Source organism: Silurus aristotelis, assembly GCF_946808225.1.
Source record: "Silurus aristotelis genome assembly, chromosome: 28".
Classification (NCBI taxonomy): Eukaryota; Metazoa; Chordata; class Actinopteri; order Siluriformes; family Siluridae; genus Silurus; species Silurus aristotelis.
In genome coordinates, this window is record NC_139601.1 from 11,612,534 (window position 1) to 11,684,622 (window position 72,089).

Here is a 72,089-nt window from a genome sequence, read left to right on the forward strand (position 1 = left end):
TGTTGGCTATTTGCTCTCTTAAGAGAGTAGGAGATCTAAAGGCCCTTTCTGTGCCCCCCTCCTTCCTGGAGTTTACTACAGGTACGGCCAGTGCTTTTTTGCACCCTGAGATGGTTAACATCCCGAGGTGCCCTCGGTCGTCCCACGACCTGTACGGTCACAGGCATTCTATCCTCCTCCGTTTCAGACATCTCGATGCCAGACTGCCAGAAGCTCTAAACGAGCTAATATCAACCAGTGGTCGATATAGTTCAGAATGCAAATGTCCCGGAGTCTCAGCTGTGTCAAAGCCGCATTTTTGCACTTTGTGAAGGTGCGTGGTAAGAGCGCAAGGCTGAACAGGAGGACCCAATATTGATAAGCTTCACCCCTGAAAGCAAACCTCAGGAATCTCCTGTGGGCCGGAAGGATAGATATGTAGAATTATGCATCCTTGAGATCTATCGTGACAAACCAGTCCTTGGACCTGATCTGAGACACGACCTGCTTGAGGGTGAGCATCCTGAACCTGAGCCTCATTAGCGAGTGGTTCAAGGAGCGTAGATCTAAAATGGGAAGCAACCCCCCCATCCTTCTTCGGAACCACGAAGTACCGCTGAAGGTGGCTGTGCCCTGAAGCATGTACTGTGGCAGGGTGAACAGACTGACCTCCTGGTGGAGGAGGGACAGGCACTGTATAATGACGTGTACACCGCCCTCCTAGAAAAACGCTGTATTAGCAAAAGGGACCATCGGGGCGTTCAGCAGGACAGAGTGAGCTACAGATTTCTGTGGCTACTAAGGCTAACATGCTGACAACGGCTTGGTAGGCAAAAGGGAGTGGCAGTGGGGCCTTAAGGGATGATGGTGCACCCGGGGAGAGATAGCATCGTCTCATAAACGCCTTTCCTTCATCCCCACTGCGTTCGCTTACAGCAAAGCTTGTGGGGTGAAAAGGCAGGCATATGGGCTGTCCTAGGATCTGGACACCCCAGTGTGCAGATCAGGAAAAAAAGGCAGGCCCCTGGCATGGAGGTAACGATGTGGGACACAGGAAGTGCTCATCCCGCTTACTGGGTGGGCGCTGCTTCTGCTTCTCGTCTGAGCAAGAGTCACTACCTTCAATAGCTCCTCATACAGCACAGGCTGAGACGAGTCCGTGGGCTTGCTGATCTCCATAATTTCCCCCTCAGTGGAGGACGAAATAAGGAGCGCGGTGCTGATTCTGCTGGGGGAAGAAAACGCCGAATGGCGTGCTTCTGAAGCCAGTGACCCCCCCAATTAATAAAACTGGGGCAAGGAGAAACACAAAGCTGGAAGTTGCTTTTCTTACTTATCCCTACCTTAAGCAAACACACATCAGAGACTCAGTTATAGATAGAGTGCTTCCTGAACAAACAGAAGCTAGTGTCAGCTCCACCATGTGCGTGTTTTATGAAATCCAAAGCGTTGCGACGCAGCTTGAGTTTCTGAAAGGGAACTCTGTAGAGAACAATATTGCAGTGAAATGCTTTTGGCCTGTGACATGAAGAATACGAACTTATTAGTTAAGAATTAAAGAGTAAAAAAAAAAAAGGAAAACTGGAAATTTAAGAACAAAACAATAACATACATAATTTAACATATGTAAACCCCAGTTACATAGGTATGTTCCATTTACAAACAATATGAGTTATTATTTTGACAGTTACATTTCATGTTGTGATATGCCTTTGAAAAAAAATCTACTTCCTTTTATCAGATATTTAATGACTATTATAAAAACACTGGAGTATTCACAAACAAAAAAAATGTCTTCTAACAGAAAGCTTCATCACATTCCTCTTTTTATCACTGTTTGTTAAATAACATACTTGAATTAATATCAGTTGTATATCATGTCCTGCAACTGCTAGACTAGTCTTTGGTAGTTATAAAGTAATTTGTCGGCTGTCATCACCTCCTAACAGCCTGCGAGCGAAAAGCGGGTAAAGCCAAGGGTCCGAGCCGGAGCATGCGAGGACAAAACCAGACCCGACTCCAAAGTGCCTCGCGACCAAACTCAAACACGCGCGCGATCATTTGATTATGTGCTATAAGCATTGGATTTGCATTACAACCTGAATTATTTGCAGAGCTGCTGTTATTGAAAATTAGTCACCACTTTCAACATAACCAAACAGGTTCAAGTTTTTAACAGCAATCTAGTATAAATAGTATATTGTCATGAGTGTATATAATTAGTAGATAAATGATTTTTAAGCAAATGCCTTGTCAAATATTTTGGGAAACTAAAAGACATGGGTTATTTTCAGATATTTTGAGACATTTGGGAGGCTACCTGTCACAGGCCCATGGGACTTGTTCCACTGAAATCTAGGCTAATAGCCAAACAAACAAATATGACTAGAATATAAGCAGAAGACTATTCCTGCTCCTGCACTGTGCTGTATATGTGTGCAAGAAGCGTAAAAAAGTATCTCAGTGGGAACTGGACCCTACATGTGTGAGAGTGACTGAATTCATAGAGTGCATCCTGATAGATGTGCCATGTTTATGAAAATAAATTAAGTTGCATTCTACTTCAACATCTTGTCATTTATATCAGTCATTAAAGTCTACTCATATGCACACAACAGTTTTATATGTACTTGATTATTGTTGATATGCATATGCAAGAAATCAACAGAGAAGAAAAATAAAGTGATGTCCCTGTATCCTAGCAACCACTCCATCCTGTCTTGTTGTCAGTCTTTTTGCAGTGATAATGTTTGTTCCCTTAAAATTCACATACAGTGGTCAAGTAGCACCAATTTTTATTTGTTTTTTGGATTTCAGGTATGTACTCTGGTGCTAATAAAAATGCTGAGTGTGCATATATCCAGGCATATTAACAGGCATATTTATATCTATGTATTTAACTGCATTCTACAGCTATACATTCCATACTTCTTAAATGGTGAATGCCTTGTATAGCTTATTAATATTTTTTTGCATAGTGTAAGCTTCATTTGTGAATCCTTTAACATGATTCGAGAAAGCTTTCATGTGTTTTAGTATGGATTGTCTTGTATGAGTACACTGTACTTCTATGTGGTTTGAACATATGTTTCGATGCTTTGACCAGTTTTTAAGAATGGTTTTGCATGGTTGCAATGGGATGTCATCATGGTGTTGTATTATTTAGGCATTACCAAAAACACTAAAACTCATATTAGATCTCAACAGCTCAAGTGCAAATATCACCATAGTAGGACTCGCACAGTAGTGCAGTATTTGCCAGCATCTTTGGTGGCCACTCTCAGTATGCGGTGTCCTACTTCTTTTGCGTTCAAATGACGAATGACCCTTAACTGAATGCTGCATAGTGACCAGGTCAGTCTTTTCCATAGCACAGTGAACACTTAGGAAACTCCCAGTTTCCTGCAATCCATGTAATTCTTCTTGCTGAGAGACGAGTCGCTACTTGAAACTGGTTGTTATCCAGAATTAGTGGTCTGTTTCAGAATGAGGAAAAAAGCCTGTGAGAAATAAAGCAACTCATTGTGATAACACAAAGTCAGCTTTAGCTGCATTACACCAGTAAGATGATGCTATTATGATAAGAACCTACCCATACTCACAGAAGCCTCAGGTTAATTATAATGTTAATATTGTGGCAAAGATATGTCAAAGTATACCAAAGATTTTTGGTTTTGTGTTTTATATTTCAGTCTTTCACTTTCATTCATTTAATTTCATCCTGGGTGTCTTCTAGAATTACAGTGTTCCAGAGTTGAATTCACAAACCTGACAAGGATTACTAAAGAATGAACAAATGAATGAATAATTTTATGACTACATTTCAGTATTGCTAAATCTCAGCACATGTTTGTGCTATAATAATAAATAATAATAAATATTTTATGTGTCTTGGATTTTAGGTTTGTTTTTTGGTCCTGGTGATGTTCAAAACTATTTTGTTGATGCTCTCAGACTTTCTGACAGATGAGTCAAGCCTGCAAAATTTACAGACTGCAAATTGTTGACAGAATTTCCTTTGAAAGCCTGTTTTCCCCCCTTGGTATGAGACCAGCACCTTTGAATGACTATGAATGAATATTCTAAGATATTTTTTACACTCATACTGAGTGAGTTCTCTCAGTAAATGTTAAGCCATATGGGGTGCCATTGAACTGATGCTTGAATGTGGATAAAAACCACCTGCTTGACACAGTGTCCCAAATTTCACCCCAAATGTCATAGATAAAAGCAGAACCCCCTGCCGGCAGTGCACGGAGTGCAGTGTGTGGCCAGAGTAAGTGTGAGCTCAATGAGTGTGGTGGTGTTAGGGAGGATGCGAGTCCCGTTACCACATGGCTCTTTTCCAACGAGAGACGTTTTGAGATCAGACACAGGAACCAGAGCTGAGCAACAGCAAGTACATCAAATCCGTCCATGTTTCTGCAACCAACCGAGCCGAGATCTTTCTACACACACACACCCGTAGACCGTTATTCCTATTTATCCTTCTTTTATTCTTGTTTAAAGAGCTTGAATTGAGCTTTTGGGGTTGAGACAGGTTCATAACAGGTGATCAGGCAAAAAAGGGATTTACTGCACGGCAATATATTGGTGAGTAATTGGATCTTTATTGGATTCAGCTCTATCAGTATTTTGCTGTTATTTGCATGCATGCACTGTCATGGCTTTTGTGGTATTAAAGTCACACACTGGTTAATCAAACATGCGTCTATGATGCGCTCTGTAAGTAGCGTGTGTAAGTAGCGTGCGCGTGTGTGCGTGTGTGGACACGCGCGCGCGCGTGTTTGAGTTTGGTCGCGAGGCGCTTTGGAGACGGCTCTGGTTTTGTCCTCGCATGCTCCGGCTCGGACCCTTGGCTTTACCCGCTTTTTGCTCGCAGGCTGTTAGGAGGTGATGACAGCCGACAAGCCCGGGCCCATGGTGAACGGGAGGCACGCGGAGGACGCCGAGGTTTCGCGCGCGAACCCCGTGCACGAGCGCGGCCAGTGGGGCAGCAAGTTGGAGTTCGTGCTCTCGGTGGCCGGAGAGATCATCGGACTCGGCAATGTCTGGAGATTTCCGTATCTCTGCTACAAAAACGGAGGCGGTAGGACGCTCTAAATCGTCTATGCATTATCATTTTCTCCCCCAAAAATATTAAATGCCAAAACTCTTCAAAATGCACTGATCCAAAGCACAACAAACACCTAGTTGCATTGCAATGTGTACACTGTCTAATCAACTGTTTTGATTAGATGATTCCATCTTTCGAGTAGCTCCACTTGTATTAGTAATACCTTTGGAGGAGGTGATTTTTCTTTCTTTCTTTTTTTATTTTCTTTTTGCATCCTTCAATGCAAGTTGAATAAATAAAGGTCTTGACAAACATCCAGAAATACAGCATATAGATTTTGGTAGATATATATATATTGAAGGATGCAAAAAGAAAATAAAAAAAAAAGAAAGAAAAATCACCTCCTCCAAAGGTATTACTAATACAAGTGGAGCTAAGACAACACAAGTATATAAGAATGAAGAATGTGTATCGAGTGTGTGTGTGTGTGTGTGTGTGTGTGTGTGTGTGTGTGTGTGTGTATATATATATATATATATATATATATATATATATATATATATATATATATATATATATATATATATATATATAGTGTGTGTGTGTGTGTGTGTGTGTGTGTGTGTGTGTACCCAGTGCTAGCAGTAGCGAAAACAAGGAAATGGTTATATAGATATAAAATATGTTCAACTTTTTCCACCTATATACTTTGTAAAGGTTTTAAAAATGATCTAAGGCATCCCTTCTAAATGCACTTTTTCACAAGTGCATTAGCAGCAGTACCACTTATTCATAGTAAATGTTATTGTGTATAGGTTTAAAATGGAATGTTAGTGGAAATCAAAACCTACACCAAAGTGCACTAAAGTGTGCCAAGTACTGGAGGTGAAATAATGCTCTTTCACATGTTGTTAGGAAATAATCAAACAACTTTCCTATTTTGAACTCTTAGATAGCTTTTTTAATGGAAATTCAGTTATACTTTGAAGCTCTGATGTAAGAGGAAACCAGAGTTGTTGAGTTCTATACAGAAGTTTAGGAATTCCTGAAAACACCTTAGGATAATTTATTCAGTATGGCAACATGTCAGAAACGCCAAATAAATGTATATAATAATAATAACAATAAATAAAGCAAAACATTGCTAGCATCCTAAGTTCATGATTGTTGGTTATTATGCAAGGTGAATGACAGCATCACATGCTTACATACAATAGCAATATTTATAGTACCAAGTAGTAGGTTACGTCATAGAAACAAATTGAACTAGGATTCAAAATAGTCTCCGCTAAAAACGAATAGTAAAATGCTAACAGTAGTTTTCAGCTGTACAGTCTAGAATAATTCTGTTTATATATATATATATATATATATATATATATATATATATATATATATATATATATATACACTTGTTAATGCTTTTAGCCAACTGTAATAAAACGACACCTTCACTTAGACCCTCTGTGCTTGTTTACAGTGTGTAAGAAGCTCTGTGGGATAATTAAGACACTGTTTGTTTTCAGGTGCTTTCTTTGTGCCTTATGTCATCTTCTTCGTGTGCTGCGGTATTCCTGTGTTCTTTTTGGAGACAGCGCTAGGCCAGTTCACCAGCGAAGGAGGAATCACATGCTGGAGAAAAGTATGTCCACTTTTTGAGGGTAAGTAAAGGTTTGTTTTGTCCATTGTCAAATGGCCATAATAAAAGCCTTAGTTTAATACCAAATACAGACATGATGCTGTACTATTATAAGGGCATTTAAAAAGATTTACTGTTAGTTTTATACCATCTGTTATATTTAGATCATTAAGTACCATAAAGTTGTTCTAGGGTTGCCTAACCCTCTAATATTCTTAACGGTTTTCGGTAAAAAGGAATTAATGAAAAAGAAACCAGTGTTTCTGATCAGCTACATGAACAATATTCAACAGGTCTGTTTAAAACAACTATACTGTGCAATAATATTTGACATATACATTGACAGTTATTGTTTGTTTATGGTTATGAAAGTACAGAACATGAGATCTAGTAGAGCTTCATAATGTGTTATATGTTCTTGCATTTCTACCTACTTAAGGTATTGGTTACGCAACTCAGGTCATTGAGGCCCACCTGAATGTGTATTATGTGGTTATTTTGGCATGGGCGATCTTCTACCTGGCTAACTGCTTCACCACCGAGCTCCCCTGGGCCTCCTGTGGCCATTACTGGAACACAGGTTTGTTTATCTCTATATTCCAGTTCATGAGCGTTATTGTCGCAGCCTGTAGCTGGCAAGCCGATCTCACCTGAAATCAACATAACCATTCCTACATATTGCATGTAAATAATTGTGTTAATTAAAGAAAAGTGTAAATATTTTGAGAAGGAAATGTATTTATATTGCCATATTTTTAAACTAAAAAAAGCTTTACTAACATAAGAAAAAACCCACAATTGCAATCCTACTATGTATTGTAACAAAAAACTTTAAACCTTGTTTAATTATACTTTGTGAATGTCATGTTAATCTAAGATTCCTCTTTTCTCACTTTTGAGTCTAACAACAGAAAACCATATCTTCATTCCAGTCTTCTGTTTCTTAAGTTTCAACACTTTATGAACTGTAGAGTGCGTCAGTAAAGAACGTTTCGTTCCCCCCAAGGTCATTTTTTCACCAATTTTTCATATGGCTACATGCTCTAAAACATTCTGTTGTAGTAAAAGGCAACTTGTTGTATGAATATGCTGTATGAGCTGCATGTGGACGGGAGGGGTAGGAGTGAAAAGAAATAAAAGCAAATAAGGGAAGAGGAGATATCTCTTTCCTCACTCGCTGATTCTTCTCGAGCCTGAGACTATTATTTAAGATTTTGGGAATTTCCACTACAGTATAAATATATATAACTGGCAATTTGAGATTGTTGTTATTGTTGAATTAATGCGAGTGTCACTTTATTTGTCAGCTTTTATCTTCAGAGTCCCTTGTTTGAGCTCAGGTTTTTGTTTGTGTTGCACATCATATGTTTTCTTTGTGTCTATGTTGCTTACCTCTAGGTTCTCTGGTTTCTTTGCCATATCTAAATACATCTGTCAATTGGCCATGCCAAATTGGCGCTAGGTGTGAATTTGTGTGTATGGTACTGTATGCAATAATGGCATTCCATCCAAGATGTCCCTTCTTGTGGTAGCTGAAGATTGAATACATTAATAAATGTATGAATGAATAAATGAATGAACGAATAAACACAATTTAAAGCTGGCCAATTCCATTTTTCTTTTTTTTAGAAAACTGTGTGGATTTTAACAATGCCAGTTTGGCAAATTTCACCAACCCTTATTCCACCTCACCAGTCATTGAGTTTTGGGAGTAAGTATAAATTTGCTGTATTAATATATTAACATTTGATCGATGAAATGCAACAGCCTTTTGTAGAAATGATAATTACATATAAAAACTATATATATATATATATGTATATATGCATATTTAAAATTTGTACTTTTTTAATGACGTAATATGTTATAAAATAGAGTTTATTCTGTCAGACTCTTATTTGACAACTGTCTAGAGATTTTATATAGAACTAGTTTCAAGGCTGCGAATGACTTCCACTTACGATCTATCTGGTGTCATCAGCATAAAAACCAAGGAAGGCACAAAGCACAGTGATGCTCCCGCTTGCCAGACAGCTTTTGGCACGGCACATCCATGAAGCAATTGGGCCACCGCTTACTATTCCACAGAACTGCGTAACCTTTTTCACTGATAATTTGTCATTCTTTTTGCATTGCTGTTGTGAACAAGCATCAAAAGGGCACTCGCACAGCTAGAAATGGTATAGACACAAATTTGGCGCCGAAGGTTTTCTGTGTGTTTGCCAAAGCCAGGCGTTAGCAGTGTGATCACGCTTACGACTCAGACCTTGGATCTTGTCCAGGAACATGCCAAAGATGATTAATACTAAAAGGACATAGATCCTGAGACAGGACTGTGGGTATTATACATCTAACATGTCATCCTACAAAACTGAAAGAGTGACTGGTTTTAAGCACAAATTTCACACGTTAGTTTCAGGCTCATGATTATAATCAGACCACGTATAATCACTGTTTAATGACTGGTTTAGGTCCTGATCAAATTTCAGCAATATATTTAAATTCTAGCTTTGACTTGTGTCTGAATAAACTGCAACATGCTGCATGGTAAATGGAAAATATGAACTAATATAATTTTCATAATACGGCCGTGTTTTAATTTTTCAGGCGTCGTGTCCTCAGTATATCCAGTGGAATTGAGCATGTTGGGAAGCTGCGCTGGGAACTTGCTTTGTGCCTTGCAGTGGCTTGGGTCATTTGTTATTTCTGCATATGGAAAGGTCCTAAATCAACTGGAAAGGTAAAATCAGAGTTAGTGATCAGATTCAAAATAGCACAGTTTTAGTGAAAATGTGTCGTAAAAATCAGCCTGCAAGATGTTAATTGGAACATTTAAGAAGTTTAAAGCGTCAAACTATATTTAATATAGTTACTGAATGTTTGCTTTTGTAGGAATTATGTGGTCATTTGCATATTGTACAGATGCAAAAACGAAAGAAATTAATATAGAATTTTACTGTTCAGCTCTAATATCTTTCTCAGTCGAATCTCTTTCATTACCTTGCATATATAAATCCTGTAACATTTCCATTTATTTTTACACTTACACTTTCTAACAATTTGATTAAAGAGAGAAAGCTAACGGCTATATATATTTGAAACTAAAAATGTATTTAGCTTTTGGAAGGACCTGCATGTAGATCTTTGAATGGATGCATCAAGAACTATCCACTATCCTTTGACTGACTACTAACATGACCTTAAACCTAGCTGGCTATTTTCCAAGGTTCCAAGATTTAAAAGTAAAAACTGGAATCATCAGCAAATAAAGTGTAACAGGATGCAACTAAAGTGTAACAGGATATATAAATATATATATAAAAAAAGATCCTACTTGCTTAAATTTTCATGGAAGGAATTCATTATTTTTATTATTTATTATTATTTCTGGAAGAGGCTGTCTGTTGCCTTTACCGGTACTCCAGTCCAATGAGGACTTTCATCCTCTGATGCTAGTCTTCCTCTAGATGCGATTCGCTTAGTGGTCTTTAAGAACGCCGAACAGACTGAATGAGCCAGAAAGAAGAAAAGGAAAGGGATGTGTGGAGGGGAAAAAAGAGAGAAAGTAGAGGGTTGTGTGGGGTAAAACAAATGGGTTCACATTGTACAGGTCGCGGAGAAAGGAACTCGGCAGCGAGGCCCTGTATCTCTTGAAGTAGCTTTTGTTTGGCTATGAAGTAACAGGGAAGAATGTCCCTTCACGGCAAGGCTTTAGTGACCAGGCCAAGATTGATTTCTGTATTCATTGATGGAAAGTAGAGCGTTCATGAGGAGCATGCAGAGTTCTTCAGCTCGACTCTTCCCTTCTGTGAGGAATTATGGCAGCTAGTGAGGCACTTTTTTCCTCCTGTTTGAACGCTATACACAGCAGAGCATTCAGGACTATTGTTAGGCTACTCACCACAGGCCTTTTGTGACCGTGTGTGATTCTCACATAAGCCTGCAGTAGATTTATGTCATAGGGCTGACCTGTGAATCCGAGGGTTTAAACGTTTACCCCGGTGAGAGCTGGGAGAAAATCAGCATGCTTTCGAGACTCATGACGAGTTGGATCATTGTTTGTGGAAACCTTGCACTTACATCTAAGTGCCAAGTTAGGATTCTCTTTCTGTAGTGCCCACTTGGTATATGTAATCATAGTGTTAGACTACTTGAAAGTGAAACAAAACTGGGATTTTGAAGTGTTTCCGCTCTCCTTTGAGAGATTTAAATATTTCAAGATGATAATCTCACAGCTTTTTTTTACTTCACTTGTTGTTTTTGTGATTTGGTGCAGGTGAGAAAGTGCTAAGTCGCACTTCAATTAAAACGTGTCTTGAAACAAAACAGTAGATTCAGTTGTTTTTGCAACAAAGATTCTTCACACGTAAGCAAGAAGTGGCAATAAGTAAACACAGGTAATCAGGCACGATTACGTAACCATGTGAAAAAGATATCTGTTAATCTTCATAAAGTCATGCTTTTTGTCCTGTATATGTACACTTAAGTACAATAAAATGCCTGAGGTCAAAGTGAAGGCACTGGTAATTGTACGTTTCTTTGCCACACATTTTCCCACACTGCCAACACATCCCGGTTGGGCTTCTTCTAGAGGGAAACAGGGCAGAAAGCTTTTGTATCCAAGCCCTGTCTTGTCCTTGCATGGACTTGACTGAACGCCAGAAGGACAAGAACCTAGTGCCACCCCCCAAGTGCGGTTTTGTTCATGGTGTTGAAAGAACCTCAGTATGCTGAACCTCATTTCTATGGACCTTGAATGGGTTTCTGCAAAAAAATAAAAAAGTTTTAGCCACCCACACTAAGAAACCTCTAAATTATATCAGAGAGCAAGCCTTGGCCTAATGTTCTGCTATGACTTGTACGATGGAGTGAAGAATCAAAATCCACTTGTATTTTGTGAGACAAATCTCTTTCTGTTATTGGAGACCTGATAATGGTTTAGTCTGTGAACATCGTGATGACAAATCACAAACCGGTAGCCTCTTGAGTATTCTATTTTTGTCCTTTTTTTGTGAGTGAGACATGGTGCTAAGTGCTTCTTTCCATCAAAACCTCTGGCTCAGAGCTGAACCTTGTCCTTTCCCCTGAGAATCAGTCTTTCAGCCGGCTCTCAATTAGGCTTTTGAGAGCCAAACCTGCCTGCTTGGCATGCTTCAGAGCATTCCTTAACCCCTTCTCACCATCTCAAGAGTATCGCTCCCACCACTCATCCTGCCTCATTCACTCAAATGCCATTCATTTACACTTAGTAGACTAGTAAAAGAAAACCTCCTCCTGTATTCATTTTTCCTTGTATCATGCTTGTTTTAGTTCATTAAGTGTCTAAATCTTTTAGACAATATGTCTAATAAAAAAACCCAGCTAGAAGTAGCACTGATTCCCAACTGGTCGAGGCTAGTTTAGGTTAATTAGTTTTAGCCTAGTGCCGATTTAACTGATCAACAGGTATAGCCATGCTTGTTGACTAGCAACTTAATGCTAGCATCTTAGTTCCTTGCTAGTACCTTTCTGGCAATCAGCATGCATTGTAGTCCATGTTGGGTAATCACTTCACATTGGGTAACTTCAGTCAGGTGGATATTTATTTTCTTAACCATTACTAATACTACTCTTCCTGCAGGTGGTATACGTCACTGCAACCTTCCCTTATTTTATGTTGGTGATCCTGCTTATTCGAGGGATCACACTTCCTGGTGCAGCAGATGGAATCAAGTTCTACCTTTACCCAGACATCTCAAGGCTCTCAGACCCTCAGGTAAGAATGCCCTTCTTTATGCCATGCCACCTTTCAGGTGAGCTTGTTACCAGGAATTTCATACATACATGCACACATACCTACATACATGCATACATACATATTTTAATCAGTATTTTATATAGTTTTTGAGTAATACAGTTTAAGTTAAATAACTGCATTTAAAAGCTTAGATGTAAACAGTAAATATATTATAGGTAAAAAAAAAAAAAATCCTTAGTGATTTAAATGAGACCCACAGTAAAGTTGTGTATCAAGTTCCTTGGGAATATCCTGGCAATTTTTAAAAGTGTAAGTTTTAAAAGAGCTAAAATAAAATCTTTATTTTAAGACTCGCCTGTCAGTGGTCGCATGATTTTTGGTCACAGTCTTATATCAAAGGAAGACTTCAGTGGTCTTATCTGTTGCACAGATAAACAATTAATAATCACAATAAGGTTATTTGTATTACATTCAAGGCATTGAGCATAGTCCTTCTTTCGAACATGTCTCCTTAAGTTTTCCTGTTGTTTACAAGGTACAACAGAAAGTATTATTATTCACATTCATGTTTGGCAATTTGCCATTTCCTCTCAATTACATTATAGCAGCATTGATTTAAATTCTTAATTATTACACCATAGTGAATGTCTTTCCATTACTGACAGGTTTTCTGATATTATCTGGCTAGTAGAATTTTTTTATTGGGAAATATTCTAAACATATTCTTAAGTTGTAAATGGAAATAAATAGACAATGCTCCATAGCATATCTGATAATGATGGCAATAATAACAAATGAAATAAATGGTTTGTCCTTGATTTTGCTTATATAGCAGTACCAATGTTTAATTAGCTTTCAGTTTGTACAATAAGTACCCTGTACTTATTACTCTGCACGCTGGCCAATTCTCTGCACCCAAGGGTCTCCTTTTGTGTTCATTTTTCATTTAGATATCACATAAAGGCTGTAATATTTCATGCTGGAGCACAGCATAAAACATATGACAAAATGGAAAAAGCTGTGATGCACAAGATATCATATAGAGCATAGTGGAAATGAACAGAGAAGCAATTTGCCCTATTTAACAGAAACTTGGCTGTGACTCATGATCAATAGTAACTTATAATTAAGAGGGTATACAACTGTGTAGATAAAAGCTAAAGTTTTTGTGCCAACTTCTCTATGCTCATGATATTTTTGGAAATGCATGAAATGTTCATGAGCTCAAAATCCATTAGTCACGTGTAAATGTCTCTTTTGATTCTTAGCATATAAGCAACATCGTCAATTTTGAATTGCTGTTATGATATCTAAAGTTTAGGTAACTCTGTGTTTAACTTTTCGTTTATTTCTTAAATTTATAAGAATTCATAGCTGAACACATTTATTCATATAATTGTATAAACCATGTAAATAAAGATAGAAATCAGATAGCATAAAATTTCTTTTGTTCAGAAAAGGCAATTTAGCATTTGAAAAACTTTATTTCTTTATTAAAAAAACCTGGAAAACTTCCTTTCACTTCAGGCCAACCATCTGCTGACCCAAACAAGACAAAACAAACCTCCAAATTAGCCACAACACCAATAAGCAACTCTTAAATAACTTAGCATTTTGTCCAGGCGAAGTCGTTCTAGCATATCCACAGCGACCTAGTGGGAAACAGAAAAGGTGTAAATGACCAAGGGTCCAGAATGGATGTTCCTAAAGGGAAGCTGCTCTGAGTTTGTGAGGCCAGATGAGTTTCCCTGGTTACTCGCCAGAGGAAGCAAATACTGCAAGCTGTCAATTGTTTTCCCAGTAAAGGAGATTAGTGGCTCAATGGTTATGTGAGAGCAGTTTAAAAGAGGCTCTGGCTTAATTTGGCTTCCACATACAAATGCCATGGCCACGATCGTTACCCCTAAAGAAAATAACTCAATTCAAAATAATTTAGATGCATGTCAATAGTCAAACCTTTTATCCAAGTCATGTGGAGCTGCTGAAAGGGTTTAAGGCAATTCAAGTGATGCTGACGATTAAAAATGTGTATTTAAAAATCAAATGGCATAGCAAGCGAAATTATATCCGGTTCTCATGAGTAATGCATACAAGGTTATTTAGAATTTTGGTTATTTTTTTTATTTATCTGGCAGTCCTGTATGGCAATAGCACAGTTAATAAAGCTGCAGGGCTTCCATTTTAGTCACAATCGCATTTGCGACAATATTGCGATATAAAAAAAAACAGATATTTCAACCGCAGAGGCTGCGATTACACTTTCTCAAGTGACGCGAGAGTAATGCAGCCTGCAGAGGAATCCTCAAGTTGGCATGCTACACTGCACCTTGATCAGTTGTACAATGACCTCAGGCTTGACAGAACCTGGCATTGCAGAAACTTTACTGTTCAATAGGAACACTATGTTGTGTTGGACTATTTTGGCTTTTAAAAAATCATGCTATTGTGCAGCATCAGGTTTTGTTGCAAAACCTGCCCTGCTAAGGTAAATTCAAGGGACAACACTAATAACCTGATACAGCCCTTAACCACCACAAAGGCATGTACGACAGTTGCATAGCTTAAAACCCGTACACCAGTGTGTCAAATAAGCGAAATAGCACCCGACAGGGATCACTGATCGAAACGTTTGAAATTATAACTCCATATGAATGTACTTCAAAAATGGCACATGGGAATTACTCAAGCAGTAACGCGAAAGATATGATATGGCTTGGTTAGTATGGTGACCAAGTCTGGGTTCGCGGCTTCGATAAATGCACTGTATTAGCAGCTCAACAATGCCCTCTCGCACATATTTTAGCCAGGTCGCTATACCGGGGCTACACTAGAAAAGTTAACAGATATTTGTTTTCTTTTATTTTTCAGCAATTCTTATAAATATATTTATTTATTCATTTATTTACAGATTGTCTAGTAAAGTTCACATACAGTGTTTAAAAAATTCCAATATACATTTTTACATATTACAGTGACTTTGAATTATCTAAATATCCCAGATTTGTTTTTGTATTTCTGCAATCTATACTTTAGCTTGTGTGTTTTGTTACTGACTTCCATTATTACATGCTTACAAGGCTCACAGTTTCACAAATTATTCAAAATACTACTGTGATTGTAGTTATTAAAAATGTAATTCATATCAGTTCATGCATCACCTAATTTGATCCTAACACATAGGTCTGGCCTACAGAAAAGAAAATGTATGTTTAATTTATCTATTATTCTGTTGGTAATACTACACAATGATTTCACAATGATTTATTGCTTGTCTTTGTTGAATATTACAGAAAAAAAATTGCATAATAAATTGCAATCGCAATATTGGTTAAAAAAATTCGAAAACATTCAGCCCTCAGTTAGAACAGGAGCGTACTTATAATTCTTATTTATAATGAATAATTTGTGTTGTACAAAGCATCAGGCATAACATTGACAGGGTCATGGGTAGTCAAGGCTCAATGATGGCACGTGGGGCGCGAAAGCTGGCCCGTGTGGTTCTAACCAACAGATGAGCTTAAATTGCTGAAGAAGTAAATGCTGTTAATGTTTGATGGGTCATGACTGTTTTGCAGCAAAAGGGGGACCAACACAATATTAGGCAGGTGGCAGGGAACTTATGCCTAGTCAGTGCATGTTATTTATTAATAAGTTGTAAACTGTAATCATAGAACTGTTCTATAAGCAGACTAGCACAATTCAGGGTAGTCTGTTTTGTCTTATTCCTGGTAAAAATGTAAATGTAATCTTTTCTTTAGGTATGGGTGGATGCTGGAACTCAGATCTTCTTCTCATATGCCATCTGTCTAGGATGTCTGACTGCTCTCGGGAGCTATAACAGTTATAATAACAACTGTTACAGGTAAGCCTTGAATCTATAAAAAAAACATACCAAAAACCTGCATTGTAGGGCTGTACAATTATATATTTTTTTACTCATTGTGTGAGCATTGTGAAATTCTAATCTCAATTGCTGAAGCGTTGATGTTCATTAATTACGATTGGTCTGCATTATAACATATTTAAAGGCTATTAGAAGACTAATTTGCATATTAACGGCTTTTTGCAATATCTTAGTCTTGCAAATATTCAAAACTAAGTTAACAATTTTTAAACCGATTAGGTGGAAAAATAGAATTGAATAATTACATTAGTAGAGATACTTTGTATACATATACAGTACAGACCAAAAGTTTGGACACACCTTGTGTGTATATATATATATATATATATATATATATATATATATATATATATATATATATATATATATATATACAGTACAGACCAAAAGTTTATATATATTATATATACTGTACAGACCAAAAGTTTATATATATTATATATACTGTACAGACCAAAAGTTTGGACACACCTGCTCATTCAAAGAGTTTTCTTTATTTTCATGACTATGAAAATTGTAGATTCACACTGAAGGCATCAAAACTATGAATTAACACATGTGGAATTATATATGGAATTATATACATAACAAAAAAGTGAACTGAAAATATGTCATATTGTAGGTTCTTCAAAGTAGGCATCAAGAGAATGCCGAGTGTGCAAAGCAGTAATCTAAGCAAAAGGTGGCTACTTTGAAGAACCTACAATATGACATTTTCAGTTGTTTCACACTTTTTTGTTATGTATATAATTCCATATATAATTCCACATGTGTTAATTCATAGTTTTGATGCCTTCAGTGTGACTCTACAATTTTCATAGTCATGAAAATAAAGAAAACTCTTTGAATGAGAAGGTGTGTCCAAACTTTTGGTCTGTACTGTATGTTTAAATGATAAATTTTAATAATTGTATACATTATTATTAACTACAGTCCAGTTCATTCTAATCCTGCATAGCTGTTTAACAATCCTGCATAACAGTTTGGCCATGGATAAACATTTGGTAAATGTTTGATTCTATAGTACTAGAGCTACAAAGCTACCATGTAAAGGCCTTAAACAAAATTCATAAAAAAAAGAAAACAAAAATCACAAAACTTTCACTATTACTTTCTTATGTTAACAATTTTTTCACATGAGACTAGGTTCAGGTTACAGGAATGTGTGTCTGTTTCAGGGACTGTGTCATGCTATGCTGCTTGAACAGCGGCACGAGTTTTGTGGCAGGATTTGCCATCTTCTCGGTGTTAGGTTTCATGGCTTACGAACAGAATGTGCCGATTGAAGCTGTGGCTGAATCAGGTGAGTGTGACAGCCAGTAGATAGGCTAGGGTAGCTTGCAGCAATGAACAAAAGATTAGGTTATTTACACAATTTTAGTGTTACTTGGCATTTCTTTGGTAAAACAATGTCTTATTATAATATCGTTATTATAATTCAATTAATATTTGCCATGGGCCTATCTGAATTTCTTCATGTAAAAATAATACTGGCCTAAATGTACATTAGAGGAGATTGTGGCTATGCAAAAGATGAGTTGCTCTCTACAGAGTCTCAAACTGTGACAGACAAAATAAGCAAAATAATCTATAAGCGGAATGTATTTATTTTTTTTTTCAGAAGAAATCAGACATATATAAAAAAAACTCCACTTGAGAGACATGATCTGTCAACCCCAACAGATGCACCATTATTTTCCAAATACTATTGTGCTTGATTGTATAAGAATTTTATTTACAGTACATTGTATTTAAATACACTTGTATTTTGTGCACTTAAAAATTGTTTTAATCATCGGATGAATTAATGACAAAATGCCATATTGAGGCAAAGCTCAAGCTTTTACTGTACAACCTCACTAAATTTAATTCACGGATGTGGTGATAAAGGGCAGTAGTGAAGTTAGGAACTGAAGAGGTCTGGCATGCAGTGATCTTTACATCTCAAGTTCATCTCAAAGGTATTCAGTGTGGTTGAGTTCAGGGATCAGTGCAAGTAAGTTCTTCCACTCCAACCTTGTAAACCGTGCTTTCATGAGTCTTGCTTTGTGCAATGGTGCATTGTACTGCTGAGACAGTTTTGAATACATTCTTAGTTCCATTTAAGGAAAATTGCATGCAAAGTTGCTTGAAACAATTGTGTGCTCCCAACTTTGGTACAACTGTTTGGGAACTGTACGTGTACAAGTGTGATGGTCAGCTGTCCATATCATTTTGGGCATAAGCCATATGTTGTGGTCATAAGCGGTGCATAAAAAGCACAGTTTATTTACAGCCAAAATGGTTTTGTTAATATTTTTGTCCATTTTAATGCACTCTGGATTGTCATGCATTTAAGTCACACACTAATTATTTTGTTCGACCACCTTTTGTTTTGATCTTTGAATAATGTCTTTCCCACCACATCCTGAAGATTCTCAGTGGGGTTAAGGTCTGGTGTGGTGGCCAATCAATGTGTGAATGATGCCTTATGCTCCTTGAACCTCTTTTACAATTATAGTTTGAATCCTGGCATTGTCATCTTGGAACATCTTGGTCATTCCATCAAGAAAGAAAAAATCCATTGATGGATAATCTTGGTTATTCTGTATATTCAGGTAGTCAGCATTTTTTTGGGTGCATAATATTGCAGAACCTAGACCTGATCAACTGTGAATCAACACTAGGTCATAACACTTCTCCCGCAGGCATGTGTGGTAGACACTAGGCATGAGGGGTGCATCATTTCATCTGTCGCTCTACTTACCTTGATGCATCCATCACTCTGAAACAGGGTAAATCTGGACTCATCAGACCACATGACCTTTTTTCCATCGTTTAAGAGTAATTGATATGCTCCCTAGTGAACTGAAGTGTTTATTAGTGTATCCTATTAGCCTCACTAATAAGTGGTTTTCTTTAGCCTACAAAGCTATTTAGTTTTAATCCCTTGAGTTGTTCGGGTTGTGTATTTGGAAATGCTTTCACTATTAAACATAGCCATACGTTCTGCTGTTGTTTTTGTACAATTTGATTTCACCAAAAGTTCAGGTATTGTCTGATCATGATAATTTAATATTTCTTTCAGACAACATTTCTTCCTCAAATCCACTATCCTTCCAGGTTTTAATAATGCATTTTACCGTTCATTAGTAAACTTGACTAGTTATAGAAATCTTCTCAGTTGTTATCTTTGCTTGATGCAGGCCAATAATTTGGCCCTTTCTGAATCAGAGTAACATCATTTCCACTATTGTAGGATATGTCTTCCAACATGGTTGTTTAAGAAATAGAGGCTACTTACAGACAATCAATAACAAATAACAAATAAATAAACATTGCTTCAGCGTTTTTTATTTATTTATTTATTTATTTTTTTAAATAAATCTAAAAAGCAGAAAAATGTGACTGATAAGAATATTGAAAGAAAAAAAATCTAAGATACATATATTTTCAGTATAGTGAAAGGCTTCTTTTTGCGCATATCTCATAAAGAGGGTTGCTAAAGCACAGGTGCAGAATCAGGTACAATGCTTTTTAAAACTGATATATTTAAGGACCCTGATCAAGAGGCTTAAACCCTAACCTTCTGAGTTTACCCACTAAACTACCACTGCAGTTTATAAATTCTGTATATATTTATATTTCTCAAAATATAAAATTCAAGACAATGGTGAACGAAAAACTCAGTTTATGTGAAAAGATTCTAAGGTTTTTTAGCTTTTAGCACACCAATCTATTAATAGAATGAGTTAAACACTGATTGATATCTAATACATTATTATGAGCCGAAAACCTTCTTTTCCCTCTAAACCACTCTAAACCCTCTAAATCACGTTTGAAATCTGTGTAACAGAGAGACCAGGAAGCTATTAAACGTGACACATCACATCAGACAGAGAGTCCGAGTTCTACAGCCAGTACTAGATCTAGTTCTAAGTTAGTTGAACCGCTAACTTTTGAGGAGAGAACTTGCGTTCCTGTCTCAGGGCTACGTTCTCAAAGCGTTGTTGACGCAGCATCTCGTTCCCTCAGGGAACCTCGGTTACATACGTAACCTAGAGACGTTCTTCCATCATTTATTCTTCTCAAAATGTTCTGCTTGCTGTTGAACTAACGGTGAACTGTATGTTTGTGCTAAGTAGATTCCCCCAACCGGCAATGGCGGTTCTAGCTTGAATGACGCACTGGGTGAACCATGCCATAACCCAATGTCTCCCCCATTGATTAGTTTCAGCTTTGAAAAGCTCCTCTCTGCTTCATTCACCATCACTGGATGAGTAGGACATGTTCTGAGTAGTCTACGAATTTGGGTGCATTTCTGAGTAAATTTGTCCCTAATGAGCAAGCCGGTGGCGACTGTGGCAAGGAAAAACTCCTTGAGATGGCATAAGAAAGAAACCTTGAGAGGAACCAGACTCATAAGGGAACCCATTCTAATCTGGGTGTCACCAACTGTCCATTTATTACAGCTAAATTTTGTTGAGGTGTGCAGTGATGGTAATCAAATGCAAACTATAATCCTGAGTTAGTGTAGCAGACTGTTGACATTCAGTACAGTCCAAATCCATCCTCCAAGCTTCTGTGTTACTCCATAATTTTATGGATCCCCAGGCTGAAGATGTGAAACAGAGTGACTTCCAAACAAAGAGAACCACATCCAGAGGCAGGCTGGGATAAAGCGGCCAGATCCGAGGAGAGGGACAGGAACAGTGCTCACTGGTACCTCAGGAGCATGTTTAACGAGCGAGAGAGAGGGAGAGAGAGAGAGAGAGAGAGAGAGAGAGAGAGTTTAAAAAAAATTGTTACATTTCTTATTTGTGGCACTGGATTTACTACTAGATTTATTAAGTGATATCCACAGTGGAAAAATCTCTGTACGAATGTATACTTATGTTTATAGTTAGAAGTGTGGATAACTTTATGAGAGGTCTTTGTTAATGCCATCTAATGATGTTCATAATTCTGTCATTAAAACAATGAGTAGTATAAACTACACTTAACTGGACACTGGCATTCGGTTAGATTTGTACTTCTCACTGTGGAGGCACTGATATTATAAACTTTGAGCCATAGTCATGACCACATATATTTTTTTTATTCTAATTACATATTTATGATTTATTTCAGGTCCAGGTTTGGCTTTTATTGCATATCCAAAAGCTGTGACCATGATGCCGTGGTCTCCTCTGTGGGCGTTCCTTTTCTTCATGATGCTCATCTTCCTCGGTCTAGACAGTCAAGTAATACAATCTCCATCAATTAACATAGCAATTAAATACATCATACATCTAGTATCTCGTATTGTATTTATAAAGAGATTTTTCATGGAATGAAATCCCATTCACATATTAATTATTGATACTTTTGTGTAGTTTGTGTGTGTAGAGAGTCTTGTAACCGCTGTGGTGGACATGTACCCCAAAACCTTCCGAGTGGGATACCGTCGAGAGCTCCTGATCTTAGGGATGTCAATAGCTTCATATATATTGGGTTTAACCATGTTGACAGAGGTAAGATCAATGCAGTTTTATGCTTTATGAAATGTGCTGTAAATGCAGTTTTGAGCACCAATGGATTCTGTATACAACACTGCATACAGAAATTGTCACATGATAAAATATTATTCATAGCATCCTGTATCTACTGTGTAATTTGTGCTTGTCTTTCCTATGAACAATATTTGGACTTTTGCTAAACTCTCTACAACTCTACATAGCTACAATGTAAAAGCTATAGGTAACAAATACAAAATTTGCAAATCAAATGAGCTCCCGAAATAATATGGCTTGGCTGCACTATTCATTTATTTAAGTTTTAACACATAGAAACCGGAAGTAAAATACAGTATTTACTAAGGTACATCAAATGAGAGACATCTGTAATTGACAGATTATGGTTTGTCTGTCACTAGTATTTGTGATGTTTGAAATCTTAAAGTTCAGGAAGCTGTGTGATTTATTCTATTTAAGCTCTGCCGCAGGTAACACTGTTCATGAAATAATCATTAAGGCACTTAAGAAAACGAATAAGGTGTGACTGTGATTGAGGATCGAGTGATGTTTACAAAATGTTCAACAATTTTTTTTTTTATTGATGTAAACACTTTGTACCAATACATGCAATAGGTGTTGTTTTCATAAATTAGTGTTGTTCTGCCTTGCTGAAAAAAAGAGCAAAACCCATATATAATTAGTAAACGATTGAATGGTTTTAATGGAACTATAATAGTCCCTGTAGTTCTCTACTGGTAATGTGCTGCCTTCCATTGGTAGCATTTTATGTCTAGTGGATTACAGTCGAATAAAACACCAATAGGGACCATTAAAACATCATTAAGCATCCAGATTCCTATATGTTTCTGCAATGGTTTTAGTTTAATGATGTTTTAATTAACACGCTAATGGAAAGCAATTTGTAACACTTTTAATGGTTACAGCTGATAGTTTGCAGTGAAGAGGAACTGTAATGGAACACATTTCAGCAGATATTCAGCAGGATGAATAATAATAAATAAAAATGTTCTGAAAATTTACTAATGAAAATCAGGCGTTGCTTTTGAATTGTGGTTCAACAGAAGCATTTAGAAAAAAAAACAAATGAAACTTAGCCTGGACAAAAATGATGGTACCCCTAGAAAAGATAAAAAATAATTTGTTAAACTAAAGTGTTTCCGTTGATTAGCATCACAGGTGTCTTCAAACTTGTAATCGGTCAGTCTGCCTATTTAAAGGGTGAAAAGTCGTCACCGTGCTGTTTGGCATCATGGTGTGCACCACACTGAACATGGACCACAGAAAAAAGGAGAGAGTTGTCTCAGGAGAAGAAAATTATAGACAAACAAGTTAAAGGTAAAGTCTATGGGATCTTTTCCAAGCAGCTTAATGTTCCTGTGACTAGAGTTGCACATATTATTCAGAAGTTTGAGGTCCATAAGCCTGTAGCAAACCTCCCTGGATGTGGCCGCAAAAGGAAAATTTATGAAAGGCAGTGAACAATGACTTTCTTGGTAGGCTACTGTTTAGATACAAGCCGTTGTAGCACGTTGAGTCTGGGTTAAGGGAGAGCTCACTAACTCCAGTTGCAACAGAAATCAAATAAGCACAGACAGGTTTCCAAAACTCGTGCTTTTTTATTTTTCTTGGCAACAGCGTTATGGGTTAAAGAAATGAGCATCAGAAAATAAAAAGTACATAATCCTCTGTCTCCACACACGCAGTAATACCGGAAGAATGCAGTGGCAGGCTATTCCCAAAATACAGCTATGCTCCTAATAGAAGCGCAACACACTGCATTTAGTGTCTTTCGTTTAAGCCTGTGTAAAGTTCATTAGTTTCAGTGTAGTCAGTGCGGCTTATATATGGGTGCGCTTTATAGTCCGAAATTACGGTAATACAAATGGTAACCAAAGAGCCCAGAACAGCTTCCAACTTCCAACGAGATTGGAGGTGACCTCAAGGTACATCGGTGTCAGATCGCAGCATTAGTCACTATTTGAGTTAGAGTGGACTTAATGGAGAAGTCCACTTTTAAAAACAAATCTTAAAAAAGCAAGACTGGAATTTGCCATAATGCATATTGACAAGCCACAAAGCTTCTGGGAGAATGTCCTTTGGACAGCTGAGACAAAACTGAAGCTTTTGGCAAGTCACATCAGCTTTATGTTTACAGATGCAAAAATGAAGCATACAAAGTAAAGAACACTGTACCTACTATGAAACATGGATGAGACCCAGTTATGTTCTGGGGCTGCTTTGCTGCATGTGGCACAGGGTGCCTAGAATCTGTGCAGTGAAATCTCAAGACTATCAAGGCATTCTGGACTTAAATGTGCTGCCCAGTGTCAGAAAGCCTGGTCTCAGTTGCAGGTCATGGGTCCTCCAACAGTATACTGACCCAAAACACACAGCTAAAAACACCCAGGAATGGCTAAGAATAAACATTGGACTATCCTCATGTGGCCTATTTAACATCTGTGGAAAGAGCTGAAACATGCAGTCTGGAAAAGGCACCCTTAAAACCAGTGACAGCTAGAGTTTGCTCATGGGGAGTGCGGCAAAATACCTTGTGGACAGATCACATTGGGAGTTACAGAAATCGCATGATTGCAGTGATTGCCTCAAAAGAATGTGCAACAAAATATTAAGTTAAGGGTACCATTATTTTTGTCCAGGCCAGCTTTATTAATTTGTTTTTTTTTATGCTTCTGTTGAACCACAATTCAAAAGCAATGTGATTTTCATTAGTTAATTTTGTCAGTTTCAAGTTATTTCAGCAAATCTTATCTTCAGGACACAGACTGAAGTAGTTTTGGCTCACATTTAACAAAAACCAACCAATTCACTATCTCAGCAAATTAGAATACTTTATAAGACCAATAATAATAATTAAAAAAAAAACATTTTTAGTAAATTGTTAGCCTTGTGGAAAGTATGTTCATTTACTTTGGTCAATTCGGCATGAGATGGAGGTGATCAGTCTGTGGCACTGCTGAGGTGGTATGGAAGCCCAGGCTTCTTTGACAGTGGCCTTCAGCTCATTTGCATTTTTTGGTCTCTTGTTTCTCATTCTCTATGGGGTTCAGGTCTGGTGAGTTTGCTGGCCAGTCAAGCACACCAACACCATGGTCATTTAACCAACTTTTGGTGCTTTTGGCAGTGTGAGCATGTGCCAAATCCTGCTGGAAAATGAAATCAGCATCTTTCAAAAGCTGGTCAGCAGAAGGAAGCATGAAGTGCTTTCAAATTTGTTGGTAAATGGGTGCAGTACCTTTTGTTTACAAAAAACACAGTGAACCAACACCAGCAGATGACACTGCACCCCAAATCGTCACAGATTGTGTAAACTTAACACTAGACTTGGGCTATGAGCTTCTCCACCATTCCTCCAGACTCTATGACCTTTGTTTCTAAATTAAATACAAAACTTCTTATCTGAAAAGAGGACTTTGGACCACTGGGCAACAGTCGAGTTCGTCTTCTCCTTAGCCCAGGTAAGACGCCTCTGGCATCTGTGGTTCAGGAGTGGCTTAACAAGAGAAATATGACAACTATAGTCAAATTCCTTGACCCGTCTGGGTGTGGTGGCTCTTGATGCCTTGACCCAAACTCAGTCCATTCCTTGTGAAGTTCACCTAAATTCTTGAATCAATTTTGCTTCACAAGCCTCTTAAGGCTGCGGTTCTCTCGATTCTCTCAGTTCTTTTAGCTTTTTCTTCCACATTTTTTCCTTCCACTCAACTTTCTGTTAACATGCTTGGATACAACACTCTGTGGCTTACCCTCCTTGTAAAGGGTGTTAATGATTGTCTTCTGGACAAATTTCAGATCAGCAGTCTTACACATGATTGTGTAGCCTAATGAACCAAACTCAGAGACCATTATGAAGGCTCAGGAAAACTTTGCAGTTGTTTTGAGTTGGTTAGCTGATTGACATATCACCACATTCTAATTTGTTAAGATAAGAAATTGGTGGGTTTTTGTTAAATGTCAGCCAAAATTATCATAATTAAAAGAACCAAAGACGTAAAATACTTCAGTCTGTGTGCATTTAATTTATTTAATACACAAGTTTTACAATTTGAGCTGAATTACTGAAATAAATAAACTTTTCCACGACATTCTAATTTATTAAGATGCACTTGTATAAAGTTTAGAAACACCACTGTTTTCTCTGGGCCAAAGCTATTTCTAGTTAATCTTAGCCATTTAACATTATTTTTTAAATCCATTGGCATCATGTTTTGCGAACTAAAGAGTAGCAGGACCATACGGCTTGTTATCAGTGCTAGGTTCAAAAGGCTGTATCTCTGATAATGTGGGGTTCGATTGTGCGGGGGTTCATAATGTATTGGGCAGCTTGTTAATGAGAAAAGGCACTATCAATGCTGAAATGTATATATAGATCTTGCATACTTTTCCATTTCTTAAGGGTCTTTTTTTAGAGAAGGCCTTGCATATTTCAGCAAGACAATGCTTAAATTATATATTACAGCAGCATTTCTTCAAAGTAGAAGAATCCGAGTGCTGACCTGGCTACAGTCCAGACCTTTTACCAATTGAAGACATATGACGCATAATGAAATGAAATATATGACAAAAAAGACCTATTCCTTCCACAAAACTTTAACAACTGTCAAAAGAAAACAGAGGATGATACACAGTGGTAAACATGCCCTTGTCCCAACATGTTCAAGGTCCAAATGATACATTTCTAAAGCTTCAATATTTGTTGTTGTTCTACTGTGAATAAAAAAGGGGTTTATATATACAGTATATTGAAAATTGGACATGCACAGAACATGTTAGAATTTTGCAAAAGTTTAATATCTTGTATATTCAGTGTTATATAATATGTAGTTCCAGTCCATTAATTTGATTGTTTAAGCATGATAGGATTTATTTGTTTTTGGAGATGTAGTTGTAATTGGATGCAAGTGCTATTTTTTTCTTTATTAAGTAAAGCGCAAACAAATAACCAACACAAGACTATAAGCATGAACATGGATGAGAAACAGATATGGAGAACAAAAACAAGACAAACTTGGCTGTGTCTAGTTAATATTCAGCTGTGTCTGAGTTAATATTCAGCATAACCGCATAACTGTAAGTGTGGCCTTGCTTTTTTACAAGAGTTATTAAAAAAAGAAAGAGGAAATTATTATTGAGTGATATTTCAGACACAATTTGGCCAAATGAGCTCTTTTGTTCTGCTAGTGGTTAGAAAAGCCCTAATCACTTTATAACTGGCTGGCTAAAGTGCTATGTAGCTTACACTAGTACATCACCTTAAATGTGCTTTCAGAAAATGTATGTTGCTGCTTCTTTTACATCATACACGTTTATATATTTTGAGTTATAATCTTGCATTATTTTATTGTTTGCCATGTTTGCTGATGATGTCACTAACACTAATGAACTATTGGTTTCAGACCAGCAACTGGAATTTTGTGGGATGTTCAATAACATTACACTTTTTAATCCATTTCGATCGAAGTGATACAAACACGCAAAATGCCCGACTGTAGTAAATATACGAACTGTTGCAGTGCTGCTAGATCATAGTTGCTTGTCCCGTCCCTCACTACTCACCTTTTCCAACCACTAGCAAAAAAAAGAGCTCATTTGGCCAAATTGTGTCTGAAATATCACTCAATAATAATTTCCTCTTTCTTTTTTTAATAACTCTTGTAAAAAAGCAAGGCCACACTTACAGTTATGCGGTTATTCTGAATATTAACTCAGTTGTAATTAGTCTTTTTCCCCGAAATAATTAATTTAGGGGTTTCAAAACGATACTGCCTTTACTACAATATATAATAAGTTTTATAGAAAACAGTTACAAACATTTATTTAATAGTATTCTGTTTTCTTCTGTTGTCAGGGCGGCATGTATGTGTTCCAGTTGTTTGATTCCTATGCTGCCAGTGGTATGTGTTTGCTATTTGTGGCCATATTTGAGTCCATCTGCATCGGCTGGGTCTATGGTAAAGCCTTCTTCCACTTCAATATTTTATACTGTAGACACATCATATTGAAAAAACGAAAGCCTTATGTACTTATGTACATTTCTAATGTACCTTTTCATGAAAGATTAACAGTGTCAGGAAGCAGGAGTGTCATATGGCAAAGATCTTTAAAGATTGTGTGGGTTGAACCATATTCTATCTGCAAATTGTACAATCTGGCTGCACAGATTCAGTATAATTGTCCGATTTTGTATATGCGTGGGCTCCAGCGCTCAGGAGCGTGACCTTTGTAGCTGCAGGAAGTCCCAATAAACAAAATCCATAGTCTGCTACTACTAAAAGCAAATGTTTTATTTTATTCATTTAAATAAAACATTATTCATTTTGTTTTATTCATAACATCACATCCGCAATATCAAACCTCCATGTCACAGTGAAACTGGCCTCCCTGGAATTCCACTGAAATATTACCTGCTTTGAATGGATCTTTCAGGTTTAAGACTTTTGATGCACATTTTATGGCTAAGGATAGATTCACATGTGTAGCTGCCCTGACATCTGCTGGAACGTGACATGTATTGCAAAAATAAAGACAATTTTGCAGAATTCATCCAAAAGACTGCCCTTGTTTATCAACCAGAGTTTTGTATTATATAAGAAACAATTAGCTTTTTAATGTAATGGGTGATCATTCTGAAAAGAGTTGACAGATTTAATTTAATACATTTATTCCATTTTTAGGCGGTGACAAGTTTTATTCGAACATCGAGGACATGATTGGTTACAAGCCCATATTTTTCATCAAGTGGTGCTGGAAGATCCTTACCCCTGGCATCTGTTCAGTAAGTTATGCATTAATTGCTGATATTTTAACAGACACAATTTATAAGATTTATACGTTTTTTTAACCATTTATTTGAAATGAGTGCACACCTTCTGCTTAATTATATCACAGCACAGTACATTTTGTAGGTCAGAGAGTCTGACAGTAATTATGGCTATAAGGCAAACAGGATTTTATTTATGCACTAATGCTAATGCTATCATTTCTATGATATATTTTCTATAGTAATACATTTTCAGAAGCCACTGTGACTGATGGTTTACATAATCTAATATTAAAACCGATGAAAAAATTTAGATCCACTGTGGATGCCAGAAGATTTGTATGTGCTTTTTAAAAATCCCATTCCATACTTGGACCCCATTTGCTGTTGTAATGACCTCCATTCTTCTGGGAAGATGTTTCACCAGAGTGTAGTTCAGGAGATTTGTGCTCATTCAGGCACAAGAGCAATAGTAAAGTCAGGTACTGATGTAGGGTGAGGAGCCCTAGAGTGCAGTCAATGATCCAATTCATCCTAAAGGTGTTCGATAGGGTTGAGGTCGAAGGTCCCAAGAGAGCCCAAATAATGTAAAGCATATCTTCAAGGAGCTCATGTTGAACACAGAGGCATTGTCATGCTAGAACAGGTTTGTGTCTCCTAGTTCAAGTGAGGGGAGATTTTTATGCTACTACTATCAAACACATAATTTACAGTCGTGTGCCTCCAACATTGTGGTAACACCTTGGAGAAGAACCACATACTGTATGGCTGGAAAAGTCAGGCATTCCGATACTTTTGTGCATATAGTATCTTTCAACTTAAAGACATATATAAAAAAGTGGTTGAGAGAGCAGCAATTTATAGCTACCAGAAATTCTACCGTTAATCTGAACAAACTTCTGTAGATGTTTTAAAAGTTTAAATGGAGCTATAATCAGGGAAGCTATAATCTGTTTTATTGAAGTACAAATGTCATCACTTTCAAATTACAGTAAAAGAAGTATTAGGTAAAATAATTTTATTTTGTTAGAACATCATGTTTTATTGCTTACGTATGAGCCAATACCAATATTGATCTTAGTCTGACAAAAGGAAACGTCTGAAATCTTGTCTCTTTGATTTTACTTTTAGGGAATTTTCCTTTTCTTCTTGATCAAGTACAAGCCCCTGAAATACAACAATGTGTACACGTATCCAGACTGGGGTTACGCCATTGGATGGACAATGGCAATGTCCTCGATGATCTGCATCCCGCTGGGCATTATAGTCCAGATCTGGAAAACAAAAGGAACCTTCAAGGAGGTACATTTTTATCTTAAAACTTGCGCCCTCCCACACTGTTATTAGTTTACACCTAACAACTAATGTTATGAACGTAAACATTGGTGATGAATCTTTGCCCTTTAATATACTGATCAAAACTGCAATACAGAGTAGACACTGATTTCTATATACATTAATGACACATTAAATTATACAATTATATGAAAAACTTTATAGTATGCTTAATGCCCTTATTATACATGTGATACCTCCCCTAAAAAAAAGGTAAGATCTTGGTTGCCAGATTCAGACTGAAATCATTCATTAAATGGCGCAATGAAGTTTGAAAAACATGCTTACTGTCTTTAAAACATGTATATGTTCTTTATGCTCTATTTTTAGGGTGGTATCAGTAATAATAAACATATATTAACATAAAGAATCCATATTTGCCTATGCCTATGTTGATAAGAATATAAAAAACTTGAAAAGTATTCATTTACGGTATATTTATAACAGATAAAAATGTGCAATTAAATTGCGATTAATCACATGCCAATGTTGCGATTAATCGGTATCAAATATTTGAATCGATTGACAGCCCTAGTGTTAATTTATCTTTATAAAAGCATTATTATTAAAATATTGCATTTTTTGTGAGATCAATAGCAAAGTGTTTTAAAGCGTAGAACAGTCTACTTTTAATTAGCTTACTTAAGACCCCCTTTTGTTTACTTTCACTCATCTTCCGCTTTGCGACCTGGCTACACTTCTTATAACAATAACAGTGCCAGATTCTTTGTAAAAATCAATTTGTAAAAATTCTAGATGACAAGCTACGACAGGCCAAAGATGCAATATGTTCTAAACAGCAAGGTTGGAACGACATTTGGAACACAATGCTGCTTTGTCGCCTTGCCGCATGTGTATCTCTGTGCCCTTGTCTGATCCCATTGTGCCACATCTTATTAATAGTGTGAGCTACAAAATGTCACATGAGCTCGGTTGTTGCTACTGCGTACAAGTTTTTGATAGCTAGCCATAGCTTAATTAGGTTGCCTATTCACACAAGACATTTGGTATGGATTCAGTTTTCAATCAATTGTTATTTCATTTTATTTGCTTTAATTATATGTAAATATATTTAGTTTTCTTAGGACAAAAATTATTATAATTGTTAAATTAAATGCAGGTAAGATACAGTAACCCGAGTTTGCTCAAAAACACTTTTGCACTTTTCAGTCTGGACTTTGACTTGCACATTCTAATGCCTTTATTTTTTGTCTATCAGTTGTTAATTTGCTAGTGTGCTTGAGATCATTGTCTTGATGCATGACCTAAAACAAGCCCAAATCATTACATCTTTACATTCATATTTGCTGGTTAATATAAGATGTTTGTAGTGATACACCATGTTTGGTTTTCAACAAACATCTCCACCTTTGTCTTTATTCTAGCTAGTGTTCCATGAAAGGGTTTATCTGCTACTGCTGTCATAAACATAAACTTGTAATATGTTTACTGCAAGCCTGTAGGCCACATAGCTGTTGGTTTGTTCTTTATATTTCTTAACATTATATGGTCTGAACTTTGACTGAATGTGGGACTATTTGAAAGCTCTCCAACAATCCTAATTGCCGATTGGTGAATTTCAAATTGTTTGGAGAAAGACTTTTAACCCTTTTCAAAACTGATGAGTATAGGAATGTATGAGATACTTGCCAAGGTCATGGCTGATATTGTTGAGATGACGTAGACACACATCAGTGTGTCCAAAACACCAAACTACTAAAAGTTCAGATTTAATAGAGGTAAAATCATTTCTTAATGATTACAATATTGTGTGCATTTTATTAGTAATACCCTAGTAGTAATAATGCTCCTATAATACTTACTCTCATAATTTGTTAATGGAGGAAGTGTTTTTTTTTTTATTTCTTAACTTCTGGTTTCTGAAGGTTGATTTGTGTTTTGATGGGGAAAATTAGGTTTCTGTTGGGTTTTCGTTGCCACTTGCTTGTTGAAGTTGGACTACACAACTAATTTAGTCCTATATATATTTATTTATATTCATATTTATATATATTAGGGCCGTCAATCGCTTTATATCAAAATATCATGCAATTAATTGTGATTATTTGCAGTTTAATACATTAATAGAGAGTACATTCAAGTTTGTATAATTTTAAATAATTGCAACATGATATAAACAAAAACATTTTACTAAAAATCTCTCCCTTTGTCAATAATTTTTGTATATTTAATTAATTATTTTAGACTCTGGAAATTATTATTAATTAATATAGTTATTAATTATATTATATAATTATTTTATTGTTTTAATAATACTTAAATATTAATTTCTTTTGAAATGTCATGTTGCTATAGTTATATGTTATATATGTTATATATTTTATAGGCTGAGGACAGGTCAGTGCTGAAATTGTCTGGAAAGGCAATGTGTAGTGATTCAAATAAATGTTCTCACTTTTGTTGCCAGTTATTTTGGCTGTATATTGAGTTTTTATATGTATATGTAAGGTTTATTTCTATAGTATTGTCCCTTGAAAAGATCTACTAAAATGGTTGCTGAAATGTGAGGGGTGTACTTTTTCAGTGTAGTCCACACATTATGGGATTGATATTTTGTTGCAATTTGGAGGTATGCTTCAAATCATTGTACTTCTGGAAGATCCAAGTTAAATGCAGTTCTTGCAAGTCTTATGGTGTATTCCTTGTTTGAATGGCTACTTCATTTTTATAAGGTCATGATTGAGTTGCTTGATTAATACTGTAGCTTTAAAAGTAAGCCCTTCTATAAGCCATATGTGCAGCCACTACAGTGGAACCTCGGAGCTCGCGAGGGTTAGGGATCAAGACCGGTCGCGAGTTCCGAATTTTCGCGACCTTTTGATACGCCCCTTCCAACCCAGTAAAAACCCAAAGAACACTATACGAAATCGATTTAAATGAGTAAATAACACTATTTCACTCCATAACACTTAATTATTAGACAATTTTAATGAGATAAACCTTGATTAGAAATGTTAAAACTAGCGTTTTGAGCAGCTCGCGGTTGCTCACGAATCGGGCCGCACCACATCATAAATATGGATGAGGTTCCTCTGACGTTTGACCTGCCGCTCAGTCGGACTGTCGACAGGAAACGCGAATCATTAGTCACGCTGAAAACAACCGGGCATGAAAAAAACGCACGATGATGAAAAAAAGATAAACTCCCGAGATAAATTGTTGTGAAAGGAAGGAGGAAGACAGTGAACAATGACTTTCTTGGTAGGCTACTGTTTAGATACATGCTGTGTAACAGACACTGTCTTTCGTTAAAGCCTGTGTAAAGAAAAAAATTTGTCAAATTCAGTGGGTGCGGCTTATATTTGGGTGCGCTTATAGTCCGGAGATTACGGTACATCAATTTCTGGAATCATCCAGACTGTTTAAAGGGACTGCCACCATTATGTATGTATAACTTAGACCCACTGTAATTATTTAATAGATTTAAACTCTCTGATGTGATCAAAGTATATACTTGTATGGTAATGAAGTGTGGAAAGAAATTTTGATTTTTTTTTTATCTTAGTTGTATGTTACATTTTGGCTGTAAATTGCACACTGTATATTGTTGTTCAGTACGGAAAAGCAATTTGTCAGTGCGATTTCTTGGTGTGCTGGTATAATATATGTAACTTGCAGACAGCCTTTTTAGCTACCAAGCAATGTCCATGTAATTGAATCACCTTTTTATTTACAAACCATCAATTGTTCTATGTATGATAATATAATAAAAAAATGAATGCAGGTATAATTTATATTAAGCACCTCATATTCATATTAAATCCATATATAACGGAGCGATCATCAAACATGATTGGATGTTGTCTGAAGGTCCTGAAAGAAAAGGAGTAAGTAACTAGCTTATGTTCCACAGGATATAAAATCCAGCTAGCTATTTATGGACATTTTATCCAAAAGAAATAACTATGTACAAAGGGTTTGAACTAGAATGACAATCCTTATCACTTCTGTTTATTTTCATTAAATAATCCCTAATACAAAATTTAGCTCCACAAAAAAAGGCTACTAATGAACTTACTAGCATTTAGTCTCACATGTTGAGGAAACTAATTCTCTTGCTGTGTTGGATCTACTCATAATTTTAGAGAATCAAGAAGCTGACAACCCCAAGCTCTGATTTGAGGATGAGAGGCCACCTCAGTGCAAAGAGTCCCTATGCCATTAATGATGCTGATGCTAAAATGAAGGTGGACGGCAAAATCTCCACCATTACGGAGAAGGAGACACATTTCTAAACCTGTACCTACCAAGACACGGTCACAGCCACCCAGATTGGAAAGGAAAAGAACTTAAAGCTTGCCTGAATTATTGGTGAAGAGAAATATCATTATCACATTCTTAGTCTTGCCCTTTTTGCACAAATGATTAACGCATCCATTAAAAGTTAACTTCACGATAAAAAAAAGTCTTATATTCAAGTTTATCAAAAATCTAGACTGTTAAAGGTGAACTTGTTCTTTGTGTATTTTTGTGACACTAGTGATGTCACCAAGGTAAAAAAAAAAAAAAAAGTGCTGTAAAGTGTTTCTGCATTTTGACTCTTGGCCATGGCATTATTCTCTACAGAATGTTCCTAATGTGTAGACAAACCATTTTATGACCATTCCAAATGTTACAGGTATGTTTGTAGAGGATTCTTTATTTGCTGGATAAAAGTGATGGTACATTTGTTTGGCAATAGCCTCCTCGCAGGGCGAGCATTAGTTAGCACTCACGGTGCCCATGTTATTTTATACAGCATGGACTCAATGCCACTTCACAATGGTTAAACTGAGTTTAATCCAAGGTGACAAGACCGCACTCAATTCATTATTTTTGTGCTTTGCGAACATTTTTCAGATAGAACTTCAGAACTTGACTTTCGAATGGTATAGTGGGCACTTCATTTCTCTCAGTATTATACAAACGGTTTGTTGACAAGCTGGTGGCCCATGGGCAGCTGTTTAGGTTCAGGTCAGGTTTTTTCGCAGCACACATTGACTATATGGATACCATTATAGATAAATGTCGCTTCTAATTGTTGGTTGAGTGTTATGTAAGTTTGGGCCTTAAGATAGGAAAAGATTAAAGGTAAGTAGGATTTAACAGGGATATGCCGCAAAAGGGATTGTGCCCCTAAAATCTTAGTTACCATTACACTGACTTAATAAGCTAAATATTTTTTTTTTTTATTTGTGATTTAGCTAGTTTATCGAATGTGTTCGATAGAAGTGTTGGCTAAGAAAGAGCGTGAGAGTGTTATATCAGGGCACCCAGCTACTTCTATATGTAGATGTCCGGTTGTCTTGGATCCACTGTGAACCCTGTGCACATGCATGTGATCTTTGGTATGGTCTAATTCATAATGACACTGTCACCTCTGTTTGTGCAAGTAAACTGTTTTACTGTTTTAATAGCCTAACTTTTGAGATTGATGTATATTTTTACATTTGGTTAGGGCATTTTTGTGTGTACTATTTCTTGAGATGAACAAAAAAAAATGTGTTTATCTGATGAATTTTGATATGCCATTCAACATGGTGTTTTAGAGATATAATGCAAATGTTATATGTGCTGTTTACACAGATTTTGGTATTCACAGGACATAAGAATCTGCTTACTCATTTTTAAAAATAAAAGTTAAAAAGAAATGTTTCTCTTTGCCATTCTTTCGCGATGTTTGCTGCTGTTTTTTATGAACATTTGATAATTTTTCATTCAAGGCTTTTTCAAGACTAATGGGAAGAAAATTGTACTGATAAAACTGCAGATATCTGAGAGCTAGAAAGGGCAGAACTGTTCCACTTTGATTAATTTCACTTTTCAGCACTGTGCCTTTGGGTTGATGTGAAAACAAAAACAAAAATAAACCACATCAGTCACAGAATTTCATCTGACATTCTACTGAGGAGAATAAAGCACACAAATAGCCATAATGTCTGTTGTAAAACACACGCACTCATTTTCACGCTGCCAACTAGAAATATGGGGCTATAGGTACAACAATATGTTTTACTACATAACATTAATTTCAAAATGAGCAGCACACCATTATAATTATTACTGTTAAACGAGATTTGAGGCACTCTAGAGCGATCTTAGTTCACATTAGAAATTGTGTATATTCTTATGTTAAGTGCATGTGATCTTCAATTAAGACCACAGGTTTGCAATAAGGTTATAGTAGATAATAGCAAAACCGTGATTTTGTCTTTCTTTAACTTTTTTCTGAATTAGAGGTATATTTGTATTACCCTGCTCAAATCTATTTAAATCTGTGCCTCCATCTTCATCATTGCTTTATAAAGGACTTTTAAAGGCTCTAAAATCTTATGCAATGTTTATAAATTTTTCCAGAAAGTCCCTGTGTAGTGAGCTTTCAAGCAGCACAGAATTACCTTAACTTCTTAAGATAACAGAACGCCAAACAAATAGCAGCAATGCCTACAAACCTTGAAAAGTTTCCCAGCCTTTTAACAGATAAATTGTTTCAAGCAAGTTATCTTTTTGTAACCTTTATTTGACTTCTTCTCTCTCTCTCTCTCTCTCTCTCTCTCTCTCTCTCTCTCTCTCTCTCTCTCTCTCTCTCTCTCTCTCTCTCTCTCTCTCTTTCTTCTCTCTGTGTGTGTGTGTGTGTGTGTGTGTGTGTGTGTGTGTGTGTGTGTGTGTGTGTGTGTGTGTGTGTGTATGTGTGTGTGTGTGTGTGTGTGTGTGTGTTCCTTGTGTGCAATTTGGCCCTTTGGCTTTTTCCAGTCAAGCTGACATGGTCTCATGCTGGGAGTCAGATACATGGTTCATCAGTTTACTCAAATACAAGTGTGTAGAGGCTTCACTTCAGGACATATCTGATATTGGTACAAAGGGCACTGTTGCTCAGAATATTGCCCAAAACAGCCCTGACCTAGATTAATCTGTGAATGGTTTTATACATCAAGGGCAGTCATTAGGGTTTATCTCATTTCCTACTCATGTTAGTTTCTGGCAAAAAATAACCCCACAAAAAACCCATTTATAATAACCAGGGTAGAATTATTTTTGTCTGTAGTGCTAGTTGAGTGGTGACAGTCCTGCATCAGTGACCAGAAGATTTTGAATTTAGATTTATTGAAGTTCTTGTGCCAGCACCAGAGTTTGTCTGGCAGATCTCAATGCAAAAGTTAACCTCAAGCTCTTGCCTCTACTGCATTACTCTGCACTCTAGACCAGGCAACCCGGCCGCCAATGCCAGCACTGGACAAGTTTATAGTGTTGCAGCTCCTTCTAACTGATTCCTACTGCAATGCTTATTGTATTCTGCCAAACACAAAGTGGAGTCAAAGGTGCCAAAAACAGGCCACAAGTAGTGTGGGAGCAATTGGAGGCGTCAACATCAGCATACAAATGGTTTGTAGTTTCATCATTAACCTGAGGGTAAATAGTGGATGCATACAATTGCGGTCTGCAGTGGTTATCAATTTTGCCATCGACCTAGACTGATTGTTTTAGAGGCATCGGGATGCACTGATTTTAGATATAAAAAGAGGGAAAAACAACACAGTAAGCAATGCTGCTTCCATGACCTTATATGACAATGTCCATGGCATTAACAGAAGACTCATTGGGGCCACTCTCCCACACCATATTTTTACCCCCAGTCCAAGGGGGAATATCCAAAAAGCTCTCCTGGAATGTTATCTGTCTGTCCACTTTACTTGCTGGGTTCTTCTTTGTGGAAAAGAAATTGGATTGGCAATGGTCATGCATCAACTATTGGGCTTAAGCATAATCACTATTAGGTACAGTTCACTTTTGTCTCTTTTCCCAGCGGCCCTTGAACAACTATGACAGGGGGAGGAGTAGAAAATGGTGCCCTGCCTTTGGCCACTATGAGTATGTTGTAATGTTGTATGGGCTTTCGTATACCCCCTCAGTGTTCCAATGGTTGATAAACAGCGTCCTGCAGGGCATGCTGGAAAAAAACTAACATTGACAATATTTTAGTGTGCTCCTCCCACTTCAGAGGTGGGAAGTAACAAAGTTCAAATACTTCGTTACTGTACTTAAGTAGATTTTTCTGGTATCAGTATTTCAATATTTACTACTACTACTTTTACTTCTTACATTTTCAAACAAGGGTTGTTACTTGCTAGTTTTAATCTATTTGGTGACATGATCAATATTTTTTCTTCTTACTGCATGTAATTTTCAACATAATTGCTGCTTTTTTAATCTATCACTGGTGTATCATTTCCTGGCCAGCACACAGCACAGACGTAGTTTTCAAAGCTAATATTCAGCAAGGCAGAAGGCAATAAGAAGTATGGGGTTAACGTGGATGAGAAAGAGGGAGTCAGTGATGTAAACATAAATAAGAACAGAGACTTTTCTATTAAAAAAATATAAATCAATTAATAAAGAAAGACGAAATTGAAACCTTCAGCGCAACACAAATTTATTCACAATGCCTTTCTTTACACAGATATAAAAACAATAATAAACTCCACCCCAAATTTTATTTTATCAGATAACATTTGTTTTACTGATGTGGCACATTTAAAATTAAGCATCAAAATCCTCCATAATGCAAACGTTTGTGGTCGACAAATGCACCGGCGCGTTTTGTGCCACTTTTCCTTATAACGGCGAAACAAACTTAAATTAATCTGTCTTTTTTTATTGTACAGATAAGAGCAATACATCATCTAAATCTATAAAGAGTCTACTTTTATTTATATACATTCATATAAACAAAACGCTGCACTTTTGTAAAATAAAGAAAATAGACAGGGGTGCTCTCTGCCATCTCTCGATGTCATCTCTTTTTACAGACATAAACAAAACAACCTAAATCTCAGTGAATACTTGCCGTACAGACATAATAGATATATGAATAGAAACAGTTTTCACAACATCGAATACAAATATTCTCTGATTATGTAACCAGTATGAATGTTAGAAGAGGTACAATTTCTCTGGAATCACCTCATTTACTTGTCCATGTGAAAACATAGCAAAGGCTGTTTGGTGTCCTAATGATTTAGGTAATTTAAAACATATTCATTGTCTTCATGCTCCATGTTAAATATGGATTGACTAATAATACACATACATTTGCATAAAGCATCAATATTTGTTCATGCCCATGTTGGCCTTGGAGTATACATAATTTTTTTATTTTTTTATTTATTAAAATATTTTAATTTATTGATAACCCTAATATTAATATGATGTGAGGTTCAGTTACCAGCATGACACTAAAACTGGCAGTAGTAATGGCTACTTTTTACTTGACTAAGTACATGTCAGAGCCCAAACTTCTTTACTTTAACTTATATAAAAAAGGATAGTCAATACTTCAAATTTGACCAGAGTCTTTTACAACATGAGTATCTGTACTTCTACTTAAGTAAAGGATATGTGTACATTTGCCTCCTTTGTCCCTTTTACAAACCCCAAGGTGCTCTACATCCACTAAGTTCTTCAGTGCGTGCATTTTTAAGAGAAATAGTGTGAATTCCACTTGTGAACCATCTTTTTCCTAGACTACATTATCAGCCCAAATAGTCACCATGTAGCAGTTCAAGGCAGAATTGTCAGTCCCTAAAATGTTCAAGGAACTAAAGATTTTTCTCAGCTTTCACCAACCTCCATCAATGCTTTATCAAGGGCTACAGTTCCATAGTGCATCTCTTGCACCAAGCACTGGGCCTGGAGTCCTGTAGCTGAAATGACTTTCAACCAGTTCAAAGTCACATTTATCACAGCTTTCATCTTTAAACAACCTGTTTCTACAAAAGCTTCTGTCTAGATGCTTGTTAATTGGGTTGAAGTTATCTTGTCACAATGATTCTGGGAGAAGCCTAAAATAACACCTTCCCTAAAGAAGTTATCTGGCACTGACATCAGAAACAGGGAGGTCCTAGCTGTGAAAATAGCCCTCGCCCATTCATGATACTTACCAACCATAAAAACCTTGAATACAAGCAACCAGACCATTGTCAGGCTCAGTGGTGCCTGTCCTAAAGAAAGTAGTTACCTTTCTTTACTTGCCTGGAAGTTAAGATACTAACATTTCTAACAACACCCCCCCCCAAAACAAAGGGGCTTTGATATCTGTCTGCCAGTAAGCTCCTGCCAAAACTCCAAGCACCCTGGTCTCACATAGCTGTTGATTTCCTCACTGACCTGCCAGAATACTGCAAATGCTTTTTTGAAAACATCACTAATTCTCTCTGCTTCTTTTGCGCTACGCTAACAGGCAACAGAGAGGCCTAACCAAGAAATTGGCAACTTTTTGTGTGTGAATACGTTAGAATTTGTTGCATCACCGAAAACATGCACCCACCAAACCTTCATTCCCTTACAGTAATGAGGGCCTGACTGGCAATACATTGTAAAAAAAACAATACTCCAATTACAGAATTAATCAGAAAGAGTACCTGATTCTGTGAGTTTTAGGGTACAACATCCTTAACCCTAACCTGTGCAGTGAGTCTAATTTCTATCACCACTTATTTTTTCCACCCCACAGCCTTCAAATAAAGCTATCATGGACTACATACTGTATACCAAGAGACACATATTATCATGTTCACAGACACCAGACATTTAATCATGCACACCTGTCCACACACACACACGCACACACACTTTTTTTTTAAACAATCTTCATTCCTGAAAGCAACTGCTTTTTGTTGTGCATATGGCATTACTGAGCATTATATTGCTGTGTTCGCTGCTCTGGTTTCTTGCCTTACCAGTGCCTGTTTCGAACACTGATCTTGCTTGACATTTTGGAAATATCTGCCTGCCTTTTTTAATAAAATACGCACAACTACAGCTGCACTCATTTCTGCCTCCAGAAAATTATTTGAAGATCTTGATCTTGAAATTTATTTGAATATCTGTTTGTACCTAAATTTATGCACTGTGCCACTGCCAAATTCTTGAAAGTCCCAAGAGCTAAGCTCATACTTTGTCTTGATTTTATTTAAAAATGTACAAAATGTGGTGATTATTTATTTATTTTTTGCTTTTAAACTATATTGAGAGCATTTCTTATATATTATTATGGAAGCCATCCAAACTATCATGTCCAGACTCCAGTTTAAGACAATCACTAATTTCCACCCCTTTCTTCTGTGCAAAAGTATGCTTGATTTGGCTATGCTGGGCATTTGTTACAATAATACCAGATGTAAAATGCAAATGATGAGGCTTTATGAGTAACTGTAATAGGATGCAAATGATAGCTAACAGAAGCAGTGGAAAGACCAAAATGCAATGAAGGCAGTCGTGCATCTGCACGTTGCGTCAGTGCACAAATGCCCTTGAGCTAGTCAAAGGCTGGCAAGGGAAGGGGACAGGATGAGGAAAGAATGGGATGAAGGAGGAAGACGTGTGCATGAGAGAGGGAAAAATAGGAGAGAAAAGGAGGAAACAATTTCGAAAAGTAAGAAAACAAAAGACATAAAAGGAAAGCTTTTACTGAAAAATGACTATATTATATTCTGTATATAAGTGAAAGCAATTAAAGCAGCTTAAATCTTAAGCAGCAATTACAGTAATTGTATAAACCAGTTTATTTAGCAAATATCTTTTAGCAAATAAAAAATATACTACAACAGGTTGTCTGTTGCCTTAATTTCCACTTAAGACAGAATTCTAGCTTAATTTAAACTTTAAATATGTAAGCATACATAAATGAAAATGAAAGATTTAGTAGCTAACGAGAAATAAAGCAGGCACCTCATGTGCAGTTTTTTGATAGGCTCTTTGTGAAAATAGAGTGATAGACTGCTGAGTCAAAGCTACTTAAAAATGTCCATTATGTTATGTACTGGAAATTCTTTTTCCGCTCATCCCAATAGGCTTCCAGAATTACTTAATAGCAAATATGAAGTTGGAAACATAACCAAACAAAATGAAGTATCAAAATCATATACTCTACATACAGCATACAGACAGATACAGACTACATGTCATGTTGTTTAAAGGGGAACAGTAATTATGATACTATTTTAAAAGCAGGGGATTTCACTTGTTTGAGATTGTAGTTTTAGCTGTTGGCTAGGTCCTTAATAACATAACTACTCAGTAAGTGCAGTTGCTGGCTAGCTTACACAACACTGATAAACGATTATACTGGGACATTGAAACCAATATTTTAGGCTAAACTTCTGTTCATACAAACAAATCTGGAACTGCTCCAATGGTGATTTGACTCTAACAGTCAAAGTTGTGTAAGGTTGTTTCATTGCTACTATTATAATATATTTATTTAAAAATTCATGAGAGAAATATGCCGCTCAAACCTGAATTTCATTCTTTACAAATTTACCTTGAAATCATTAAATTCACAATGGTTGACATTTTATGCCATTTTATGTCTTGAAGATGATTGGAAAATGGATTTATTTTTTTCCTGTGCCAATAATGCTAATAAACATGTAATGTTTTACACAATGAAAGGTTAGGCATTATAACATATAAAGAACAACACTGTAAGGTACATTTGAGTTGCATAGCTTGAGCAATTGAGTGTGTCTGTTTGTGGAAGGTGGACATACTTTTTTGTAAGTAAACATGCTAGCATGTGTCATGGTGGACAAAATTAAGGTAGGTGAGCATTTAGATTTCATCTTTAATAGCTTAAAACAGCATCTTTGAAAACGTATTATAAGGCAGTATTTTATTTTAACATTACAACTGTGCCTCACGTCTGACAAATACAAATGGGGGAAAGGAAAAAGTGTTCAGGAGTGCTTAAAAACCTACATTCTGTAGTCTGAAAGCCTGAGGAAAATGATTGTTTTAAATTAACCAGTGACATTTTCAATGTGATTTTAATTCTTCCCTACACTTAGTGCTCAAGCAAAGGCTGTATGCCTGACAGTGGAGATTTGATTCACTTCAGAAATGAGGTCAGCTGTATAACAAAGAAAAGGAAAAAAAAAAAAGATGAAAGACTGAACTGCAGAGGTTGAACCATTAGCTGAAGGAGATGGAATGAATCACCATTTCATTCTCTCCTATAGCAATATCCCCCGTATGCTTTGATTTATAGAGTCAGAATTAAAGGCTAATAATGCTAGTGCATCATACATTTTTACCTCCTTGGACCTCCTTTTTGTAGTTACAATCTGAAACTCAAGAGAATTTTTTTGGAATTATACATCCTTAATCAAGTTTGTAAAAACAAACTAACAAACTAATAAATAAATGCAATATGTCAAGTTTTTTTGTTCTTATTCTTCTGAGAGTGAACATCAACATAACTATTTTGATAAAGTCTACCTGCCTTTAAATAAGGTGTCATGTATTCTGAATATAAATACATGTTTTTTGACATGTTACATTAGCAAGCATACTATGAAAACATATCCTTATCTTATTTTGCTATATTAAAATAAAAAGATTATGGTGTAATGGTGAATCAGTAAAGAGAAATATGTGACCAAATGTCAAGGAGTGTATTATACAGAGAAATAAACCAACAAACCATAGATGACTGAAGTGAAGAGCTAAGTGAGAGATGCTCTTCAGAGGACAACTCTAATCCAGACTATGCACAAACCCAGGATTTACAGAGGAAATGTAAGAAGAAAGTCAGTAGACTTTTTGGAGTTTCCTAAAAGACATCATGAAACAGCAAACATGCGGAAATGATTGAGCAAAATTGTATTTATCTTGCTTCGAAGGCACTGCATTTGGTAGAAACCTAACACGGTTCACAGTCTTCCTCAGAAAACCATCCCAACAGTGAATCTTAATGGTTGTAGTATGACATTGTGCTGATGCTTTTTATCCAAAGGACCAGACCAGGTTTGAGATTAAATGTATGGAGATTAAATACAGGACACCGACCATAAACATATTGCAAAAGCTACAATAGACCTTCATAACCACGAACAACTATTTATATTTTGGAATGGCTCAGTCAATGCCCAGGCCCCCTTCCACCTAAGAATCAGTGAGTAGTATTTACAAGAAATTACAGTCACCAATAGTCTTAATCGGATCTGATAAAGCAATGTTGCCAATAATAATAGGAAGAATTTCAGGAGCCAGATAAATAAAGTTGATCAAGACTTATATTAACTTTAGATACATTTAGCCACTTTATGTGTTCATTAAGCAATTAGGTTATGTAGCTACTACTTGTTTTTCAGGGGAAAACACAACAAAATGACTCAAACCAGTTACAATCAAATGTTGTGTGGCTTCATTTGTTTTTCATGTGATATGTAGAGTATTAAAGCGTAACTTCTGATATACAAACCAGATTGGATATTTTTGAAAGGTGGCTTTGCTTTTCAGTATAATAATTCTCATGTATTTGCTCTGGCAGATCAATTTTATGAAGAAATATTTTTATATGCTAATCTCTATATTATAGGAGCCAGCAGGGGGCAGCAATTGCAGTCTCAAAAAACATGAAAACTACATTGCATATATATTTATTTATTTTTCTACCAAGGACATCTTGAGCGTTTGATTTTGTTCATTAAGGACTCCCTGTGCTCCTATTAATGTTCCAGCTTCTGGTCTTGACCAGTATTTCATTAGCCTCTGGGTCACATTAAGATTTTATGCAATATTTATATAGATATCCAGTGATGACACCCTTAGACAAAAGATAGCTACCTGAGCTCCAAAGATATTTGAACTGTTCCTTCCTAGTCATAAATAAAAGTAGCCAAAGTGACTTTGGCTTAACCATCACTTAATGTGAATGTAAATATTTGTGTACATAGTGATATGAATATAATGATTATATACTGGGAAATATTTGCCTTCTTTTTTATTTTCATTTTGTTCCTTTTTTTGCACAGGCATTTGATGGTGTTAAGATAAAGTAGAATTTTGTACCCTATCTTTAGGCATCGTTAGGATGGCTTGTCTTTTCAGAAGCTGTCTGGCATCATTTCAGCTTAAAAAGAACATATTTGTCACCGCTGGTTTCTATAGAAACTGAACAAAGCCAGAGAAGAGGGGAAATCATAATTTCTTGTATTAATGGATTGAAAAGAAACAGTGCAGGCACCTTGCCCATATAGTATGTATGCATATGGTATGAAATATCAGGGTAATTCCTTCTCCATCACTTTATTAATAGATGATTGAGCTTGAAAAAATTATTGCATTTTAACATATATATTATTAACATAAAATATCACTAGTCATGCTTAGTAATTGGGATTTGTTTGTTTCCTTAACTGTACATGCTGCCTGTTAAAATAACAATATGAATGATGTGCATTGTATCAGGACATGTTCCTGAAAATAAACATTTAATTCTTCGTTCATAAGCACAGGGGCACCTTAGGCACATTTTTCATTCTTTTCTCATTCAGTCATACGAATAAATCTCTGAGTTGGCCTATTTTTAGCGAATGGAAATGAGGGATTTTTAGAGTGTCTTTCAAAAAAGCTTGACTAAGCCTGACATAAGAGGAAAGATTCTGCCACTGACTGAAGAGAAATATATAAAAAACATGTCATTAATTAAAATATTGTTTAAATAATATGTACAAATGATGAGACATTTTAAAGCAAATGTTAGTCTGATCATTTTGAATAATATATTAGTGAACATCATTTGGCTGTGCAAAATGAATCATATGAAGGTTTGAAAATTGCCATTATATTATTCATATCAGAAAACCTTTAGAAGTCATTGTGTGTAAACCCTAAGGCAAAGGCATTAAACCTACCACAGTGACATGACAGGCCCTTTCACTTTCTGAATGTTAAATTACTTTACTTTTAGGTCTTTTAATAATGGTGGAAATGCATAATAAATTCATGTTATGATAACTATTCAAGCTAATATCAGTGACTTTCACCTCTAAAAATAGGACTATTTTCTAAGGCAAATTTAAGGATAGGAACTCTATTTTTCTTTCATACCATGATCTTTGTTAACATAACTTCAACTAAATTATATAATCACCATTATTTAATTACCAAAGAAATGAATGAATCAATGAAACCCAATCACAAGATTTTAATAAAAACTGAATACATTTCTGAGCACAATGTCAAACATGAGCGCCTCGTCTCTGAGGAAAAAAATAAACACCATCAGGTTAATGAAACGTATATATATAATATAGATTATAGATTCAGTTTATCAACACACACACACACACACACACGGTCCTCCTCATGCCCCCAGTCTCCTGGGATTAGCGCCAGGCTCCCCATTACCCTGTATAGGATAAGTGGTACAGAAAATGAAAGGAAGGGTTCACATATGCAATTTAGATGCAAATCAAACCACTTGTACTTTGTTGATTTCCTCACAATCATGGTGCAACAAACAAGGTCTAGGATGATGTAAAAAAAAAAAAATGACAGTATATTATACAACATAAGATGATCTTTTTGTTAAATGTGTATATTAGTGTATTTTCTGAAAAGAGTTACATTTTCGAATAAATAATACGATTTTATGATTTGTTAATAAAGCAGAATTGTTTTGCTTAATATGCAGTCGATAGAAATGTAACAGTAAAATGTAACAAAAAAATGTGTCAAAATATTCAAATATGTGCATATGCATCTTATTTATCTAACAATCCCAAGACTATCCTATCAACACAATAACATTATACAATTGTTGTCTCTGATGGTGTAATCTCATTTTGCTGATGTTGCTTATAATTAAAAAAATCAGACAAGCTGCATCCAGTACTTTATTTTATTCAAATTGTTACATTAAGATATGTTATTTCAAAAGCATGGCAGCAAAATAAAAAAAAAAATCTAAATCATTTAATGTGTGTCATTGTTACGGTCCAAATGAAAAAACAGTATTAGAAATTATGACTTAGAGCTATGAACAGAATTCGATTATTTTCCGGTCTGGTGCCCATGTTGTTCCCCCTGCTGTGATGGCCTACCCAGATATCACAGTTTCACTGGTTGAAACCACAGAGAAGCTTAATATCATAAGAATTAAACCTTTAACAATAAATAACAATCATAGTATTAGTTCATATGATGTCAATGTCTTATCACTTTGCAGTGCAATGTTTATTGTGATAGTTCTGACACTGTAGTTCAGAATTTATGTTAACTTATATATTTTTAAAAGAATACTGATTGAAGGTCAATGAAATTGTAGGTACACTATAATAACTATAATGATGCTATTTTTAATCCGTATATTGGATTTCTAATCAGATCACAATTTTCAAGAAGATGATCCAATTTTCTAGTTCATTATAAGTGTTTCCAACAATAATAGCCTTTTAAATGTTTGTTTCTCTCACCCGATAAAGGGTTGCTGAATTTATTCTATTTAGAATGGATTCTGGTTTAGGTAATCATCAGCTGATCGATTGTGAAGGTTGAAGTTTACAGAGAACAAAGAAATCCAATCTTTTGTTGTGCACTGTGTGGCAGTGAAAGGTCACTGTGGTGATCTGCCTTTGAGGCTATTTTCTATTGGTGTATAATTTGTATTTTTCATATAGGTTGAATTTCAGAGCATAATAACATAAGATTTATGTTAAAATAGGAACGATGTTTAGTCTGTTGTACAGGTATATACACTCTAAAGATGTAAGATGTAAGCATATATATTGCGAATTTGAGTAAACCAAATGCAAACGATTATTTCTTCATGCATTTTGCGCCTGAATCAAAAGCAAAGGGAAAGGCGTGTGCAACATATTTACCTTGGCCCTGTTGAAGTAACAGGCTTTGGCAGCTGTGTAATTTCTTTTGATTTACTTGTGACCTATGACGACTCCTTCTCCCTCTATCTGCCTCCCTCCCTTCCTCACTCTATCTCTCTGTCTCTCTCTCTTATTCTCACACACACACACACACACACACACACACACACACACACACACACACATGCATAGTATATACACACTGTGACATATCCAATCTTTTAAAGCCGTCTGCAAACCTGTATCTGGGGTGTCACTTCGGCTAGTCGATACACACGTTAGAATCTGACCTTTATAATGTTGCCATCCCTCTCTGTCATGTGCAGTAAGGGGCCGGAAGCAATGAGCGTTTCACATGCATGACTTCAAACAGACAGAAAATAGAATAAAATACATAATAACACCTTGTAATGTATCCTGATAAACCAGATCTAAGAAACAGAGTGTCAAATTAAATTAACAAATAAGAAGACTGGATGTTTTCACTAGTATACTTGACTTGCTAGTTTTATTATTATTATTATTATTATTATTATTATTATTATTATTATTTATAACATTTTAAAATTATGTTGATCCCAGATAACGACATTATGTCACCATAAGAGTTTAGAAAGCTGAATGTGAGGTGCTGCATAATGTCATATTTCACCTTTTTGTGTATATATTGGGAATATTTAGCTTCAGTTATAATTTTTTATTGTAATATTATTCGTAGTGTTTAATATTTCCTCCAACATTTACAGCGCTCATAGCTCTCTGTTAACTGTTTGTAGTTAGCTGGTCGATGCTGTACTCTTTCTACTGTGAATGTAATAATTTCAAAGACAAATAGCAAATCTGTCCCCTTTTGACTATGACTGCATGAGTGTGGCTTATAAAAGCCTCTCCTACATTATGTTCACTTCTTGTCTGGTGTGTAGATCGAGACAGAGGAATATAAGAATTGACATGCTGACAGGTTCTGGGTTTTTTTGTTAGAGTAGTTTTCAGCATCTAAAAAGCATTTGTGACTGGTGTCTTTTCCTTTCATGCTTCACTTCTGTTTCCATGACATTTGAATTGATAGCATTTATACACACTGATCTAGTGCACTACCATGATGTTATATTTATTAATGAGACCCTAAAGCGTAAATCGTTCTGGAAAAGAGCATGTGCTAAATGATGTAAATGCAATTACCGTATAATGATCATTGTCATGTGGAATGTAAATAAATTGCTCGTCTTTCTTTTGTGTTGCAAGGATATGCTTAGGTAAAACTCTGTGTTAAAAGTACCTGATGGTTGTTTATCCAAATCCAAACAGCTTGTAGTGTGGGTACCCACTTTAATCTTGAAATTCTCTACTCACTGACACTCCTACTCAAGTGTGAAATGTTATTAATCTCTTGCATATTTCATCCTGCAGGGATAAGAGGATAATGGAAGAGAGGCAGACCATAGCCAATTATAGTGCTTCTGAGAGCATTGCTGAAAAGCATGTGGCATACTATTTAGTTATGGAAGAGGTATGAAAAGGTTAATATCTTTAAAAGGTAACGGAAATTGGTCGGTCAGTCAAATAAGATGTTGGTTGGTCTTGCTATTCAGCATTTGCCATGCATCTTTACATTTGTCGTCCTGTATACCCCATCTGATTGTAACTCCTGCTTGTCTACACCTTGACTTTATTACTTCATTGTCATTCCCTGTTACATATACTAACTGTCATAGCTAGTGTTTATCTGTCTTTGTTTATCTGTGCCGTTTGTGATGTTTTGCCTGCATTAACATGTTTCTGTCTAACATTTGCTGACCTTCATTGATTGTTTGGTGGACACTGATTATGGAGCTTCTTTGTTGAACCTGACTGCCGGTGATCTGACCTTTTCTATAAGCAATCAATCTTGTTTAAGTTTATATAAGGCAACTCTATGTGTGTTCACATGCATTTACTCTGGAATTAGTTAAGGCTTGATTCAACTGGACACATCTGTGAGGCTAGGCTTAGGTTTAAATCTTGGAGGCAGTAAATCAAACATCAGATGGACTGTAAGGGGGAAAAAAATAAACACGCTTTACTGGCAGTTTACGTAAATATATCATTAAATTAATGGCATAATAATTAATAAAATAAAGTTATTTTTAATGCTTGTGTAAAAGGCGGACAATACAAATATACATTACGTATATGAATTTAAGGAATTTTTTTATTCATCAGCTGTTTTCAAAGAAATGTCTACAGGGCAACATCATTTTGTTAAATCTAGTTTTTTGTTGATAAATGTAGCTTTTCTTGCAGTTAAGAATTTAAGAAAGAGGATTTCAGAGAAAGAAGTATCCATGGGAAGCCATAAAAAGCTTAAAAGCTAATAATAAATACATTAGCAGGGGCTATAACTACAGCTGTGTAACTACAGAGAATATATAAACACACAAAATGCAGCATGGTGACATAGCAGTTGCAAATTGTGTCCTATATTAACAGAATGTGGTTTTAATTTTTTTCTGATTTCTTATGTTTATTTTCTCACAGTTTTTATGTGAGTCCATATGGTACAAATTAACCAGAACCCTAACTAAAAAGTATTATAAAATGAATAACTATGAAAAACAGAAATACCGTCTCATGAATAGGCAATGATACAAATTCCACCTCATGGAAGTATTGTCATTCATCAAATCGTCACTAGGTTACGTATGTAACCCTAGTTCCCTGAGGGAACAAGAGCTGTGTCGAAAACGCTTTGGGAACACCTCGTGTTGTTCACGCTCTGTGACATCTATGGCGGGAGACTTCGTGCAAACCAGGAAGCTACAAAATGAGAGCGCGATGGCAGTGACATCAGCTTCTAAAAAAGAAGAAAGGTAAGCGCTTCCAGGAACTCGAGCTGCGTCGAAAATGCTTTGGGAACGAGTGTCCAATTACGCCATACTGACCAGTCCCTGCCTAGTGTGTCTGAGCACAACCGCCATGCAGGACAAAGGAGTCTGGAGTGGCCCTGATATTGAGATTGTAAAACCTGACAAAGGTCAGCAGGGTGGACCAGCCCACAGAGTTACAGATGTCCTGGAGAGAAACTCCAGCGGACCAGGCCGTAGAGGCTGCAATTCCCCGGGTGGAATAAACCTTAACCCCGAAAGGAGTGGGAAGACTAGAGGATTCACAACACAAACAAATAGCATCCACAATGCATCTACTGAGCGTCTGCTTATTAGCTGGAAAACCTTTCCTATGAGGGCCACAGCAGACAAACAGCTGCTCCGACTTCCTCCACTGACTCCTCCTGTGGAGGTATGTGTCCAGTGCTTGCACAGTCGATTTTGCTATTCTGGTTAGGAGCTAGTAAAGGAGGAGGGCAGAATGCCTGCAAAACAACAGGTCGTGAGGGAGACGCAGGCACCTTAGGCACATAGCCCCGTTTAGGGTAAAGGATTGCACTGGCCATGAAAATTGCCAGGAGAACTGACAGATACCTAAGGACCACCTCAGCCAAGGGCTCGAAGGGGGGCTCAGATAGAGCCACCAGCACAATGGCCAAGTCCCACACAGGCACTCTGGGTCGTATCCCGGGCCTCAGCCTCCGGGTGCCATGTAGGAAACATGTCATGAGGGGGGTGTCTGCCCAGCAACTGCTCTGCTAGTAAAGTAAAGGTGACGTGTACACTGCCCTCTGGGTTCTCTGATTGTCAGGGCCACTGCACCACTGGCCGTTTGTTCGAGGAGAGGACCACCCTCAGGTTGGCAGACCCCTTCAATTTGCGCTCTGCTTTTGGGCTTCACGCTGGGGCTGCGCCCGCTGAGCAGCCCCGAGAGAGCGATGGGGAAAGTACCGCTGAAACACCGCAGACTGAATTTTTGACTCCTGAAACCTGTTGACTACCGCCCTTACCGCGTCGCCAAACAGGCCAGAAGAAGCTATCGGGGCATTCAGCAGAAAAACCCTGTCCCTGTCAGGAATTTCCGACAGGGTGAGCCACAGATGCCTTTCTGTGGCTACTAAGGCTGATATGGACATGGGCTGACACCGATGGCCCATACCATTTCCTTGGTGGCTCAAGGGGTTAGGTCGGCAGCACGACGTAACTCCGTGATGTCGTCAGCCCCAGAGTTAAAGCCCTCGTACAACTCTCGCAGCAGGTCGGCCTCATCCAGCTTGCTGGGAATGAGTTGCTTTCACTTCTCATCGAGCCAAGCTATCTCTAGCTTAGCGACGGCCCACGTCACTACCTCCAGGAGCTCCTCGAAGTCTGTGGGCTTTCTAGCATCTGAAAATTCTCCCTCCTCGGAGAAAGAAATCCTGAGCTCCGCATCACATGTGCCGGAAGAAGGGACCGCCAAAGCGAGTGCTTTTCCTGAGGAACGGGAGCTCGGCTCAACAGGAGAGACTGGAGAGGACTCATCCTACTCAATTCCTTCTGCTAGGTTGACCTGCGAGCCCCACCACCTTCGGCGCCGCTTTGCCTCTTACTGAAAGTCATCTCCCAAAGAAGCTCTGATGTGAATTTACTAATAGGAAAATCATAGTAAAGACACTGCAAAAACCTGGAAATTTCAGGAGACTTACAAAAAAAAAAAAAAAAGATATAAGACATTTGCAGTTTACTAATAGGCATGGTGGAAAAAATTCTAAACTGATCACAATTAAAAGTATTGGTCTTTGGTGGTAACCCAACACTGCATCACACTGAAATCTACACAATAGATCCTGGCGCTGGTAGCACATTCTTGTAGGTATGGTCTTCATAAGTTTGTAATGGTTGGGGCAAGATGTATGGAGTCTTTATGCATAAAATAAAACCTATTTCAGTTTAAAACAAACATACCTAAAATCATGTTAATATACCATACCATTTTTTCTTGTATGCAGGTAAAGTTTAGTTTATGTAAATTCTACTTTGTAGGGTTGTGTGTGAAACCAATAAAATTCGAACAATTAATAAAACTGTGTGTCTCAATTAAAAGTCTTTACCCATAAAAGTTAAACATATTATTTAAATAAAAATCTCCATTTTAATTTTAAGTTTTTTAGTGCAAATGTAGAAAAGTCAAGAAGGATGAATGCTTATGCCAGACACTGTATGATGCCCCTTGAGACACTTGAATCCTTCTTGACATGACCAAGATCCACTTCTCTCTCGGAACTAATCTGAGATTAAAGTAGAGAATAACATTCCCGACCTTTAGTGAATCAGTTGAGTGAGTGTTACTCTGGCTCATTTAGTTAGAACTGCAGATTTTGTATTTAAGCACTTTTAATAGCTGTTTGGACAAGTTGTGAAAAGGCCTTCTATGGACAAATGTATCTAGCAAAAAATTATATATTTGTTATTGGACATTTCTCAAACTGTGTCATCTACGTTTTTATGACTGTGATCAAGCCATGTATTTCAACAAATTATCCAACAGAATGAACTGGTAACCCAGCCATTAGGGAGGCACAAGCCAGTGCACTCTTAGTGCCGGTCCCAAGCCCGAATAAATGGGGAGGGTTGCGTTAGGAAGGGCATCCAGTGTAAAACATGTGCCAAATCAAATAAGCGGGTCACGATTAAGAATTTCATACCGGATCGGTCGAGGCCCGGGTTACCAACGACCGCCACAGGTAGCGTTAGCCAACAGGGTACCGGTGGAAATTGGGCTACTGTTGGCCGAAGAAGGAGAAGGAGAGGAGAAAGACGTCTACAGAGGCGACAGGAAAAGGAGAAGTGTAGGAAAGTGGAGGTTCGGTTTGGTACTTTAAATGTTGGCACTATGAGGAGGTTCATGGGTGAGGAGGTTCATGGATGTGGTGAGGGAAGACATGCAGGTAGTTGGTGTGAAAGAGGCAGATGTAGAGGACAGGTTGGTATGGAGACGGATGATCCGCTGTGGCGACCCCTAATGGGAGCAGCCGAAAGAAAAAGAAGAAGAAGATCCAACAAAATGAACTGGTGAACAAATCTGACTCAATCACATAACTAAACAGACTGACTCAAGTTACTAAAAAATGCAAAAAAAAAAATTATTATACAGCCAGTTGAATATTATTAGGTTTCTAGTCTAAATTATTTCAGTGCAACATGGAAGCCTGTTAAAAAATACAAATCATGTATCCATTGGGGAAAAATGTTATGCTGATGGAACCCATTCTTACTGATATACCCACAGCCTGGCTATGATTACAAATGACAAAGAAATGTAATCAATTTAAATGAATTAATAATAAGTATTGTATGTCTTAAACTGAGTCACTTTAATGTATGTTCACAATGTACTTCACCCCCAAGTTCTTATTTTTTAAATAACAAGGCATAGGAACCAGTGATTCAAACTCAAATCACAATTTTTGTCCTATTTACTGTTCAGTTTGTTGGGAGCTGTGTGTGTCTGTCTGTGTGTGTGTGTGTGTGTGTGTGTGTGTGTGTGTGTGTGTGTGTGTGTGTGTGTGTGTGTGTGTGTGTGTGTGTGTCTACGTGTTGGCCTGCTAGGCAGAGTTGTCAGAACTCGTCACAGTCATGTGAACATGTAATGGATGAGCCACTAGCACTTGTTTTCTTCCTCCTCCCCAACTGCCCTTCCTTTCCTTCTTTTCTCTCAATTTAAGGATACTCCAGTTTCCATAAGATTTATAGATGAAATGAGAAATAAATCTAAATTATATAAATAGGTTAATAGAGTTGGGAGGAAACTCGGTGCCCCAAACGAAGTGCAGATCAAAGTGGCTGATTACCTTCATCAATCTTGTAGCTCATAACTAGAGTGAAAGAGAACATTTTTATCAAAGAATGAAAAATAATCTAAAAATGGTAATCAGCCAATGTATCCTGTATTGTAATTTGTCATGTAAAATCTGTACACCATTACACAGTTGTGAAGTTGGTAAGTTTAAACTCATTTATATATATATACCTGATATCTGAATTTAATGGCACTATAGTAATTTGTACTCTGTACATGTTGGAGGGATCAATCTAGAATATATTGCACACAAAACAAACTATTAAGTCAAGTAATTACAAGCATCAAGTCAAGTCAAGTCAAGTTTATTTGTATAGCGCTTTTCACAACAGACATTGTCTCAAAGCAGCTTTACAGAAATGAACAGTCAAGGTGAATGGTGTGCATTTATCCCTGATGAGCAAGCCGTGGCGACTGTGGCAAGGAAAAACTCCCTTAGATGTTATGAGGAAGAAACCTTGAGAGGAACCAGACTCAAAAGGGGAACCCATCCTCATTTGGGTGACATCAAGAGTTTGATCATAAATCTTTCAACAATACAGAACACTGGAGAGTGAGAACTAACATGAGCACTGGAGTATAAGATTATAAGTGATGTTCTTTCTGCAGTCTTATACAGTCTATATGGTTAGTAGCTCCTAGTTTTATAAGCTCAGCATTTGTGATCATCACAGATCCAGCATCAGCTTCTCTATGCCAGAGCCTTTAAACACTCCAGGAGGTCCAATGTCAAACTCCACACATGTAGCGGGATCCAAACGGCACTGGTACGTCTCTAGATGGTTCGGGATGTTTGCGAGTTTGGCATCTACTTCTTCAAAGGTCCGTAATCATCACGAGGTGGGAGGTGACTGGAGCTGGCCAAACCTCAGGGTGTCTCGGGATGGGGAGAGAAAGAGAAGCAGTGGAGAGGAATTAGCGTAGCTGCTGTTCATGATATCAACAGCACAAGTTGATAATGTGCATGTGATCAGATGTTCTGGAGCACAAAGTTATGATATGTGATGTATGTTATGTGTAGGCTTTGCTGAAAAGATATGTTTTTAATCTGCACTTAAACTGGGTGAGTGTGTCTGAGCCCCGAACACTGTCAGGAAGACTATTCCAGAGTTTAGGAGCTAAATGTGAAAATGCTCTACCACCTTTAGTGGACTTTGCTATTCTAGGAACTACTAGAAGCCCAGAGTTTTGAGATCTCAGGGAGCGTGGCGGATTGTAGCGTGTTAAAAGACTGGATAGATACATAGGAGCCAAACCATTTAGTGCTTTATAACATGCATGAACAAACCTTATATAGTATATAGAGTTAACAGAATAAAAACTCACCTTCAGAATTGCTGATATTTGTATGAAGTCAGTCTTTATAACTACTGCATACAAGTGCATGGTTTTAACAAAGATTAGAATTTGGTGAATGCACCCACTTAGGTATGTTCACAGCTGCTGGGATCTTCTCATTCATTTTCAGTTAGCTCTTTTGTTTGTTTGCAGGTGATGCTTTGCAGAAGCTGAAAGAGGTGTCTAAAGGTGTTTATTTCTTATTCCCTAATCAATGCCTCTTTATATAGAGTGACTAAAAACCAATACACAATATAAAAGCCACAGACCATAATAAAGCAGCCTAACTTGTTCTCTGTCGCAAGTGATTATTGCATTTTAAAGGCCAGTGGCACGTTTAATAATTCATTACCTCTCATTTGAAGACTGGCAATTTTGATATCTGTAAGAGCAAATGTTTAGGAAGTCTGTAAGGTTTTAGACAACTGCAATCCTTAATGTGATAGCTCAAGCAAATCTGTACACAGTTTCCTCCTGACTTTGAAAGTTGTCAATTAGCCAATACTCTATCGTTTAGAATGTATTATCCATTGTCTTGTGCACTGAAGCAATGCTGCTTTAGCTGTTAAATACTGTAAATAATTTTATTTATTTATTTGTTTGTTTACATAGATTTTAGTCCTGTGTGTTCAGCTTTTATATAATTGTTGCTGATAATAAACAATGATAATATTATAAATACTAAAGATCATGTAATTGCCAACTCCTGAGTTTATATTATAGTCTCACCTGATTGTGTTGGAGTTTTTACTTCAAGGCATGTTTTTTTGCTGACTGTTCAAGAGCACCCACCGCTTGTCAAGGTGTCAGCATTTCTCTGAAATAATGTATAAGCAAAAAGACTTGTCCATCGTTGCATCTACAGATATCAATACTATAATTACAAAGAACCAAACCACAGAACTTTACAAAATATGTCAAATTTGATTTACAGAATGGAAGCATGAAGTATGTGCAATTTAAACATCATGCATTTCAGCAATGATTCTATGATTATTACTTGACTTTTTCACAGGTGGAACTACCTAATGGTCTCCTAAAATTGTCTTGACATTTCAGAAGCATCTCTATATATATATATATATATATATATATATATATATATATATATATATATATATATATATATATATATATATATGAACACTGATAATCAGTTTAAGTGGATACATCAAATGCAAAATAAGGTTTCAAAGGCAATATAAGAAAAACACCGTAGTCGCAGCTTGCCGGATGCTTCTGAAATGTCAAGACAAATATATATATATATATATATATATATATATATATATATATATATATATATATATATATATATAAAGCAAAAATTCAGGATAAGCGAACAAACAGTGTGCCATGTGGAGACAGAGAGCAAAGTCAATTTCGGCATATCTGTGGCATCACGAGGATTCTATCTCCCATTGACAAGGTGATCACTATCCTGTTATGTCATAGTTATCTTTCATAGATCAAGTTTTCCGCTTTTAAACGCTAATGTAATCTCATGCATATATATTACTATGCATAATTAATGCATGCTTATGTCAAATTTTCATCCACTAGATCATTCTAAATGGTAGAACATAGTTAGAATATTAGCATTTCTTTATTTATTTTTTTAGTTGCTGCATGTCTGGGATCAGAAGGCAGTGGTGGACAAAGTACACAAAGCAGGTACTTCAGTTAAAGTAGAGATATAGTAGGTAAAATATTACTCCAGTAAAAGTATAAGGGCTCTCTTTAAACCTTCACTGTGAAAGGATTCTAATGTTACTCTTAGCACACCAATCCATGAATAGAATGATACTAATGAGTTAAACACTGATTGATTAATTGAAACTTTCTTTTCAATGACTTCAAAATAATCGTGTAAATAAGACCACAGGTGCTGTGGCAAGTTAAAGTCAGGAGTTTCTTCCATCATTTATTCCTCTGCTTGATGTTGAATTGATGCTAAACAAGCAGCAATAGCGGTTCTAACTTGAATGATGCCCTGGCTGAACCATGCTATGACCCAACGTCTACCCTATTGATAAGTTTTAGCTTTGAAAAGCTTTGTTCTGCTTCAGCTTCCGTCACTGGATGAGAAAGACATGTTCTTAAAGCAGTCCACAAATTTGAATACATTTCTGAGAGCTCCCATTTATGTATACAGTAAATATCACATTAAATGCATTTAATACACAATTACAAATACACAATTCAGAAAACTCTCAGAACGAAGAACCAAACAACTCTTTCACTAATTGTAACAATAAGATACAAACAACATCTATATCCTTATAATATGTCTTTTAAATTACCCTTTTGAGCTGCACTGGAGATTCCCCTTACTAAACTCAGTTCAAGACCTTTTCAGTACAATCAAAGAAAACCTTTATGACATATTAAAGGTAACCAAATCTATAAGTGCTGTTTAACTACAATCAAACTAGACTAGTTAAGTTATAATTGTTTTGTTGCAAGCTACACACATTAAGATAAACTACATACTATAAATTATAATGTAATGCAGATAAAAGAAATGTTGTTGCTCTATGTGTAAAAGCATAGCAGGCAACATGGCTTAACCTAAGGGTTAAAAATATATTTAATTGAATGTTATATTTAATTATTAAATACTATCATCATAACAAGATTTGGATAAAGCTGCATACACACTTTAATCTTTTGTACGTTTTTCTCCTAGTTTTTGCTGCTTTTTTTCTGAATTGGGCTCCTGAGGGTTTAACATTTTTTTTGTCATCCATAGTTTTACGATAAATGTCATCAGTGCTTATGCTCCACAAGTGGGTTGTGAAATGGAGGTGTAGGAAAAATTCTGGAGTGAGTTAGATGAAGTGGTAGAAGGGTTACCTAGAAATGAAAGATTGGTGATTGGGGCAGATTAAAATGGGCATGTAGGTGAAGGGAACAGAGGTGATGAGGAGGTAATGGGTAGGTATGGCTTTAAGGAGAGGCATGTGGAGGAGCAAATGGTGGTAGATTTTGTGTTAAAAGAATGGAAATGGCAGTGGTGAACACTTATTTTAAGAAAAAGCAGAATCATAGGGTGACGTATAAGAGTGGCGGAAGATGCACACAGGTGGACTATGTTCTATGTAGGAGATGCAACCAGAAGGAGATTGGAGACTGTAAGGTGTTGGGACAGTGTAGCTAGACAGCATCGGATGGTGGTCTGTAGGGTGGTTTTGGAGGTGAAGAAGAAGAGGAGAAGAGTGAAGACTGAAAGAAGAATAAGATGGTGGAAACTGAAGGAAGATGACTGTCGTGTGAGATTCAGGGATAAGGTCAGACAGGGGCCTGGTGGTGCTGGGGAGGTGCTGGATGATTGGGCAACTACTGCAGAAGTGACAGCCAAAATGGTATTTGGTGTAACATCTGAAAATAGGAAGGAAGACAAAGAGACATTGTGGTGGAATGAGGAAGTGCAGGAAAGCATAAGGAGGAAGAGGTTGGCAAAACAGAATTGGGATCGACAGAGGGATAAGAGAAGCAGGCGAAAGAGGGATGAGGCGAAAGCCAAAAAAAAGGCATATGAGGAGCTGTATGAGAAGTCGGACACTAAGGAAGGAGAAAAGGATTTATACCGATTGGCCAGGCAGAGGGACCAAACTGAGAAGGATGAGCTGCAAGTTAGAGCAATAAAGAATGGAGATGGAAATGTGTTGACTAGTGAGGAAAGAGTGTTGAGAAGATGGAGGGAGTATTTTGGGCAGCTGATGAACAAGGAAAATGAGAGAGAAAGAGGGTTGCATGGTGTGGAGATGTGAAGCAGGAAGTGGATATGATTAGTAAGGAGGAAGTGAGAGCAGCAATTAGGAGGATGAAGAGTGGAAAGTCGGTTGGACCAAATGACATTCCGGTAGAAGCATGGAGATGTTTAGGAGAGTTGGCAGTGGAGTTTTTAACAAGATTTTTTAACAGGATTTTGTAAAGTGAGAGGATGCCTGAGGAATGAAGAAGGAGTGTGCTGGTAGTGATCTTTAAGAATAAGAGAGATGTGCAAACCTGCAGTAGCTACAGGGGAATTAGGTTAATCAGTCACACCTTGAAGGAGAAGTATAAAAAAGGTCAGAAGGAGTTGCATTGTGTGTTTGTGGATTTAGAGAAAGCGTAAGACAGGGTGCCGAGAGAGGAGCTGCGGTACTGTATGAGGAAGTCAGGTGTGTTAGAAAAGTTTGTGAGGGTGGTCCAGGACATGTATGAGGACAGTGTGACAGCAGTGAAGTGTGCATTAGGAACGACAGACTGGTTCAAGGTGGAGGTAAAAACTGCATCAAGGATCGGCTCTGAGCCCTTTCCTGTTTACAGTGGTGATGGACAGGTTGACGGACGAGGTCAGACAGGAGTCTCCATGGACTATGATGTTTGCGGATAATATTGTTATTTGTGGTGAGAGTAGGGAGCAGGTTGAGAAGAGCTTGGAGAGGTAAAGGCAGGCGCTGGAGAGAAGGGGAATGAAAGTCAGTAAGAGTAAGACAGAGGACATATGTGTGAATGAGAGGGAAGGCAGTGGAGCGGTGTGGTTGTAGGGAGAAGAGGTGGAGGAGGTGGAGGAGTTCAGGTACCTGGGGTCAACAGTGCAAAGTAATGGAGAGAGTGTTAGAAAAGTGTAAAAAAAATGCAGGCAGGGTGGAGTGGCAGGAGTGATTTGTGATAGAAGGGTATCTGCAAGAGTGAAAGGAAAAGTGTATAGGACTGTGGTGAGGCCTGCGATGTTGTATGGTTTAGAGACAGTGGCTTCAAGTAAAAGAAAGGAGGTGAAGCTGGAGGTGGCAGAGCAGAAGATGTTGAGGTTTTCGTTGGGAGTGACGAGGATGTACAGGATTAAAAATGAGTTTATTAACGGGACAGCGCATGTAGGACATTTTGGAGACAAGGTGAGAGAGGCGAGATTGAGATAGTTTGGAAATGTGCAGAGAAGGGACATGGGGTATATAGGAGAATGCTGAGGATGGAGCCACCAGGAAGGAGGAAGGCCAAGAAGGCAATTTATGGATGTGGTGAGGGAAGACATACAGGTATTTGGGTTGAAAAAGGCAGAAGTAGAGGACAGGGGTGGTATGGAGACGGATGATCCGCTATGGCGACCCCTAGTGGGAGAAGCTAAAAGTAGAAGAAGAAGAAGCACACCTTACTGATGTGACATCACCCAACCCCTGCCTCTCCTTTCTGAGTGTATAAATGAGAAAACGTTTCCTAAGGGGTTGTGTGCACACTCCAAGTCCGTACCGCCTTCATTCACCATGACATTATATAACAATTGTCGCTATTGTGTTTATAAAACAAATATATAAAAAGAAAGAAATATTTTCAAATTACAATCTATTTTTACTCTGGTCGGCTGCCTATGTCGCCTAAATCCGCCACTGCCAAGCGGCAATAAAAACAAGTTTAAAACATCTACCCTGATTAGTGGCATGCTGCGTGTTTGACTAGTTAAGTTTTTATTCACTCATAAATAAAAAGGAGCAAAATGTAGTTGGGTAAAAAGATATTTGACTTTGAAATGTAGTCAAGTTAAAGTAAAAGTCTTCCCTTAACAGAAATACTTGAGTAAAATACAGATACGCAAAAAAGGAACTACTTAAGTACAGAAACAAATTACATTTAGTTCGTTACTGTCCACCACTGTCAGAAAGTTATATCCTCAGACAATCAAACACAAGGCCACAGGCAATGAACTCTAAACCGCGAAACTGACAAGTTAATGACAATGTCAACTGATGACTTTCCATCAGGCAGGGTGGATTTGCCAAGTGTATGCCACAAAACATCTCAGTTACCCAAAATGAAATCAGAAGCTCAACTCTAAAACAATTGAGGTATAATGATGGTGTATAGTTCCAGTTTTTGTCATGAAGGTACATTTCAGCAAAAATTGGCTTTCCGACACCAACAACCAACTATGATCATTGACATCATGTGTCTCTATTCTGGTGTTTGATGTGAACATTAATTGAAACTGATAAAGAAATTGTTAAAAAGAAATATGACATTTCTCATATAACTTCAATAAATAACTTGGGAAAGATAGTTATTGAAACAGTAAAGTTATGTGAATTACTTTGCACAAAGGACCTTACAAAAAAGATCTAATTAGTACAGCTTTGTGATTTATGATTAACATTCTAAATAATTTCCCCTTATAAAATTATTTAATTTATTATTTGTATTTTTCATTCACACAATACAATTACAATTTAAATCTTACTTACACAAAAGTCTAGTCCACCTTGGTTCATAACAACCAGTTATAAAGTTTCTTACGGAACGTTTCTCTCATAAGCTGTGATATTCTGCTGTTGAAGTCTAAATGAGATTGATTTTGACTTTATATAACCAGAGAAAGTAAAAGAATTTTACACTTTGCTTAGTGTTCAATGTGACAGTTGATGGATAGAGATGATAGCGCCTTTCAGTATTGTACGAGATAATTAGTGCAGCTGGTCTTGCTGGCTTCTGCCACTGCGGGCTTTAATTGCTCATGCCAAAGCTTCCCTATCAGTTATAGAGAGCTGTAATTGACCCTGTAAAACTGGAGCGGTCGATTAGTATAATTTCAGCATGCCTTACTACTGAAATGTGCCAGTCTCAGAAACTTCATTGTACAGTATATACAGGTGGGTGACCATTCAAGGCTTTGTCATTGCGAATCAATAAAATTGATGTGCTTTGTATACATTACAGGATTCATTTATTAGGATATATAAAGATAGGAAAATGTATGCTGGTGCTCTGTCAATGTCCAATGGTGTAGGAGAGCTTTGTTCAGTGTCGGTGGCAGACTGTGGGGCATGAGCGGATTTGAGGAGGAAGACATGAAGGAATCGAGCAAATGGACATGGACTGGGGGGAAGATGCGATAATGGGGTGGTAGTGGTAAGTAGCATGGTAAACTTGACGGATGATTTTCAGTCAGATGAATCGAGGCTATATTTTGGTCCTTACAGGCTATTTGTGCCTGGAGTGTGGGGTTGAGCCCTTCTGAAAGATGGCTCATAACGCAGTGTCATTCCAGCCACTTTGGGATTTTACAAATTCCAAAATCTTCCAAAATAATTACTTTTCATAGCATAATCGGCGGGCAAATCCTTTCCCTGGCGCAATCGTAGCAATTGTCTGGAAACATCCATGTCTCCTGCCACAGTCCAGTTTAATGGCTTCCCTGTTAGCAATGTTATCAAGAGGGCGCACTTGGTGGGATCTTCGCGATAGGTCCCAGGTTGGTGTGTAAAGAACACTTTACACAGCAGTGGTCGGAAGTACTGTCAAAATTCTCTAGTAATGCTGGCGAAGAAAGCTCAGGTCGACCAGCCAGGATTTCATGGAGAGCTTGTAGGAGGTAAATGTTTGCTGTTTGGGCTTTTAGCTGTTTGAGGTTAGCTGCAAGCATTTCTCCCAGTTAAGTGATGGCATCTTAAGTTTGTGTCACATCTGCTGGATTCTCCGGTGGCAAAGTATCCTGTGATGCAGACATCAAAGCAGGAGGTGGAGAATCTATATGTGGATATAATAAAGGAAGAAAACAATCAGAATCATAATCCAATAGCATAAATGTAGACAATTCAGTATATAATTGTTAAACCAGTAAATCAGAGGCAAAGAAAACCGAACACTTGGGGCACACGAGAAACAAAGAATCCAGGGATGCAGAAACAGTCTGTACTTGTGAGATCAATAAGAAACAAACGGCTTGGTATGCGATGATTAGAATTATAATACTTCATAATAACATTAGTGTGAGCATGGCTTAAGAATATTAAAAACAGGAAGTGTTCTTTTTGATGGGATGTTGATCAGTATTCAGGCAATGGTATACTCCAGTGGGGCAGAGGGGAAACAAAGGGCTTGTGAACACTCTTATAAAAAAGTTAATTCCCTTATAGGGCATTCTAGTTTAAGGGGATGGGGTGCTCTCACTTTAGGGCATTGTTGTTGGATGTTGGGAAATTTGTTATAGACTCTGTAAAAAAGGCCTTATATAAGTATACTATTGTGCAGGGCATTGATACTATGGATTTTGGGTTAACTGAAAGAGCCTTTCCTTTACCTCTTGGACCAAGATTCTTGGACTGGACACAACTGAACCTTGAAATATTTATATAGTATTATAATTTGTTTCTCTACCACTATATTTACCTCTGTTTTGAATTCCTCTCTCACTTTTTTTTACCCATCTACTTAGCTAGTTAATCTTGGACCCTTTCCCTTGTGCACAACATTCTCACTTTTTGGAATGCCCTTGGTATCATTCAATCATTAAATGTTAGGATTTCAATGTGTCTTTTATGTCTCTCAGTCCATTATTCTCCTAACTAGATTAATTGCATTATGTCAGACATCTGGTTGCTTGGGACGCTAGCAATCCTTTCCATGACTTGCTCACACCTGCAGACTCTCCTGCTCCAATAGACAAAATAAAGGCAACACATATACATGCCTTCTTACTTCTTATTGAATAGAGCGTGATACACTCACTGATATTTTCCACATCATTAATACTATCATTGATAGTTAGTTTCAGAGGCAGAGTGATAGTTTGAGAAGTATTCTGCTGGGAATTCTTGGGTACTTTAAGATGTAAACAAATTAGACACTGTTTGAGACCGCTTTGTTATAAACATATTGCCTAATGGCAGTGGCATCTCCTTCAGCAGGATAATGTGCCATGCTACATTGCAAAAATAGTGCTAGTTTGAGGAACATGACAAAGAGTCATTGTTTAGGTGCTGCCTCAAAACATATATTTATATATATTATGGTTGAGCAATAAAATAAAACAGACTCTACCCTGGCACTTAAACAGGTTGCCATAATGCCTGATTTAGTCCCTGAAAGTCATTCAAACTTTTGGGGAGCTTCCATCAGGATTTGGGAGCACCTCAATAGAATCTAGACCAGGAAATGGCAAATCTTTTTACAATGGCAATCTTGTTGACTTCTTTCTCAGTATACTGTCAGCAGGCTTCTGGGATCATGCATAGGTTTTGCCAGTGTGTAAGGAATGTGCTATTTGCACTGCAATGCAGGAGGTGCACCCAGACACCGGCTGAAACTTGCAGGGTTTGGCTAAATGTTTGCAGGTCTGTATAAGTTCCACTTGCATCTTCTCCATGTCCTATTTTTGGGCACAACCTGGTTGATACACTTCTGTACATATAGTGGACATACTTATACATAGAACATAACATAGATGCTTCCTTGGCCACATTTAGTAGTCCTCAGTGTCTATGACAGTATTTAGGGCAGGATGAGTTCCAAGATCCTCCATTCCTCTTCTACCAACCAAAGTAGTCTTTAGTGTTTACAGACTAAACCATTAAACCGGCCATTTATTTGTGGATGGTTTAATAATTTCCTGGTCAATTGAAGCAATCCCTAAGTAGGATTAACTAGGGTAAACCATGTAAGTGGATGCTGTGGGCTGGGAATATTGGTTTCATTTCATTCAGGTTTATGCTCCTTTTTGTTTGAATGTGTGTGTGCCATCACTTATCTCATTATGGTCATCACTAAAAGCAACAAACACAAATTAATTGTCAGGTGATTTCAAGACTTTACAGATCAGTTTGCAGAAGAAATTGGGACAATTTCAGGGAAATGCAACAGCACAACTCCATTCACTTAACTGGATCTGCACTTTCTTTTTAGTGAGGTCAGTCATTGTGCCTTAAACTTTCATGGTTGCCATCTCCCAGAACTGCCTGATCCATTTTTATAATTTGGGGACACACCTGCACACCTACCCACACTAGCTCAACTGAAAGTCCAGATGCTGAATTTTGGTCTATCCAACTGCATACTTCTTTGGTTTGCTAAGAACCATCCATTTCAAGGATAGCAATACAATTTTAATTAGATGTAAATGCCATTGCAAATAATTTATAATAATGATGATATCATCTAAATAATTAGAGGTAACATTATTTGGGTTTTGAGTATTCTGTCAATAAGACATTGATTGGGCTTCAAACACCAAACTGGTACTGGTAACTGCTGGTACAGGTTTGCTTTCAGTAATTCAAGTGAAGGGAAAATGTAATGCCTCTGCATCCAAAGACATCCTATACAATTGTGTGCCTCCAGCTTTAAGGAAACAGCTTGGGAACCACATTGAACCCCATATGGCTGGAAAAAACAGATGTTCTAGTACTTTTGTCCTTAAACTGTTTACATACATTTTATATACAATGTATGTTTATAAAATTGTCACTATGAGCAAATTTAGAGTAATTAACATGAAAAGATTCAATATCTAAAGTTAGGGTTACAACATTTTAACATACAGACCCTGACAAAAGTCTTGTCGCTTGTGTACAAATTGACCTGAAGTGCCACTGAAATATATTTCTAATCAAACTTTTTTTTTAACAAGAAATGGCTCATTTTAATCCCAACAGCTTCTGTAATAATGTTTCAGTGCAAAATGAAACTGTCAAAAAGTATTCTAATATTCACAGCTTGGCAAAGCCCATTGAGTCAAAGTGTTGTCGCCTTGTCATATGAGCTCATATATTACACACTACACACTTTTTTTTTTTTTTACGAAAAAGCAGCAGCTGTTAGGTCTTATGTTTTTCAAACAGCACTCAGTGTTGTTTAATTTATGGCTCTTAACATCCTACAAAGGCAGGAAACAATGGTCCTTATCCATCATTCTTTATAGAAACAAGTACAGATTCTAGTGCCAGTTCTACAAACTACATCTCCATCTAATTCATGAAACTGTTGCAGTGACAACATTTAAAAAAAAGGCTGAGCAAATTTAACAGCTTAGTCTGCTACCAAGTCTTATCTACATACTTTTATGAAAATTACATTCCCCAATTAAGAATTTATGGTAGTGTAGAATATATAGTATGGTATAAAGAAGCTAAGTCAGTTTTTAAACAGACATTCTGTAAACATATTAAAAATATAATGGATACAGTATATGAATGTTTAAAAGTAAAATTCTAAGAAGGAAATTAGGAAATGTAAAGTTTAAAATAAAGGAATAAAAATGATTTGTGATTGCGGGCATATGTACAAATAAAAAACAAGCCAAAATTCTTCAGTCTTTAAATTAACAAGCAGGGAACCTGGTATTTTTGCCTCTGACATAATATTGCACCTAGTGTCATTTGGAACAACCACAGGCGATATGCTGAGCTTCTTTTTTCACTAGTCATGAGGACCAAAGTTTAATCTAAATACTTCAGATTTGTACACCATCCGTACCTTTAAATATCATTATATAATGTAATATTTATAACGTAATTGTGGGAAGAAGGCGTCCCAAAATTTAGCTGAATGGAATTTAAGCTGATGTTCAGTAATATAAATATAATAATGGCATAAACTTTTATAAGATAGCAGAGCAGTAAGCTTATATGCTCTCTCTTTCAGTGAAGAGATAATTAGATTTGAAATGAAATCTGTTACAATATACTGTACTGAGATATTGAGAAATAGAACTCCATAATATGCTGAACTTGTGAGTTAAATGCTACCATACAACCAGTTCTGAAAGTATGGTCAGACCGAGAAGAAAGTGCTAAAGGGACGCTGAAAGTGTAGCATATAGAAGCAGCGTCTCATTCCCTCAGGGAACTAGAGTTACATACGTAACCTAGACATACCCTTTCAGGAACTCGAGCTGCGTCGGAATGCAGAGTCCAATACCACCACACCCACTAGTCATTGACTAGTGTGAATGAGCACAGCAAGGTCAAAGGACAGAGGTGCCAGGAGTGGCACAGAGGACAAGGTTGTAAAACTTGGCAAAGGTGAATGGGATGCCGAGGAGAAAATGCATCTGGAGTGGGTCTCTGCCCAGTGAATGCCCTGACATGGGCCTGATATGCCAAAACAGCAGACACGTAGACTTTAACTGGGCAGTGGACTGGGTCCAATTGGTGTTAAGAGCACCACGCAGTGAACAGATGCCATCTCGCTGTATACGACCTCTGGACTGGAGAATGGTCCTCAGTGGAGAGACCCAAACCTCTAAACTGTGCCCTTCAGGGGCACAGCCACAGCTTCCACAACTCAGGGCAAGAACTATTGCACCCTCTGATTGAAGTCCATGAACCAAGGATGGCCTGGCCAACGCAGCTAGCAGGACGAGGCGGACTCTGTCCCGATGAATTCTCTCCAGAACTCCCGGAAGCAGCGCGACGGGGGAAGGCGTAAAGGTGCGCCTTGGAGTAGGGACTCAGGATCTCTCTATGCATCTAAGGCATGTAGGCATCGCCCTGTGACCTTGATAGTGCAGAGGGGATTGCCCTTTCAAGACAATCCCTGGGCTCTAAGCCAACACGGAAAGAGTCTCCTGTACAGGAGGGGAAGTGGAATGACATTGGATGCTGCTGCTATCAACCCTAACAGTCTTTGGAACTGCCTGACAGTGAGTGACTGCCCTTTTCTGACCTTCCTGGCCACCGATGGATGCAATGGAAAGCTGTGCATGCATAGTCGTTGAATCCCATATGACAAGATAGGTGGTTTTCTGTGATGGAGAAAGCACACTCTTCCCGGCATTATCGCCGAAAGGCGTGCCTCCAAAGCTGAACGTGAGCTGGACCAAGCAGAGGAGGAAGGAGGTTCCGAAGCCGCTTTAGTTCCTGAAAGTGTATCTATCCATCATGGTCATGTTTTTGTCTGCTTGACAGGGCCATACAAATTTGTGTATCTTGTATTAGAGCAGTTAAAATTTGGTGTTTTCAGTACAATTCTTTCAAACTGACCACTTGATGTTTAACATGGAACCTTATGGCAGAGCAGTCTCTGAGGATTTGAGAAATAGAATTGTTGCTTTCCACAAGGAAGCCCAGGTTTTAAAAAGATTGGTAACACCCTGAAACTGAGTGGCTGTCAGGGCCGTGATCACGCATAGAAAGTGGGAGCAACTCAATCATAGTTTTTATTCAGATACAAGACATAAACACGAAACTGAAAGAGTTACAAACCATCATGCGGGTATAGTCCGTAAAGCGGGTAGGATCCGTAATGTGGGTATAATCCGAAATGTGGCGATAATCCGTAAAGTGGGTAGGATCCGTAATGCTGGGATAATCGGCAAATCAGCAAATAGGATCCGTTAAGTGGGTATAATCCGTAATGCGAGAGTAATCTGTAAAGCGAGTGTAATCCTTAGAATTGGAACGCGAAGCAGAAACCAGTGGGGAATGCTGGCAGTCAGGAACCTGGTAGATCACTGTAGCCATCAAGTAGGTCCAACAGCGAGTGAGGTGGAACCGGGACCTTTTAAAGGGGAATGGTATACCGAAAAGGTGCTGCCGATTAGAGCAGTGAGAAGTAGCGTGAGAGCCTCCATACAGAGGTCATACAGAGGTTTTTCAAGATGTGTTTCAGGAAGAGGTAGGTCTTCAATCGTCGCTTGAAGATAGCCAGAGACTCTGCTGTACGGACATCTGGGGGAAGTTTATTCCACCACCGCGGTGACAGAACAGAGAAGATCCTTGAAGTATACTTACCTCTCATTCTGAGAAAAGGTGGGACCAGTCGAGCAGTGCTGGAGGATCTCAGACAGCGTGGTGCAGTGTGAGATGTGATGAGGTCTCTGAGGTACGATGGTGCTGGTCCATTGTTGGCCTTGTAGGCAAGCATCAGTGTTTTGAATCTGATCTGACCCTTGCATGCATTTGCAATTACACATTATTTTTTGTTCTAAATGTACCTTAAATTAATACTGTTTAAGTTTTTAATACTTTAATCAACACAGGCACGGAAAAATATGGATGCTTTTTGCAAAGATATGTTAATTATTAGTAAAACCATACTCAACATAGAGCATATAGACAAAATCTTCTTGTAAATGTTTTAAATTATCTATGGTTAATGTGTCCTGATGTATCAATTATGTAATACATTAGGACAGCAAATGGAACTTTTACTACATTTTTACACGGACGGTTTTAATTGCCCGATGTATGCATCATGGCAGATTTTGTTGCTTGATTTGAGACTTGGCACATGAGTAAAACAAACGTTTACAAAAGTATTATTTTTTAGTTTTATATATATATATATATATATATATATATATATATATATATATATATATATATATATATATATATATATATAATTAATTATAATTAATAATAAATAAAGTGAAATGACACAGGGAATAAGTATTGAACACACTTTATTTAATGCTTTGTAGAAAAGCCTTTGTCAAGTCAAGTCAAGTCAAGTCAAGTTTATTTGTATAGCGCTTTTCACAACAGACATTGTCTCAAAGCAGCTTTACAGAAAACAACAGTGAAGGTGATTGGTGTGCGTTTGTCCCTGATGAGCAGCCGTGGCGACAGTGGCAAGGAAAAACTCCCTTAGATGATATGAGGAAGAAACCTTGAGAGGAACCAGACTCAAAGGGGAACCCATCCTCATATGGGTGACATCAAGAGTTTGATCATAAATCTTCAACAATACAGAAACAACAATTGCCTATTGTTTACATATTGCCTATTGTTTACATATTGTTTACATTTTTATTTTGTTTACATCTTTCACTACACATTGTTTACTGTTTATATGTATATTTGCTCATACATTATCCTTTTATATATCTATATATCTATATATCTTTATACCTTATATTCTTTTTTTTATTTTTTTATTTATTTTATTATATTTTAGTTTATTTTATTTTTATAGCTTTTCTTATACCTTATAGTTATTTATCTGCCTCCTTTTCTTTCCCCCATCCTATTCCCTAATGCCAGACCATCGTACAAAACATTTCACTACATGTCGTACCCTGTATGTATGTGTATGTGATGAATAAAATTTTATTTGATTTGATTTAAGAACAATTTGTGATCATCATAGATCCAGCATCAGCTTCTCCATGCCAGGGCCTTTAAACACTCGGCATCTACTTCTCCATGATTATCCATAGCTCCATAATCTTCACGAGGTGGGACGTGACTGGATGGAGCTGGCCAAAACTCAGGATGCCTCGGGATGGGGAGAGAAAGAGAAGCAGTGGAGAGGAATTAGCGTAGCTGCTGTTCATGATATTAACAGCACAAGTTGATAATGTGCATGTGATCACATATTCTGGAGCACAAGGTTATGATGTGATGTGTGTGATGTGCGTTATGTGTAGGCTTTGCTAAAAAGATATGTTTTTAATCTACACTTAAACTGGGAGAGTGTATCTGAGCCCCGAACACTGTCAGGAAGACTATTCCAGAGTTTAGGAGCTAAATGTGAGAATGATCTACCACCTTTAGTGGACTTTGCTATTCTAGGAACTACTAAAAGCCCAGAGTTTTGAGATCTCAGGGAGCGTGGCGAATTGTAGCGTGTTAAAAGACTGAAGAGATACATGGGAGCCAAACCATTTAGTGCTTTGTAAGTGAGTAGCAGTAGTTTGTAGTCTATTCGAAACTTAACAGGAAGCCAATGTAGGGACGATTAGATCGGGGTTATATGATCGTATTTTCTTGACCTTGTAAGAACTCTTGCTGCCGCATTCTGGACTAACTAAAGCTTGTTTATTAATAGCTTTGTTGGTGATTACAGCTTCTAGATGCCTCTTGTATGGAGAGACCAGTCGTCTGCATTGCTCAGGAGTGATTCTGGCCCATTCTTCCACACAAATGGTCTTTAAATCTTGAAGGTTCCTTGGGCCTCTTTATGCCAATGTTATCCACCTTTCCACTTCTAGCTTTTAACTACAAGACATAGAGTAACATGTTTAACAAAAGTACTATAGACAGATAAAGTGAGAACAAATAAACGAAAGGATTCAGCATTGATGGTGCTTTTACAGATGTGCAAGCTGTCCATTCCAAAGGCACTGATGCCTTCAAAGAGGCAGGCTTTTGAACTAAACACTAAAAACAAATCGGGTGGTCCCTCTCTTCTTTAGTACAGAGGTCATAGTTTCCATGTTTTCTGAAAAAGAATTTCAAATTGAATACAGAACATTGTACCACTTTTTTAAGTCTATTTTCATTAAGTTTTGTCCCAAAGAAGACAGTGGCATTTCCGTATCACCTGGTTTCTTCTTTCATGATAAGGATTTACCATGCATTTGTAGACGAACACAGCAAACTGTGTTCAAAGACAATCATTCCTGGAGGTGTTTCTGAGCCTATGCAGTGATTTCCATTACAGAATCTTGCCTGGTTTTAATGCGGTGCTGCCTGAGGGTCTGAAGTCACAGGCATCCATTATCGATTTACACCTTTGTCCCTAGAACACTAGAGATTACTCCAGATTCTTTGAATCTTTTGATGCTGTTATGTTGTGTTGATAATGAGATATTCAAGGTCTTCGCAACAAAATTACCATATTTTCCCCTTAATATTGTAAATTGCTCAGTTTAAACATTTGTTTCTATGTGCTCTATGGGTTCTATGTACTACTTAAATCAAAATATGGATTTATGAAACTACTAATAATAATTTTATTTACATTTAAAAAATTGTCCAACT

The 72,089-nt window shown here is 37.2% G+C and overlaps 1 protein-coding gene across 2 annotated transcripts; it reads left to right on the plus strand.

Moving 5' to 3' along the window:
* Positions 1 to 4,187: 4,187 nt before the first annotated feature.
* On the plus strand, positions 4,188 to 35,574 carry slc6a11b (solute carrier family 6 member 11b). 2 transcript variants are annotated; one of them, XM_083534160.1, is made up of 15 exons: positions 4,188 to 4,572; positions 4,862 to 5,068; positions 6,562 to 6,696; positions 7,114 to 7,254; positions 8,304 to 8,385; positions 9,282 to 9,414; positions 12,295 to 12,429; positions 16,170 to 16,273; positions 17,494 to 17,618; positions 21,425 to 21,537; positions 21,670 to 21,807; positions 27,677 to 27,779; positions 28,503 to 28,603; positions 29,720 to 29,890; positions 34,030 to 35,574. In XM_083534160.1, exons 2-15 carry the CDS (start codon positions 4,876 to 4,878, stop codon positions 34,177 to 34,179), a joined length of 1,824 nt encoding a protein of 607 aa, XP_083390286.1. In that variant the 5' UTR covers positions 4,188 to 4,572; positions 4,862 to 4,875; the 3' UTR covers positions 34,180 to 35,574. The 2 variants fall into 2 exon arrangements, with proteins under 2 accessions (XP_083390286.1, XP_083390287.1); XM_083534161.1 differs by lacking the exon at positions 4,188 to 4,572 and having other exon boundaries at positions 4,652 to 5,068.
* Positions 35,575 to 72,089: the final 36,515 nt, after the last annotated feature.

What these genes read in the sequence shown, in the direction of transcription:
- slc6a11b (XM_083534160.1), top strand. Translation starts at nt 4,876, where the DNA reads ATGACAGCCGACAAGCCCGGGCCCATGGTGAACGGGAGGCACGCGGAG. An exon ending in CTGCTACAAAAACGGAGGCG is followed by an intron (nt 5,069 to 6,561) that starts GTAGGACGCTCT and finishes GTTTGTTTTCAG; the next exon opens with GTGCTTTCTTTGTGCCTTAT. An exon ending in GTTTAACCATGTTGACAGAG is followed by an intron (nt 21,808 to 27,676) that starts GTAAGATCAATG and finishes TTCTGTTGTCAG; the next exon opens with GGCGGCATGTATGTGTTCCA.